This window comes from Elephas maximus, chromosome X (assembly GCF_024166365.1).
Source record: "Elephas maximus indicus isolate mEleMax1 chromosome X, mEleMax1 primary haplotype, whole genome shotgun sequence".
Classification (NCBI taxonomy): domain Eukaryota; kingdom Metazoa; phylum Chordata; class Mammalia; order Proboscidea; family Elephantidae; genus Elephas; species Elephas maximus.
The window spans coordinates 87,128,005-87,200,093 of record NC_064846.1 but is presented as its reverse complement, the minus strand read 5'-3'; positions in this window follow the sequence as shown (position 1 = coordinate 87,200,093).

Sequence of the window (72,089 nt, the reverse complement as noted above, 5' to 3'; positions counted from 1 at the left end):
GAGAGTGGCAGAATGGACAAAAAAACACGATCTGGCTATATGCTGTCTACAAGAGACACATCTTAGCCTTAAAGAAACAAACAAACTAAAAATCAAAGGACAGAAAAAATATACCAAGCAAACAACAATCAAAAAAAGAGCAGGAGTGGCTATACTAAATATTTCTGACAAAACAGACTTCATATTTAAATCTACCACAAAAGATAAGGAAGGACACTATATAATGATTAAAGGGACAATATACTAGGAGGATGTTACCACATTAAATATTTATGCACCCAACAACAGGGCTTCAAGATGCATAAAACAAACTCTGAGAGCATTGAAAAGTGAGATAGACAGTTTCACAATAAATGTAGGAGACTTCAACACACCACTTTCAATGAGGGACAGAATATCCAAAAAGAAGCTCAGCAAAGACACAGAAGAGCTAAATGCCACAATCAACCAACTTAACCTCATAGACTTATACAGAACACTCCACCCAACAGCATCCAAGTGTACTTTCTTTTCCAATGCACATGGGACATTCTCTAGAATAGAGCACATATCAGGCCTTAAAGCAAGCTTTAACAGAATGCAAAATATCAAAATATTACAAAGCATCTTCTCTGACCATAAGCCATAAAATAAGAAATCAGTAACAGAAAAACCAGGGTAAAGAAATCAAATACATGGAAACTGAACAACACTTTGCTCAAAAACAATTCTATTACAGAACAAACTAAGGATGGAATAAAGAAATTAATTGAATCCAATGAAAATAAAACACTTCCTATCAGAATCTTTGGGACACAGCTAAAGCAGCAATTTATGTCAATAAATACACACATACGAAAAGAAGAAAAGGTCAAAATACAAAAATTATCACTACAACTAGAGCAAATAGAAAGAGAGCAAAAAAAAGAAACCCTCAGGCACAGGAAGAAAGAAAATTATAAATATTAGAGCAGAATTAAATGAAATGGAGAACAGAAAAACAATCAAAAGGCTTAACAAGGCCAAAATCTGGTTCTTTGAAAAGATTAACAAAATCGATAAACCACTGGCCAGACTGACAAAAGAAAAACAGGAGAGGAAGCAAATAACCCGAATAAGAAATAAGATGGGCAATATCAAAACAGACCCAACTGAAATTAAAAGCATCATACCAGAATACTATGAAAAATTGTACTCTAACAAATTTGAAAAAATAGAGGATATGAACAAATTTCTAGAAACACACTACCTACCTAAGAGACTGAACATTTAAATAAACCCATAACAAAAGAAGAGATTGAAAAGTAATTTAAAATAACTCCCGAGAAAGAAAATCCTAGTCTTGATGGCTTCACTGGAGAATTCTACCAAATATTCAGAGAAGAGTTAACACCACTACTACTAAAGGTATTTCAGAGCATAGAAAAGGATGGAAAACTCCCAAACTCATTCTATGAAGCCAGCATATCCCTGATACCAAAACCAGGTAAAGACACTATAAAAAAGAAAAAATTACAGACAAATATCCCTCATGAACTTAGACTCAAAAATCCTCAACAAAAAGCTAGCTAATAAAACTCAACAACATATCAAAAAAATAATTCACTGTGACTAAGTGGAATTCATACCAGGTACGCAGGGATGGTTCAACATCAGAAAAACAATCAAAGTAATCCACCACATAAATAAAAGGCAAGAATCTCATGATCTTATCAACTGATACAGAAAAGGCATTTGACAAAGTCCAACACCCATTCATGATAAAAACTCTCAGCAAAACAGGAATAGAAGGAAAATTCCTAAACATTATAAAGGGCATTTATACAAAGCCGAGAGCCAACATCATCCTAGACGGAGATAAACTGAAAGCATTCCCCCGGAGAATGGGAACCAGACAAGGATGCTCTTTATCACCATTCTCATTCAATATTGTGCTGGAGGTCCTAGCCAGAGCAGTTCAGCTAGATAAAGAAAGAAAAGGTATCCAAATTGGCAAAGAAGAAGTGAAAGTGTCTCTGTTTGCAGATGATAGGATCTTATACACAGAAAAACCTAAAGAATCCTCAAGAAAACTACTGAAACTAATGGAAGAGTTTAGCAGAGTATCAGGATACAAGATAAACATTCATAAATCAGTTGGATTCCTCTACACCAACAAAGAGAAAGTCAAAGAAGAAATCACCAAATCAATACCATCTACGATAGCCCCTAAGGAGATAAAATACTTAGGAATAAATCTAACCAGAGACGTAAAAGTCCTATACAAAGAAAACTGCAAGGCTCTACTGCAAGACCTATGTAAGTGGAAAACATAACTTGCTCGTGAATAGGAAGACTCAATATTGTAAAACTGTCTGTTCTACACAAAGCAATCTACAGATACAATGTAATCCAGATCCAAATACCAGTGACATTTTTCAATGAGATGGAGAAACAAATCACCAACTTCATATGGAAAGGAAAGAGGCACCAGATAAGTAAAGCATTGCTGAAAAAGAACAAAGTAGGATGTCTCATTCTACGTGATTATAGAATCTTTTATACACCCACAGTAGTCAAAACAGCCTTTTACTGGTACAACAACAGTTACATAGATCAACGGAACAGAATTGAGAATCCAGACATAAATCCATCCACATATCAGCAACTGATATTTAACAAAGGTCCAAAGTCTGTGAAATGGGGAAAGGACAGCCTGTTCAATAAATGGTGCTGGCATAACTGGATATCTACCTGCAAAAAAAAAAAAAATGAAACAAGACCCATACCTCACACCATGCACAAAAACCATTACTCAAAATGGAACAAAGGCCTAAATATAAAATCTAAAATGACAAAGAATCATGGAAGAAAAAAGAGGAACAATGCTAGGAGCCCTAATACATGGCATAAACAGTATACAAAACATAACTAACATTGCACAAACACCAGAAGAGGAATTAGATAACTGGGAGCTCCTAAAAGTCAAACACCTGTGCTCATCCAAAGACTTCACCAAAAGAGTAAAAGCACTACCTATCATTTGGGAAAATGTTTTTGTGTATGACATCTCTGATCAGCATCTGATCAACATCGGATCTCTAAAGTTTGCATGCAAAAACTCAACAACAAAAAGACAAATAACCCAATTAAAAAATGGGCAAAGGATATGAACAGGTACTTTACCGAAGAAGACACTCAGGCTGCTAACAGATACATGAGAAAATGCTCATTATCATTGCCATTAGAGAAATGCAAATCAAAACTACAATGAGAATCCATCTCATCCCAACAAAGCTGGCATTAATGCAAAAAACACAAAATACTAAATGTTGGAGAGGTTGTGGAGATACAGAAACACTTATACACTGCTGGTGGGAATGTAAAATGGTATAGCAACTTTGGAAATCAATTTAGCTCTTCCTCAAAAAGCTAGAAATGGAACTACCATACTACCCAGCAATTCCACTCCTTGGAATATACCCTAAAGAAATAAGAGCCTTCACATGAACAGATATATGCACCCCCATATTCATTGCAGCACTGTTTAAAATAGGAAAGAGTTGGAAGTAACCAAGGTGCCCATCAAGGAATGAATGGATAAATTAATCAGGAGAATAGGCCCTTGTTGGCAGGCTGCAACCATTTCAGCTCTGTGGTGAAGAGGTGGGTGTTTGATATTTGAAAACACTTTGCCTATTAAATAGGGCCCTCACCTACTAACATCAGGGGCATAGGAAATTGCAGCTCCACTCAGGTCACCCAGCCACCCACAACAGAGTTCCAAGGATAATTGGTACCTCCCAGTCCTTACAAGTAAAAGACTTGGGTGACCGTTGTCCGTCTGCAGAACCTGCCCAATTGTACGCTCTAGGGAACAGGGACGCGTTTTCCTCACAGACATTTGGGGGACAGTTCTCAGCCCCCTGCCTGTTCAAAGCACAACTCTTGCTGCAACCAGATACCGGTACCTACATCAATCGCCCGTGTCCCTCTAAGACTGTAGGACAGAGCCTGTAACACACACTTGATGATCAGCTACCTGGACACCTGAGCTGAATTCATACAAGAAAGGTGAATCGACTCCTAGACTGGTATACCTGATAACAGCTCTAGCCATCTGATGACAGGACGTCAGAGCTTAAAAGTTCAAAATAATCAAGCTAGCTCACTCAAGCAACCCATTTGGGCATAACAAAACAAAACAAAAAGCAAGAAGCTAGGATACAGTAAGCAAACATAAAATTAATACAAAAACTTATAGATGGCTCGGAGACAACATAAAGAAACAGATCATGATCACATCAACAAGTTCTCAAAACAAAGAATCAAGGGATCTTCTGGATGGAAGTGCATTCCTGGAATTGTTGAATGCAGAATTCAAAAGATTAATATACAGAACTCTTCAAGACATCAGGAATGAAATTAGGAAGGAGATCAGGCAATACACAGAACAATCCAAGGAACACATGGATAAAGCAGTTGAAGAAATTAAAAAGGTTATTCAAGACTATAATGAAAAATTTAATAAGCTACAAGAATCCATAGAGAGACAGCAGTCAGAAATTCAGAAGATTAATAATCAAATTATGGAATTAGACAACTCAATAGACAGAAGAGCAGAATTGAGCAAGTGGAAGGCAGAATTGATGATCTTGAAGGTAAACACTTGGCACCAATATATCTGAAGAAAAATCAGATTAAAAAAATTGAAAAAAATTAAGAAACCTGAAGAACCATGTGGGACTCTATCAAGAGAAATAACCTACGAGTGACTGGAGTACCAGAACAAAGAGGGACAATGGAAAATACAGAGAGAATTGCTGAAGATTTGTTGGCAGAAAACTTTCCTGATATCGCGAAAGATGAGAAGATATCTATCCAATATGCTCATTGAAATCCACATAAGATAGATCTTAAAAGAAAGTAACCAAGACATATAATCAAACTTGCCAAAACCAAAGATAATGAAGAATTTTAAGAGCAGCTAACAATAAATGAAAAGTCACCTACAAAGGAGAGTCAATAAGAACAAGCTGGAACTACACAGAAGAAACCATGCAGCAAGAAGTCAATGGGATAACTTATATAAATCAGTGAAGGGAAAAAAAATTCCCAGCCAAGAATCATATACCCAGCAAAACTGTCTCACAAATGTGAAGGTGAAATTAGCACATTTCCAGATAAACAGAAGTTTAGGAAATTCATAAAAACCAAACCAAAACTACCAGACATATAAAGGGAGTTCTTTGGTTAGAACATCAATAATATCAGGTATCACGCCAAGATTAGAACACTAGACAGAGCAATCAGATGTCAACCTAGACAGGGAAAACACAAAAATAAATCAGGATACAAAAAAAAAAAGCTCACAACAGGGAAACACCGATGTTATTATGTAAAAGAAAACGACTGTAAAACAATTAAGAGGGACTAAGAAATGTAGTCATAGATCTTTCATATGGAGAAGAAGACATGGCGATGTAAAGAAATAAAAGTTAGGTTTAACCTTAGAAAAATAGGGGTAAATAGTAAGGCAACCACAAGGGAGACTATCTATCCTACTCATCAAAATAAAATACAAGAAAAAAATAGAGACTCAGCAGAAACAAAATCAACAACAATGAATAAGAGGAAAAGACAATATATAAAGATAAACTACCCAGCACAAAAAATTAAGTGGGAAAAAGAAACTGTTAACAACACACACAAAAAAAAGACATCAAAACGATAGCACTAAACTCATACCTGTCCATAAATATGCTGAATGTAAATGGACTAAATGCACGAATAAAAAGACATAGACTGGAAGAATGGATGAAAAAACATGATCCATCTATATGCTGCCTACAAGAGACACACCTTAGACTTAGAGACACAAACTAAAACTCAAAGAATGGAAAAATATATATATATCAAGCACACAACAATCAAAAAAGAGCAGAAGTGTCAGTATTAATTTCCAACAAAATACACTTTAAAGTTAAATCCACCACAAAGGACAAGGAAGGTCACTATATAATGATTAAAGGGACAATATACCAAGAAGATATAACCATATTAAATATTTATGCACCAATGACAGAGCTGCAAGACATAAAACAAACTCTAACAGCATTGAAAAGTGAAAATAGACAGCTCCACAATTATAGTAGGAGACTTCAACACACCACTTTCAGTGAAGGATGGGACATCCAGAAAGAAGTTCAGTAAAGACATGGAAGATCTAAATGCCACAATCAAACAACTTGACCTCATAGACATGTACAGAGCACTCCACCCAACAGCAGCCAAGTGTAGTTTCTTTTCCAGTGCACATGGAAAATTCCCTAGAATAGACCACTTATTAGATCATAAAGCAAGCCTTAGCAGAATCCAAAACACTGAAATAGTACAAAGCATCTTCTCTGACCATAAGGCCATAAAAGTAGATATCAATAACAGAAAGAGCAGGGAAAAGAAATCAAACATTTGGAAACTGAACACTACCCTGCTCAAAAACGACTGGGTCATAGAAGACATTAAGGATGGAATAAAGAAATTCATAGAAACCAATGAGAATGAAAACACTTCCTATCAGAACCTTTGGGTCACAACGAAAGCAGTGCTCAGAGGTCAATTTATATCAATAAACGCACACGTACAAACAGAATAAAGGGCCAAAATCAAAGAATTATCCCTACAACTTGAACAGAGAGCAACAAAAGAAACCCTAAGGCACCAGAAGAAAGCAAATAATAAAAATTAGAGCAGAATTAAATGAAATAGAAAAACAGAAAAACAATTGAAAGAGTTAAGAAGACCAAAAGCTGGTTCTTTGAAAAAATTTACAAAATTGATAAACTATTGGGCAAACTTATGAAAGAAAAACAGGTGAGGAAGCAAATAACCTGAATAAGAAATGAGATGGGCAATATTACAACAAACTCAAATGAAATTAAAAGAATCATATCAGATTACTATAAAAAATTATACTATAATGAACTTGAAAATCTAGAAGAAATGGATGAATTCCTAGAAACACAATACCTACCTAAACTAACACAAACAGACGTAGAACAACTAAATAGACCTATAACCAAAGAAGAGATTGAAAAAAGTAATCAAAAAACTCCCCACCAAAAAAAAAAAGAAAAAAAAAAAAGCCCTGGCCTGGTTGGCTTCACTGCAGAGTTCTACCAAACTTTCAGAGAAGAGTTAACACTACGACTATTAAAGGTATTTCAGAGCATAGAAAAGGAGAGAATACTCCCAAACTCATTCTGTGAAGCCAGCATATCCCTGATTCCAAAACCAGTTAAAGACATCACAAAAAAAATAAAATTACAGACTTATATTCCTCATGGACTTAGGTGCAAAAATCGTCAACAAAATTCTTGCCAACAAAATTCAACAACATATCAAAAAAAATAATTCACCATGACCAACTGGGATTCATATCAGGTTTACAGGGATGGTTCAACATTAGAAAAACAATTAATGTAATCCATCATATAAATAAAACAAAAGACAAGAACCACGTGACTTTCTCAATTGATGCAGAAAAGGCATTTGACAAATTTCAACACGAATTCATAATAAAAACTCTCAGAAAATAGGAATAGAAGAAAAATTCTGTAACAAAATAAAGGGTATTTATACAAAGCCAACCGCCAGAATCATCCTAAATAGAGTCTGAAAGCATTCCCCTTGAGACTGGGAACCAGACAAAGATGCCCTTTATCACCAGTCTTCTTCAACATTGTGCTGAAGGTCCTAGCCAGAGTTATGAGGCTAGATAAAGAAAGTGAGGGCATCCAGATCGGTAAGGAAGAAGTAAAAGTATCCCTTTTTGCAGATGACATTATTTATACAAAGAGAACCCTAAACAATCCTCAAGAAAACTACTGAAACTAATAGAAGAGTTCAGCAGAGCATCAGGATACAAGATAAACATACAAAAATCATTTGGATTCCTCTACACCAACAAAAAGAACATTGAGGAGGAAATCACCAAATCAATACCATTTACAGTAGCCCCCGAGAAGATAAAAATACTTAGGAATAAATCTTTGCAGAGATGTAAATAACCTATACAAAGAAAACTACAAGGCACTACAGCAGGAAACCAAGAGACCTACGAATTGGGAAAACCTACCTTGCTCATGGATAGGAAGACTTAACATTGTAAAAATGTCTATTCTACCAAAAGCTGTATATCGATACAATGCAATTCCGATTCAAATTCCAAAGGCATTTTTTAATGAGATGGATAAACTAATCACCAACTTCATATGGAAGGGAAGAGGCCCCGGATAAGAAAAAAGTAAAGCATCACTGAAAAAGAACAAAGCGGGATGCCTCACTCTACCTGATTTTAGAACCTATTATACTGCCACTGTGGTCAAACAGCCTGGTACTGGTAAAAGAACAGATACATCGTCCAATGGAACTGAATTGAGAATCCAGACATAAATCTATCCACATATGAGCAGTTGGTATTTGACAAAGGCCCAAAGTCGGTTAAATGAGGAAAGGATAGTCTTTTTTAACAAGTGGTGGTCGCGTAACTGGATATCCATCTGCCAAAAAAAAAGAAACAAGACCCATACCTCACACCATGCACAAAACCTAACTTAAAATGGGTGAAAGACCTAAATATAAAATCGAAAAAGATAAAGATCATGGAAAAAAAAAATAGAGGCAACACTAGGAGCCCTAATACATGGCATAAACAGTACACAAAACATTACTAACAATGGACAAACACCAGAAGAGAAACTAGATAACTGGGAGCTCCTAAAAATCAAAGACTGATGCTCATCCAAAGTCTTCATCAAGAGAGTAAAACGATTACCTACAGACTGGGAAAGGGTTTATAGCTATGACATTTCAGACAGTGCCTGATCTCTAAAATCTACATGACACTGCAAAAACTCAACTACAAAAAGACAAATAACCCAGTTAAAAAATGGGCAAAGTATATAAATAGGCACTTCACTGAAGAAGACATTCAGGTAGCTAACAGATACATGAGAAAATGCCATTATATCCTTAGCCAATAGAGAAACGCAAATCAAAACTACAATGAGTTTCCATCTCACTCCAACCATGCAAGCATTAATGCAAAAAACACAAAATAATAAATGTTGCAGAGGTTGTGGAGAGACTGGATCACTTATACACTGCTGGTGGGAATGTAAAATAGTGCAACCACTTTGGAAATCGATTTGGTGCTTCTTTAAAAAACTAGAAATATAGGCGGAGCCAAGATGGCGGAATAGACGCTTCCGGCGAGCCCTCTTTACAACAAAGACCCCAAAAAACAAGTGAAACGAGTATATTTGTGACAGCTGGGAACCCTGAGCATCAAAGGCAAGCTTAGACAACGATCTGAGGGGCAGGGGGAGGAAGAGGCCATTCAGAAATGGAGAGGAGTTACTGGACCTGAATCGTGGGGAGCCCTCAGGCACCATTCCCGGAGCGGCTGCAGCAGGGGCGGCAGCGGGCTGGTCCTAGCATTTGGCTGCAGTTTCCTCAGGAAGAAGCAGCCAGCCACACAGCCCACTCACACCTCCAGAACCTGAGGAGAAGGGCGCTTTCGGCAAAAGCTAAGTACTTGCATATATTTTATAGTGCCCCACTCCCCCCCACCCCCAAGCTGGCTTTGGCGGCTGAATCCCTGGGCCTGAGATAGACCCTGGTGAGCTCCTAGAGCCATCCTCCCAGCCTTGGGGAAGGAAAAAATTTGCAACTGGGGGGAAAAGATATTTTACTAGCTCCATTAACTGTGGGAGCTCAGGCAGAAGTGGCTCCTGTCCAGGCATAAACCATCCATGGACCTTAATCAACTTTCCCTTCTGCTTGGACCTGTGTGGGCCTATTTCAGGAGAATAGGCCCTTGTTGGCAAACTCCAACCATTTCAGCTGTGTGGTGGAGAGGTGGGTGTTTGATATTTGACATTGCTTGCCTACTAAACAAGATCCTCACCTACCCAAATCAGGGACCTAAGGACTGGTAGCTCCACTCAGGTCACCCAGCAACCCACGACAGGAGTCCAAAGATAACTGGTACCTCCCAGTCCTTACAACCAAAAACTTTGGGTGCCCATGGTCCCTCTGTAGAACCAACCCACCAGCACGTTCTAGGGAACAGAGATGCGCTTTCCTCACAGTCACTCGGGGGTTGGTACTCAGCCCCCTGCCTTGTTCAGAGCATGACCCCCTGCTGCAATCAGATGCCGGTATATACGCCAATTACCCCTGCCCCTCTAAGACTGTAGGACAGAGCCTGTACCACACACTTGATATCAGCTACCTGGACACCTGAGCTGAACTCATACAAGAAAACAGAATGGACTCCTAGACTGATATACGTAATAACAGCTCTAGCCAGCTGGGGACAGGACACCAGAGCTCCAAAGGCAAAAATAATCAAGCTAGCTCACTCAAGCGACCCATAGAGGTATACCAAAACAAAACAAAGCAAGAAGCTACGACACAGTAAGCAAGCATTAAAAAATACAATAACTTATAGATGGCTCGGAGACTACAGTCAATATCAAGTCACATAAAGAAACAGACCATGATCAACTCAACAGGCTCTCAAAACAAAGAATCCGGGGATCTTCTAGGTGAAAGTGCATTCCTGGAATTACCAGATGCAGAATACAAAAGTTTAATATACAGGACCCTTCAAGACATCAGGAAGGAAATGAGGCAATATGCAGAACAAGCCAAGGAACACACAGATAAAGCAAATGAAGAAATTAGAAAGATTATTCAGGAACATAATGAAAAGTTTACTAAGCTGGAAGAATCCTTAGGCAGGCAATAATCAGAAATTCAGAAGATGAACAATAAAATTACAGAATTAGATAACTCCATAGAAAGTCAGAGGAGCAGAATTGAGCAAGTAGAAGTTAGAATTTCTGAACTCGAAGATAAATCACTTGGCACTAATATATTTGAAGAAAAATCAGATAAAAGAATTTAAAAAATGAAGAAACCTTAAGAATAGTGTGGGTCTCTACAAAAAGAAATAACCTACGAGTGATTGGAGTACCAGAACAGGGAGGGATAACAGAAAATACAGAGAGAATTGTTGAAGATTTGTTGGCAGAAAACTTCCCTGATATTGTGAAAGATGAGAAGATATCTATTGAAGATGCTCATCGAACTCCACATAAGGTAGATCTTAAAGGAAAGCCACCAAGACATATTACAATCAAGCTTGCCAAAACCAAAGATAAACAGAGAATTATAAGAGCAGCGAGAGCTAAACGAAAAGTCACCTAAAAAGGAGAGCCAATAAGAATAAGCTCAGAGTACTTGGCAGAAACCATGCAGGCAAGAAGGCAATGGGGTGACATATTTAAAAAAATTGAAGGAAAAAATTGCCTGTCAAGAATCATATATCCATCAAAACTGTCTCTTAAATATGAAGGAGAAATTAAGACATTTTCAGATAAACACAAGTTGAGGGAATTTGTAAAAATCAAACCAAAACTACAAGAAATACTAAAGGGAGTTCTTTGCTTATAAAATCAATAATATTAGGATTCAGTGCAAGACTAGAGAGCTGGGCAAAGCAATCAGAAGTCAAAGCAGGTAGGGAAATCCAAAAAAAAAGCCCATTACTGGGTAACGGTGATGTTATTATATAAAAGACTACATTAAAATAATAGAGAGACTAAGAAATGTAATCATACACCTTCCATGTGGAGAGGAATATAGTGCAATACAAAGAAATAAAAGTTAGTTTTAAATTTAGAAAAATAGGGGTAAATAATAAGGTAACCACAAAGGAGACAAACTATCCTACTCATCAAAATAAAATACAAGGGAAAAATACAGACTCAGCAGAAACAAAATCAACAACAACAAATATGAGGAAAGGACTATATGTAAAGAAAATCTACTCAGCACATAAAATCAAGTGGGAAAAAGAAACTGTCAACACACAAAAAAAGACATCAAAATTATAGCACTAAATTCATACCTATCCATAATTACCCTGAATGTAATCGGACTAAATGCACCAATAAAGAGACAGAGAGTGGCAGAATGGATTAAAAAACAAGGTCCATCTATATGCTGCCTAGAAGAGACATGCCTTACACTTGGAGACACAAACAAACTAAAACTCAAAGGATGGAAAAAATATATTAAGCAAACAACAATCAAAAAAAGAGCAGGAGTGGCAATATCAATTTCTGACAAAATAGACTTTAAAGTTAAATCCATCAGAAAGGATAAGAAAGGACACTATATAATGATTAAAGGGACAATACACCAAGAAGATATAACCATATTAAGTATGCACCCAATGACAGGTCTGCAAGATACATAAACTCTATCAGCATTGAAAAGTGAAATAGACAGCTCCACAATAATAGTAGGAGACTTCAACACACCGCTTTTGGTGAAGGACAGGAGATCCAGAAAAAAGCTCAATAAAGACACGGAAGATCTAAATGCCACAATCAACCAACTTGACCTCATAGACATATACAGAACACTCCTCCCAACAGCAACCAAGTATACTTTCTTTTGTAGTGCACATGGAACCTTCTCTAGAATAGACCATGTATTACGTCAGAAAGCAAGCCTTAGCAGAATCCAAACATTGAAATATTACAAAGCATCTTCTCTTACCATAAGGCCATAAAAGTGGAACTCAATAACAGGAAAAGCAGGGAAAAGAAATCAAACACTTGGAAATGGAACAATATCCTGCTCAAAAAAGACTGGATTCTAGAAGACATTAAGGATGGAATAAAAAAATTCACAGAATCCAATGAGAATGAAAACACTACCTATCATAACTTTTGGGACACAGCAAAAGCGGTGCTCAGACGGCAATTTATATCAATAAATGCACACATACAAAAAGAAGAAAGGGCCAAAATCAGAGAACTAGCCCTACAACTTGAACAAATAGAAAGAGAGCAGCAAAAGAAACCCACAGGCACCAGAAGAAAACAAATAATAAAAATTAGAGCTGAACTAAATGAAATAGAAAACAGAAAAACAATTGAAAGAATTAACAAGACCGATAGCTGGCTTTTTGAAAAAAATCGACAAAATTGCTAAACCACTGTCTAAACTGACAAAAGAAAAACAGGAGAGGAAACAAATAACCCGAATAAGAAATGAGATGGGTGAGATATGAGACCCAACTGAAATTAAAAGAATCATATCAGATTACTATGAAAAACTATACTCAAATTTGAAAACCTAGAAGAAATGGATGAATTCCTAGAAACACACTACCTACCTAAACTAACACAAACAGAAGTAGAACAACTAAATAGACCCATAAAAAAAAGAAGAGATTGAAAAGGGAATCAAAAAACTCCACCACCCACCCCTGCCGCCAGCAAAAAAAAAGCCCTGGTCTGGACGGCTTCACTGCAGAATTCTACCAAACTTTCACAGAAGAGTTAACACCACGACTACTAAAGGTATTTCAGCGCATAGAAAAAAGACAGAATACTACCAAACTTATTCTATGAAGCCACCATATCCCTGATGCCAAAAGCAGGTAAAGACACCACAAGAAAAGAAAATTATAGACCTATATCCCTCATGAATGTAGATGCAAAAATCCTCAACAAAATTCTAGCCAATCGAATTCAACAGCATATCAAAAAAATAATTCACCATGACCAAGTGGGATTCATACCAGGTATGCAGGGATGGTTCAACATTAGAAAAACAATTAATGTAATCCACCACATAAATAAAACACAAGACAAGAATCACATGATTTTATCAATTGATGCAGAAAAGGTATTTAACAAAGTTCAGCACTCATTCATGATAAAAACTCTCAGCAAAATAGCAATAGAAGGAAAATTTCTCAAGATAATAAAGGGCATTTATACAAAGCCAACAGCCAACATCACCCTGAATGCAGAGAGCCTGAAAACATTCCCACTGAGATCCGGAACCATGCAAGGATGCCCTGTATCACCACTCTTATTCAATATTGTGCTGGAGGTCTTAGCCAGAGCAATTAGGATAGATAAAGAAATAAAGGGCAACCAGATTGGCAAGGAAGAAGTCAAAGTATCTCTTTTTGCTGATGACATGATCTTATACACAGAAAACCCTAAGGAATCCTCCAGAAAACTACAGAAACTAATAAAAGAGTTCAGCAGAGTATCAGGATACAAGATTAACATACAAAAATCAGTTGGATTCCTCTACAACAATAAAAAGAACATCGAAGAGGAAATCACCTAATCAATGCCATTTACAATAGCCCCCAAGAAGATCAAATACTTAGGAATAAATCTTACCAGAGATGTAAAAGACTTAAACAAAGAAAACTACAGTATGCTTCTGCAAGAAACCAAAAGAGACTTATATAAGTGGAAGAACATAACTTGCTCATGGATAGGAAGACTTAACATTATATAAATGTCTATTCTACCGAAAGTGACCCAAATTCTCATAAGACCAGACTTAATGGTCTGACTGAGACTAGAAGGACCCTGGTGGTCATGGCCCCCAGGCCTTCTGTTGGCCCAGGACAGGAACCATTCCTGCAGCCAACTCTTCAGACATGGATTGGACTGTACAATGGGTTGGAGAGGGATGCTAGTAAGGAGTGAGCTTCTTAGATCAGGTGGACACTTGAGACTATGTTGGCATCTCCTGCCTGGAGGGGAGATGAGAGGGTGGAGGGGGTTAGAAGCTGGCGAAATGGACATGAAAAGAGAGAGTGGAGGGAGAGAGCTGGCTGTCTCATTAGGGGGAGAGTAATTGGGAGCGTGTAGCAAGGTGTATAAGGTTTTTTTTGTGAGAGACTGACTTGATATGTAAACTTTCACTTAAAGTGAAATAAAAATTATTTAAAAAAAACCTAGAAATAGAATTAGGGTAGGATCCAGCAATCCCACACCTTGGAATATATCCTAGAGAAATAAGAGCTTTACACCAACAGATACATGCACACCCATGTTCATTGCAGCACTGTTTACAATAGTGTAATGGTGGAAGCAACCAAGGTGCCCATCAGTGGATGAATGGATTAAAAAACTTATGGCATATTAACACAATGTAATACTACCCATCGATGAAGAACAATGATGAATCTATGAAACATTTCATAACATGGAGGAATCTGGAAGGCATTATGCTGAGTGAAATTATTAGTCAGTTGCAAAATGACAAATACTGTATAAGAGCACTATTATAAGAACTTGAGAAATAATGTAAACAGAGCAGAAAATATTCTTTTATTGTTATGAGAAGGGGGAGGGAGGGAGGGAAGGAGGGAGGGATTTTCACTAATTAGTAGATAAGAATTATTTTAGGTGAAGAGAAAACACACAATACAGGAGAGGTCAGCACAAAGACGTTTCCTGAAGAAACTGAATGCTTCAAAGGCCAGGGTAGCAGGGGCAGGGGTTTGAGGAACGTGATTTCAGGGAACATCTAAGTCAATTGGCATAATAAAATTTATTAAGAAAACATTCTGCATCCCACTTTGGAGAGTGGCTTCTGGAGTCCTAAAGGCTAGCAAGCGGTCATCTAAGATGCATTAATTGGTCTCAACCCACCTGGAGCAAAGGAGAATGAAGAACACCAAGGACACAAGTTAATTATGAGCCCAAGAGACAGGGAGTACCACAGAAATGAGAGACTACATCAGCCTGAGACCAGAAGAACTAGATGGTTCCTGGCTACACCGGATGACTGCCCTGACAGGGAACACAACAGAAAGAACTCCTGAGGGAGCAGGAGAGCAGTAAGATGCAGACCCCAAATTCTCTTAAAAAGACCACACTTAATGGTCTGATTGAGACAAGAAAAACCCCGGAGTTCATGGTCCTCAGACTTACTGTTAGCCCAAGACAGGAACTATTCCCAAAGCCAAGTCTTCAGAGGGGGATTGGACTGGACTATGGGATAGAAAATGATACTGGTGAAGAGTGAGCTTTTTGGATCAAGTAGACACATGAGACTATGTTGATGTTTCCTGTCTGGAGTGGAGATGAGAAGGTAGAGGGGGTCAGAAGGTGGTCGAATGGACACGAAAATAGAGTGGAGGGAATTTGTGTGCTGTCTCATTAAAATCTCATTGGGGGGAGCAATTAGGAGTATATAGCAAGGTGTGTATAAATTTTCGTAGGAGTGACTCAGTCATTTTGTAAACTTTCACTTAAAGCACAATAAAAATAATAAAAAATAGTATCTAAGAGAATAAAATATCTAGGAATAAGTTTACCCAGGGATGTGAAAAGACTTACAAAATGAAAATTATAAAGCTCTGTTGAAAGACACTAAAAAGACCTTAATAGAAAGATGTTCCATACTCGTGGCTTAGAAGACTTAATATAGTCAAGAAGTCAATATTACCAAAGCACTGTATGATCAAGATTCCAAAAGCATTCTTCAGAGAAATGGAAAAACTAATCCTTAACTTTATATGGAAAGACAAAGAGATTCCGAATAGCCAAAGCAATTTTGAAGAACAAAGTAGGAGGCTTTACACTTCCTAACTTTAAAACCTATTACACAGCTACAGTAATCAAAATAGCCCAGTACTGGTTTAATGATAGCCACATAGACCAATGGAATCGAATTGAAAATCCAGAAACAAGCCCAAACATCTAAGGTCAATTGATTTTTAATTAGGGAGCCAAACACATTCAACGGGGGAGGGAACAGTCTCTTCAACAAACGCTGCTGGCAAAACTGAAATTTCCACATGCAGAAAAATGAAACAAGATTCATACCTCACACCATACCCAAAACCTAATTCTAAATGGATCAAGGACCTAAATGTTGAATCTAAAACCATAAAGTTCTTAAGAAAATTTAGGAGCAAAACTTTGGGACCTAATTATTTTCAGTGACAGTTTATCAAAGACAACAATGAATGTGTGAGCAACAGAAAACAAAATAGATAATTGAAACCTCAAAGAAGTTAAATATATATGTTCGTCAAAAGGCTTTACCAAAACAGTAAAGAGGCAACATACACATACTGAGAAAAATCTTTCAGAACTATATAAGTGGTAAGGGTTTTGTATCTAAAATATATAGAAAACTTCTACAACTTAACATCAAAAAGACAAATAATCCAATCAAAAACTGGGCAAAAAGACATGAACAGACACTTCACCAAAGAGGATTTTCAAATGGCTAACAGACACATGAAGAAATGCTCAACATAATTAGCCACCAGAGAAATGTGAACAGAAAGTCACAAGGATGGCTATGATAAAAAAAGAGAATTCAATGAAAAATAACAAATATTGGAGCGGATGTGGAGAAATTGGAATCCTCGTCCATTGCTGGTGAGAATGCAAAATGGTATAGCCATTGTGGAAAACAGTCTCATGATTCTTCAAAAGACTGTAGGTAGAGCTGCCATCTCAGCCAGTAATTCCACTCCTTGGTATATACCCCAGGGATCTAATGGAAGTGACAGGAAGAGACATATGCATACCTACGTTCATTACAACACTATTTACAATAGCAAAAAAATGGAAACTACCTAAGTGCCCATCAATCAATGAAAAAAAAAATTTTTTTGAATGGGTAAGTAAAATGTGGTACACACATAGAATGGAATACTACTCAGCAATAAAGAAAAATGAGTTCCTGAAACATCTTGGAATATGGATGAACCTGGAGAACATTATGTTGAGATAAATAAGTTAACCACAAAAAAACACTTTTATGAAATATGAACAGGTAAATATGCAAGCACTAATGTTCATTTAGTGATACCAGGGATGGGGGCAGGGTGGAGTGGGATTCTCTTTCTAGATAGTAGACACTTGTTATTTTAGGTGATGGGAAAGGTAACACCTAATGAGGGTGAAGTGAGCACAGCTTGATGAAGGTAAAGGATGTTGCTAAATTGTACACAAGAAAAAAGGACCTATTGATAATTTCTATGGCATATATGGAAACCCTGGTGCCGTAGTGGTTAAGAGCTTGGTGGCTAACAAAAAAAGTCACCAGTTTGAATCCACCAGGCACTCCTTGGAAACTCTATGGGGCAGTTCTACTCTGTCCTATAGGGTCACTATGAGTTGGAATCAACTCAACGGCAGCGTGTTTACAGCATATATAATTTTGAAACAGCAGCAAAAACAACCAAAAAATGTATTGCAGATATATATGTATGTATGATAAAACCCAAAAACAAACCCTTTGCCATTGAGTCAATTCTGACTCATAATGACCCTACAGGACAGAGTAGCACTGCCCCATATGGTTTCCCAGGAGCAGCTGGTGGATTTGAACTGCTGATCTTTTGGTTAGCAGCCAAGTTCTTAACCACTGTGCCACCAGAGCTCCATATATATGTATACCAAAACCAAACCTGTTGCTGTCAAGTTGATTCCGACTCATAGCAACCCTATAGGACAGAGTAGAACAGCCCCATAGGATTTCCAAGGAGTGCCTGGTGGATTCGAATTGCCAACCTTCTGGATAGCAGCCGAATTCTTAACCACTACACCACCAGGATTTCCTATATATGTATAGGTACGTATACTCTGTCTTGGAAGAAGTACAGCCAGGATGCTCCTTAGAAACGAGGATGGCGAGACTTTTCCTCACATAATTTGGACCTATTATCAGGAAGGTCCAGTCCCTGGAGAAGAATGTTATGCTTGGTGAAGTAGAGGGTCAGCAAAAGAGAAGAAGAACCTCAATGAGATGGATCGACATGGTGACTGCAAGAATAGGTTTAAGCATAGCAATGATTGTGAGGATGGTGCAGGACCAGGCAGTGTTTGACCTGTTGTACACAGGGTAGCTATGAGTCAAAACCAACTCAACGGCACCTAACAACACCAACAACATGTGTATGTGAGTATATATGTATGTGCCCATAGACGCGTGTGTATGTATATGCATCTATGTGACTGTATACACATATATTCATATATATAATAAAGCACATAGGGGGAACAGTTACGGGTAATTCTTAGATATAACCAAACACCTGGTGGGATTGGTTTTCTGGAGTTTAAAGGATTAGAACTATAGTCTTGTGGAACATTCTTGGTCAATCGGCATAATATAATTCATAAAGTTATATTCTACATCCTAATTTGGTGAGTAGAGTCTGGGGTCTTAAAATCTTGTGAGTGCCCATCTAAGATTACAACTTTTGGTTTCTACTCATCTGGAGCAAAAGAAAAAGAAGGAAACCATATACTCAAAGAAGAAGCTATTCTACAGGACAAATATTCTATACACACCCTGGCCTCATCTACCCTTAGATCAGAACTAGGTGATGTCCGGCTACCATTGCTGATTATCCTAATCAGAGCCACAATAGATGAACCCTGACAGAATGGGAGAAAAATGTGGAACAAACCTCAAGTTCCTAGAAAAAAGAACGAAAAACTTGCTGGAATGGTTTAGGTTGGAGGACTCCCTGAAAGTATTACCCTGAGATACTCTTCAAATTTTGAACCAAAACTAACCCCTGAGGTCATCTTGTAGCTAAATAACAATTTGGCTAAAAAAATAATGAACATCACCTGTTTTAAGTACTGTGTTCCTTTAAAAATGACCTATATGAGACCAAATAATCACCAATTACTTTAACACAAAGATAAGAATGTAAGAGGGCAGGGAAACTAGATTAAAGGAAAGGGAACAACTAGAACAGAAAAAACGAGAATGTTCTCGCATTGCGAAGAATGTAATCAATGTCACTGAAAAATTTGTGTAGAAATTGTTGAATGGGAACCCAAACTGCTGTGTAAACCTTCGCCAAAAGCACAATAAAATATTAGTTAAAAAAAAAGCAATGAACTCCTGTACTACATTGAAATGTAAAAATTCAAAAAATAGAAAAAAAAAAGTCTTCTCAATGTTTTATAATTTGATGCCAAAATTATCTTGTTACACATTGGCAGTTCTTGAGCACTTTTTTTTTTTTTTTGGTTTAGACTTTATTATTTTAAAGGCATTCTTTTTAAAACAGACTTTTAAATTTGAATAAGTATTTTTAATAAAACCCCCTCTTTAGCTTGTGGCCAGATTGCAAGGGAAAACCAGAAACTTTGGCTCTGTGAACTTGACAGCATAATTTTAAGGTTACACACAGCACATTAACACAATCATGACCAATAACTGCACCATCTTTATTATTCTCCTATGAACTGAAATTAAAATGAAGTGGAAGTTTTATTCCGTAAATGGTGCTGCAATGCTTTAAACAGATATTAAAAGCTAAGAGTTTATTTGAAAGTAAAAAGAAGTTCCTCATTCAACCAAACTGAGGGGTAACCTAATGCCAAGCTTGTACAAATAGGCAGAGACAGCTGGCCATCCTGTCAAGAAGACTCAAATACATATCTTCATTAGGGGGGATTATTTCCATCTTGGAATTCCCAGGTGCCATGAGAAATGAAGCTTTGTTTCACATGTCAAGTTGAGTTAGCCCGTTTCAACTGGTAATGTTTATATGAAGAAAGCTTTTCCGCATAGGACATTTTTGATAAGGCTATTTTGGTTTTTGTTTGCCTCTCTTTTGAAATTCCCCTGGAGCCTGTTTAGAAGCTGCATGTTAATTCTTTGGTCGGGCTAATGGCATTTTTCCTCCCCTAAAAAAACAGACCTATCACATTTAATTGTCTCAACTCAATATCATTTTGGCTTGTTTGTAGCAATCGATAAGTTGAACCAAATCAAATTATTGAAGGTTTCTAATTCTGAAGCAGATAAGTGCTTTATTCCAACATGTGCACCTGACAAGTATTTTGTTTGAAATAAGATACTTCTTCTTCAATAGACACACGCCAATCAACAGGGCTGCATGAGGAAATGCCATAACTGCATAAGGATGATTTGCTGACATGGGCTTGCAAATTGATCTTCAAGATGTTCAATGTCTTTGGGGGTGGGGGAAGGGCCACCATATGGGGAATCAAGAACTGCAAGAGCTCAAAGTGTTTTTAATTTGCTTTCCAGTTTCATTCACATTTAAATATGTCATCACACAAAGTGCTACTGACTAGAAATGGTACAGACTAAAAAAAGCTGACACAACTTGTCGTGTACTCTTTAGGTTACTAAAACTATAGGAACCCATCCTAAGCTATCCTGGACAGCATTTCTGAGATTTAGCAGAATGCAGAATTGTTGGATACGGAATACTCAAGGAATCCTACGAGAGGTCAGAGAGACTGTTAAAAAGCTGAATAACCTCTGCAGCTTGTGCTGTATCTTGTTACATTCAAAACAAGATTACAAATATTTCAGCATGCCATTGTGTGTTTTAGAAAGAGGAGGGCTGCAGAGTTCGGGACTGATTATCCCTGAAGATGGTCCTAGGATCTCATGAATTGAGAATACCAAGACAGACTTTACTGGCCCTCTGGGGCTGGCAGTAAGACAAATAAGGCAAAAAGAGGCGGGTATTCCTAACATACTAAAAGCTAACTGAAGTGCATTGATACATTGGGTCATTTCATAATACCACCCTCCTCTACTTTGATGGTCAAAGTGTGGGAATACCCTTTGTGAAGTCTCTTCCCTCATGCTGCCCCTTTGTGACACTTTCTGCTTGCCAAATAAAGGGGACTTTTATTTTCATTTCAACCCTATATTATGGGGATTCAAATTTTGAGGCTCAGAAAGGTGTAGAGAAAGATTTGTCCCCAGCCCTAGACACCTCTCTAGACAGTCCCAGGCCCTGTCCTACACTAAAGGATCACACTGCTTCAACACATACTCTTCTACCAAACACCATCCCACTGCAACTGTATACCAACAAAAGTCCCTTCATAGTTAGCTACACTTTATCACTTGGTATGTTTCTTACCACATTCTGACAATCAGGTATCATCATCAATACTTCATGCTGACTAAAATTAGCTCTTTTCCAACATACCTTGCTCATGGATAGGAAGATTCAACATTGTGAAAATGTCTACTCTACCCAAAGCGATCTATAGATAAAATGCAATCCTAATCCAAATTCCAATTACATTTTTTAATGACATGGAGAAAAAAATCACAAACTTCATATGGAAAGGGAAGAGGCCCCAGATAAGTAAAGCATTACTGAAAAAGAAAAACAAAGTGGGAGGCCTCATACTACCTGATTTTAGAAACTATTATACTGCCAGGGGAGTCAAAATAGCCTGGTACTGCTACGACAGCAGATACATAGACCAATGGAACAGAATTGAGAATCCAGAAGTAAATTCATCCACTTGTGATCAGTTGATATTTCACAAAGACCCAAAGTCCATTAATTGGGGGAAGGAAATTCTCTTCAGGAAATGGTGCTGGCATAACTGGATATCCATCTGCAAAAACATGAAACAAGACCCATACCTTACATGAGGCACAAAAACTAACTCAAAATGGATCAAAGACCTAAATATAAAATCTAAAACAATAAAGGTCATGGAAGAAAAAATAGGGACAATGCTAGGAGCCCTAATGTATGGTATATAAAAAAAAAAGTATATAAAACATTACTAACGATGCACAAACACCAGAAGAGAAACTAGATAACTGGGAGTTCCTAAAAATCAAACACTTATGCTCATCCAAAGATTTCATCAAAACAGTAAAAAGACAACCTACAGACTGGGACAAAATTTTTGGCCATGACAAATCTGATCAGCATCTAATCTCCAAAATCTACAAGATACTGCAAAGTCTCAACAACAAAAAGACAAATAACCCAATTAAAAAGGGGCAAAGGATATGAACAGGCACTTCAACAAAGAAGACATTCAGGCAGCTACCAGATACATGAGGAAATTCTCCCGATCATTAGCCATTAGAGAAATGCAAATCAAAACTACAATGAGATACCATTTCACACAAAAAGGCTAGCATCAATCCAAAAAACACAAAATAATAAATGTTGGAGAGGTTGTGGAGAGACTGGAACACTTATACACTGCTGGAGGGAATGTAAAATGGTACAATCACTTTGGAAATCGATTTGGCGCTTCCTTAGGAAGCTAGATATAGAACTACCATACGATACAGCAATCCTACTCCATGGAATATATCCTAGAGAAACAAGAGCCCTCACGTGAATAGATATATGGACACCCATGTTCATTGCAGCACAGTTCACAATGGCAAAAAAATGGAAACAACCATCAACAGATAAATGGAAAAACAAATTATGGTATATTCACACAATGGAATACTACTCAACGATAAAGAAAAATGATGAGTCCAAGAAACATCTCGTAACATGGATGAATCTGAAGCCGTTACGCTGAGTGAAATTAGTCAGTAGCAAAAGAACAAATACTGTATGAGACCATTATTATAAGAATTCAAGAAAAGGTTTAAACACAGAAAAAAACATTCTTTGATGGTTAGAAATGCGGGGAGGGAGGGAGAGGGGTATTCACTAACTAGATAGTAGACAAGAATTATTTTAGGTGAAGGGAAGGACAACACACAATACAGGGGAAGTCAGCAGAGCTGGACTAAACCAAAAGCTAAAAAGTTTTCTGAATACAACCACTTTGAGGGACAGAGTAGCAGGGGCAGGGGTCTGGGGACCATGGTTTCAGGGGACATCTGGGTCAATTGGCATAACAAAGTTTATTAAGTAAATGTTCTGCATCCCACTTCGGTGAGTGGCGTCTGGGGTCTTAAAAGCTAGCGAGCAGCCATCTAAGATGCATCAATTGGCCCCAACCCACTTGGAGCAATGGAGAATGAAGAACACCAAAGACACAAGGAAAATATGAGCCCAAGAGACAGAAAGGGCCACATAAACCAGAGACTTCATCAGTCTGAGACCAGAAGAACTAGTTGGTCTCCAGCTACCACCAATGACTGCCCTGACAGGGAACACAAGGGAGAGTCCCTGATGGAGCAGGATAAAAGTGGGGGTGCAGAACTTAAATTCTAGTAAAAAGACCAGATTTAATGATCTGACCAAGACTAGAGGGATCCCGGAAGACATGGTCCCTGGATTCTCTGTTATCCCAAAACTCAAACCATTCCTGAAGCCAACTCTTCAAAGATTATACTGGACTGCTGGACTATAAGACATAAAATGATACTGATGAGGAGTGTTCTTCTTAGTTCAAGTAGATACATGAGACTAAGTGGGCAGATCCTGTCTGGAGGTGAGATGAGAGGGCAGAGGGGGCCAGGAGCAGTTGAATGGACATGGGAAATACAGGGTGGAGAGAGTGTGCTGTCACATTGTAGGAAGAGCAACTAGGGTCACATAATAATGTGTGTATAAATTTTCGTATGAGAAACTCAACTGAATTTTAGACTTTCATTTAAATCACAATTTTAAAAAGGAAGAAAGAAAAGCCCCCCACCACACACACACAATAGCTCTTTTCCATTTGGCAAACATTATTTCTTCCCTCCTTTCCCCTCTTTGGCACCAAACACACCCTAAATTTGTTTGCATTTTCTTTAACAGTTTTCTTTAGCTTGCTTCAGCTCAGGGATTGATAATTATTTAGCAAATAATACTGAGGATAGGCCAAAGCAAAAGAAAGAATTGCTGATGGCTTGTGAATTCCCTTTTAGTAAAGGATGAAGTGGGTTCCAAGTAGATTTAAGATCCAGAAATTTGATTCAGATGACTGTAGTCATGAAACATCTGTGATTGCTGTTCCAGAAAATATTTAATACATTTAAGGTATAGTGAGCCCCTCTACATTCCCAGTGTGTTTAAAGCATTGTGTAAGATGCATGACATATAAAACATGAGCTCTGGTCTCGTGTATTTACAATATAAGGAGAGAAAGATGGCAACTACTTTTAGAACTATTAATGCAGATGTTAATTACTATGAGAATTCAGAAGAGAATGAAAGCAGTTCCTCTGAACTGCATTATTCAGAGTAGGTTTATATTCAGATGGAATAGAACTGAGGTAGGTCTTGAAGGCTGAGTAAGAGTTGAAAAGATGAAGGGGCAGTAACATCCTGAGCAAAAACACAGAGATGGAAAGCACAAGGACCACCTACTGAGGTTGAGCAAAGTAATAATGATTGAGAAAATATTTCATTAAAAACCTACCATGTAAAAAGGTACTACTGATTGATCTCACATGTTCAGGTTCTTAGCAAAATCAAGCTGTGATCTAAAACAAACTCTACCATGTTTTTTTTTTAAAGTGTTATACTAATAAGTGAATCAGGTAAAGAATCCCTTATACAATTTGAAAATGTTAAATTTAATCTTTTTTTTATTAAATACTTAATCTGCATCAGTGATTCTGAAACTTTAGCATGCATCAAAATCATCTAGTGAGCTTGTTAAAACACAGATTTCTAGGCCTTACCCACAAAATTTTTGATTCAGTTGGTCTGTGATCGGGCTAGGGAATTTGCATATCAAACAAATTTCCAGGTGACACTGATGCTGCTGGTCTGGAGACCACGCTCTGAGAGAAGAGTGTTGTAGTCAAGAGGAAAGAGCCAGTATGTAGATTCTGAGACTCAAATTAACAACGAGGTGGCCTCTGTAGCTGGAACATACTCAACAATGAGGACAGTATGAGAAGATGTCAGAGAGGTAACAGGAACCAGAACAAAGGCCATGAAGGTCATTATCAGGATTTGAGATTTTACTCTGAAATTGAAAGTCATCTGACTCCAATTTTTTAACAAATCTGTCTGGCTGCTGTGTTAAGACTATACTGAAGGAGAGTAAGATGTGAGGCAGGGAAACCAGTTAGGAAAATACTGTAGTAATCCAGACCTGAGATGATTTTTTGCTTGGACTAGGGTAGTAGTAATGGAAGTGGTGAAAAGTGTTGAATTCTGGACATATTTTGAAGAGCCATGGTTTCCTGACAGATAGGGTGTTCCTCTTAGATATGCTCTTAGGGGTTATAAGATAGAAAACAATCAAAGAAAATTCAGAGGTTTTGTTCTGAGCACATGAAAGGATGGAGGTGCCATAATCTAAGACAGGGAAGACTGTGGGTAAGGTAAATTTGGAGGTGGAAGACCAAAAGTTAAGTTTGTAGCCCTTAAATTTTCAGATTTATAGACTCATGAAATATTATAGCTGGAAAGGGTATAGAGATTATCTTTCATATTCCCCCATTATACTATTGTGAGGGGAAAAAAAATCCACAGAGAGTTAAAGACTTGACCAAGGTCACATAGTTAGACAGTAACAGAGTTAAGATTGCTACTGTTGTTGTTAGGTGCCAGGTTGTTTTCTGAAACACTATGGTCCTGTCTGTTCTGACCATAGTGACCTCATGTACAACAGAACAAAATGCTGCCCAGTCCTGCACCATCCTCACAATTGTTGCTATGTTTGAGCCCATTATCGCAGCCACTATGCCAATCCAGCTCGTTGAGGGCCTTTCTCTTTCTTCTCTGACCTCTTTCACCAAGCATGATGTTCTTCACCAGGGACTGGTCCCTCCTGGTAACATATCCAAAGTATGTGAGATGAACTCTCATCATCCTTGCTTCCAAGGAGTAGTCTGGAGGTATTTCTTCCAAGACAGACTTGTTCGTTCTTCTGGAAGTACATGATATATTCAATAATCTTTGCCAACACCATAATTCAAAGGCATCAATTCTTTTTAGGTCTTCCTTATTCATTGTCCAGCTTTCGTATGCATATGAGGCAACTAAAAATGCCATGGCTTGGGTCAGGTGCACCTTCATCCTCAAAGTGACATCTTTGCTTTTTAACACTTTAAAGAGGTCGTTTGCAGCAGATTTGCCCAATGCAATACATCATTTTATTTCTTGGCTGCTGCTTCCATCAGCGTTGATCGTGGATCCAAGTAAAATGAAATTCTTGACAACTTCAATATTTTCCTCTGTTCATCATGATGTTACTTATTGGCCCAGTTGTAAGGATTTTTATTTTCTTTATGTTGTTTTTATGTTGAGGTGTAATTCATATTGTAATCCCTACTGAAAGCTATAGTTTTTGATCCTCATCAGTAAGTGCTTCAAGTCCTCTTCTCTCCCAGCAAGCAAGGTTGTGCCATCTGCATATTGCAGGTTGTTAATGAGTCTTCCTCCAATCCTGATGCTACGTTCTTCTTCATATGGTCTAGCTTCTTGGATTATTTGCTTAGCATACAGATTGGCGAAAGGATACAGTATATAGTAACAGCTAGGCTTAAGACTTTATATTCCTCTTACATCTCCCAGGGTGTTCAGTATTATGCTAGGTACGCAGAAAGAATTCTATAAATACTTGTTGAACGCTCTCCATAAGGGCTACTTAGTTTAGTATCTTTAACCAATATAAGTCTTGGGAAAAAATCAAGTCAGACTCTTTCAGCAATAATTTAAACAGGGTGGCATCTGTTATGATTTTTAGGTTCTAAATTTGAAAAAAATATGTTGGTGCTAAAAAGATCCTCCTTGTCCTCAGCATCACGCAGTCAACTAACTTCCTTTATCAGGGTTTGGTATCTTGAAACACCATCTATTGACCAGCAATAGAAATAACACCAATGAATGTTGAAACTTGGATAGATAATCAGGTTATTCTTTATGACAGTTGAGCAGGTACAATCTGGGAACTCAGAAGAAACTGCATTCTGTCCCCAGTTGTGCTACCATCTCCCTGTGTGTTTTGGGATAGTCATTTTCCCTCTCTAAGATACAGTTTCCTCATCTTTAAAACTAAGGTGTTGGCCTACATGACCTCCATATTTACTTACAGCTCTTGAAATTAATTTGTAATTTTAATTTTTCAGAAAGAACCCATGATTTTTTTTTCTGTTCCTCTGAGTTCCTTTTGTGTCCTGAAATGCATTTACCTAAACAGCCAGAAATGAAATCTGAGTTTGGCACACTTTATTGAGAAGGATAAGACTAAGGAGAACAACAAAGTAGTAAGTATACTGAATTTTGAAATCAGAATCCTGGGTCCTTTCTCTCCCTCCACCAATAATCCACTCCACCACTTGACCTTGTGTAAGTCACTTAACCTCATACTTTTCCTTTTGCTCAAAAAGGGCTGCTGTATGCTCCCTTGACATAATAGGTATTTTTTTTATAATCTAATTGGAAAATAGATGTAAAAGAGCTTTGAAAAAGATAGTTTTTTTAACTGTAAATAATTGTGCCATATGACAATAATAGTTAGCATTTATTATTTACTATGTGTTCTCAGCATATCAAGCCCTCGCTCCCTCGTTTTGATGAATATCATGTTCAAAATGAGGTCCTCTCTGATCACTCTGTTTATAATTACATACTGCCACTCATATTCCTGTCCTCCTTATCCTGCTTTATTTACCATGGCAATTACCACTTGTTAACATCCTATATACCTTAATTATGTTATTGTCTTCTCTCACTAGCATGTATGCTCTTTAAGGGAAAGGATATTATCTGTTTTGTTCATTCCTATGTACCCAACACCTAAAACTGTGACTGGTACATAGTAACACCCAATAAATACTTGTTAAATAAGTGAATTCTGCCAGATATCCCTGCTGTATTCCATCCAAGCAAAGTAGTACCTATGTGAAATAAACATCTTCACTATTCATCCAGTAGAACTCAGTCTTTGTACAGGTATCCAGTTGGCAATCCTGTTATCTTAGAGGTATTGAGGTAAGACAGGTTTTTCTTTTTATAAAATCAGTCTTTTGAGACCACTTACCTACAAAGTTAGCCTTCTGGTTAGGTGGGATAAGTAGTTACTATCTTCTGTGGGAAGATGCCTAATGTAACATTTTGCCTTGGGTTCTAGTGCCATCTCTACCATGTATTAACTATATGACCTTGGTCATGGTACTTGAATCTCTTCAGGGTTCAGTTTTCTCATCTGTGAAATGGGGATCACAGTATGCCTACCTCCTAAAGAAGTTAAATGATCGAATAAGACATTGCTTATAAAGCTCTTAATGTATCTGGCACATCCTAAAAGCCAATGAAACAGTAGCCTTATTTAAGTCATGTCATTTGAGGATGGAGGTTCAAGAAATACTCCAAGTCTGTTCCTCATTGTTGGAAGTATACCTAACCTTCTAAAATACCCTCCCATCCCACCAAATGCAAAAGCTTATAAGACATTATCTAGGGACCTGATCACCTTTCTTTGGAATGAGTACAAATTTGGATCTCTTCCAGTCGGTGGGCCAGGTAGCTGTCTTCCAAATTTCTTGGCATAGGCGAGTGAGCATTTCCAGCACTGCATCTGTTGAAGCATCTCAATTGGTATTCCCTCAATTCCTGGAGCCTTGTTTTTTGCCAATGCCTTTAGTGTGGCTTGGACTTCTTCCTTCAGTACCATCGGTTCTTGATCATATGCTACCTCCTGAAATGATTGAAAGTTGACAAGTTCTTTTTGGTACAGTGACTCTGTGTATTCCTTCCATCTTTTGAATGTTTTCTGCATCATTTAATATTTTCCCTGTAGAAACCTTCAATATTGCAACTTGAGGCTTGAAATTTTTCTTCAGTTCCTACAGCTTGAGAAAGGCTGAGTGTGTTCTTCCCTTTCGGTTTTATATCTCCAGGTCTCGCAAATGTCATTATAATACTTTGCTTTGTCTTCTCGAGCCACCCTTTGAAATCTGCTGTGCCTCTCCTTTACTTCATCATTTCTTCCTTTTTCTTTAGCTACTCTACATTCAACAGAAAGTTTCAGGGTTTCTTCTGACATTTATTTTGGCCTTTTCTTTCTTTCCTGTCTTTTTAATGACCTCTTGCTTTCTTCATGTATGAAGTCCTTGACATTATCCCACAACTCATCTGGTCTTCTGTCATTAGTGTTCAATGAGTCAAATCTATTCATGAGGTAGTCTCTAAATTCAGGTGGGGCATACTCAAGGTCATACATTGGCTCTCCCAGACATGTCCTAGTTTTCTGCAGTTTCACCTTGAACTTGCATATGAGTAATTGATGGTCTGATCTGCAGTCTGTCCCTGGCCTTGTTCTGACTGATGATATTGAGATTTTCCATCACCTCTTTCCACAGATGTAGTCAATGTGATTTCTCTGTTTTCCATTTGGTGAGATCCACGTGTATAGTCACCGTTTATGTTGTTGAAGAAAGGTATTTGCAATTAAGAAGTCATTGGTCTTGCAAAATTCTGTCGTGCAATCTCTGGCATCATTTCTATCACCAAGGCCATATTTTCCAACTACCAGTCCTTCTTTGTTTCCAACTTTCACATTCCAATCACCAGTAATTATCAACGAATCTTGATTGCATGTTTGATCAATTTCAGACTGCAGAAGTTCATAAAAATCTTCAATTTCTTTACCTTTGGCCTTAGTAAAATTTTGCTGAAGATTATTCAAAAGCAGTTGCAGCAGTACTTTGACAATGAATTGCCAGAAATTCAAGTCAGATTCAGAAGAGAACGTGGAACCAGGGATATCATTGCTGATGTCAGATGGATTATGGCTGAAAGCAGAGAATACCAGAAAGATGTTTACCTGTGTTTTATTGACTATGCAAAGATATTCAACTGTGTGGGTTATAATAAATTATGGATAACATTGTGAAGAACAGGAATTTTAGAACACTTACCTGTGCTCATGAGGAACCTGTACTTAGACCACGAGGCAGTGGTTCGAATAGGACTAGGGGATACTGCGTGGTTTCAAGTTATGGAGGGTGTGCATCATGGTAGTATCTTTTCATCACAGCATTCAGTATGGATTACGCTTCAACATAAAGAAAACAAAATCCTCACAACTGGACCAATAAGCAACATCATGGTAATTGGGGAAAAGATTGAAGTTCTCAAGGATTTCATTTTACTAGAATTCGCAATCAACACCCATGGAAGCAGCAGTCAAGAAATCAAAAGACGCATTGCATTGAGCAAATCTGCTGCAAAAGACCTCTTTAAAATGTTGAAAAGTAAAGACATTGCCTTGAAAACTAAGGTGCCCCTGACCCAAGCCATGGTGCTTTCAATTGCCTCTTATGCATATGAAAGCTGGATAATGAATAAGGAAGAACGAAAAAGTATTGATGCCTTTAAAATGTGATCTCGGGGAAGAATATTGAATATATCAGGGACTGCCAAAAGAACTAACAAATCTGTCTTGGAAGAAGTACAACCAGAATGCTCCTTAGAAGCAAGCATGGCAAGACTACGTCTCACATACTTTGGACATGTTGTCAGGACGGGTCAATGCCTGGAGAAGGACACCATGCTTCATCAAATAGGGTCAGCAAAAAAGAGGAAGACCCTCAATGAGATGGATTGACACAGTGGCTGCAACAACAGGCTTAAGCATAACAATAATTATGAAGATTGTGCAGGATTGGGCAGTGTTTCATTCTGTTGTACATAGGGTCCCTATGAGTCAGAACTGACTCAATGGCATGTAACAACGACAACAACAATCTTGCCTCAAAAATCCTGGTTGTCTAGTGGTTATGAGCGATGACAGCTAACCAAAAGGTCAGCAGTTCAAATCTACCGGGCGCTTTGGAAACTGTATGGGGTAGCTCTACTCTGTCCTATAGGGTCCTATGAGTCAGAATCAGCTCGATGGCAATGGGTTTTTTTTTCCCCCTTTTGGTTTAATCTTGCCTTATTAACCACAGGCAGAGATTAGGATTTACAACAGATAGGAAAATCACATCAGATCACAAAATAGTGGACAAACACACAATGCTTGGAATTATGGCCTAGCCAAGTTGATACATATTTTGGGGGGGGGCACATTTTAATCCATAACACTGTGCAACTGTCACCACTATCCATTTCCAAAAGTTCTCTGTCTCTCTCTTTTAAATTATGATTACAAATGACAAGTTGAAGGGGAAAAACAAAAATATAGAGAAAAATTGGTTTCTGTTAAAAAGTAGATGTGACAGATTGAAAATGTTCCTGTGTTATGAGATATAGACAAAAAAGACAAAAAAATAATGAAGGCCCACCCATACTATATTTGAAAATCATTTGAGTTACAACATTAGCAAATCATGCCTCTTTTATAGAACAGCCTCTATAGAGTCTTTCTTGACGTGCAGGCTTATCCAAGGGGACGTAACTCTCAATGGGAAGAGTGTCAAAAATTTGGGGGGCCATGTTTTAAAATTAGTCCCTGGGTGGTGCAAATGGCTAAGCACTCAGTTATTAACTGAAAGTTTAGAAGTTCAAACCTCCCAGAGCAGCCTTGGAAGAATAGCCTGGTGATCTGCTTCTGAAAGGTCAGAGCTATGAGAATCCTATGGGGCACAGTTCTACTCTGTAACACATGGGTTGCCTCGAGTCAGAATCAACTCAATAGCAACTGGTGTTTGGTTTGGCTTTAAAATTGTCCCTGAATGTATCAAGCATTTAGTATGCAGAAGTTACTCAGCTGGTTAGTGCAGCAGCTAAATAAATAAATAAATAAGACATGGATCTTGATCTCAGGGAAGATATATTCTAATGGCATCTACTGCTACCTTGCTGGGGAGGTTATGCGTGCCAATTAACCTCTTTGAGTCTTTTTCCTTATCTAAAAAATAAGAATAATAATTTTTATTTTCCAACATCCAACCATTACAGAGTCAGGAAAATAAAATAATTGTGGTAGCCAACCTCCAAGATAACCTGTTCCCATCTCGTCAGTTCTGGCTCATAGCGACCCTATAGTATAGAGTAGAACTGCCCGAATAGGGTTTCCAAGGAGCAGGTGGTGGATTTGAACTGCTGACTTTTTTGTTAGCAGCTGAGCTCTTAACCACTGTGCCACCAGGCTCCGCCTGGGGTTGCTATGAGTCAGAACAGACTAGAGTGAGACGGGTCTCCAAGATAAAAAAAGGTCTCCAAGATAGCACCCTGTTATTTCCACCTTCTCATACCTTTGTGTAGCCTCCTCCCACATTATACCAGGGTTAGTCTATATAACCAATAACATACAGCATAAGGGATGGTATATCACTTCTAAGATGAGACTATAAAGGTCTTAGTTTTGGGCAATCTCTTCTTTCCTGAGTTTCTTTCTCTGTTTTTCTTGAATCACTTGACTAGAGGGGGGAATTGTTTTAAGCAACCCTACTGAGCAGTTCACATAACAAGGAAATGAAGCCTCCTGCCTACAACCATGTAAATGCACTGGCAACCTCATGAGAGACCTGGAACCTGAAATACCCGGTTAAGCTACTCCCAGATTCCTGACCCACAGAAACTGTATAATAATGCACCCACTCCTCACTTATTGATATGGTTAGGCTCCAAAGACTGGGTTGTTATGTGAAAATAGATTTTTTTTCTGTTTTCAGATCATCCATTTGCCTGATTTTTTTTTAATATGATCATATAAATAATAACAGCTAGAGCTTACTGATATGATCATCACCGTGCTGAGTCCAGTTATGGGTTATTCCTCTGAGGAGAAGAAGTCTTGGAGGAGATAAAGCTGAATAAATCTGGGCTGTGTGACTGGAAGGCCCACAGCTTAACCACTTCATCTTCCTCCTGTGCTGGGTCAGAGCTTCCCTTAGGAGGAACCTCCAGGGTTCCACTCCCACCCCTGCAAGCCCTGAATTCACAATCTGGGAGACTTCTCCACCCCCTAGGCCTGGTGAGTCATCAAGGCTTGGGGTTTCCTGTGAGGGCACTGGGAGCCTGGCCATGCACACGGCCCAAATGAGGCAGAGGCTTCAGGCCCCATTCTGCCCACTTTGGGATGTCATTAAACTAACACATATTTCTTTCAAACATCTTCTCCAATGCCTCTTTATTTCCTCCCTTCTCACACCTCAGCAATTTTGAGGTGCAGGGCCTCAGGCCACATAAGAGCTGGGAATCCAGAACAGGGGCTTGTTTGTGGCTGTGCATTCCCCTGAGCAGCAGCTGGATGCAGAGTCCCTGCCAGCAGGAGGGAGTGGAGGGTTAGGGGCAGCTCAGCCCAGCTTCCTGGAAGCTGCCCAAAGACTCTCCTTGAGGGAGGAGACAGTCCATAGCCATTGCCGCCATGCCCACCACCCCCTTTATGTACAAAATAGACAGATAGTAGATTTTTTATTACTGTTGTAAATGCAAAATAACAGACAAGATAATCGATAAGTGAGGAGTAGGTGTAAATGTTTGCCTGTTTTAAACTGCTAGGTTTGAGAGTAATATGTTACAAAGCTATACATAACTAATACAATCTTGTAGGAGTACTTCACAGAACTGTAAAGGAAATTTCTTAAGCTGACGTAGATGAACAGGGGTATTTGGATACCCAGCCCAATTATGTGCATTTTCTTTGTGTGCGTATAAGTATCAACTTTGGTTTGAAGTGGAATAAGGTGATACGGAATCTCACTCCTAATAAACATGGACTCATAATAAAAAAGAGTCTTCGTGTGTCAGTGCTTTCCCTTAAATTTTGTCTGTAAGCGTTCTATGTTGGTGAGTAGCGTCTGGGGTCTTAAAAGCCTGTGAGTGGCCATCTAAGATAGAACACTGGTCTCACCCCTTCGGTAGCAAGGGAGAATGAAGAAAACTAAAGATACAAGGGAAAGGTTAGTCCAAAGAACTAATAGATCCCTTTTTTTTTTACCACAGCTTCCACCAGACTGGATACAGTACAACTATATGGTACCCGGCTACCACCACCGACTGCTCTGACAGGGATCACAATAGAGGGTGCCACACAGAGCTGAAGGAAAATGTAGAACAAAATTCTAACTCACAAAAAAAGACCAGACTTACTGGTCTGACAGACATTGGAGAAACTCCTAGAGTATGGCCCCCAGAAACCCTTTTAGCTCAGTAATTAAGTCACTCCTGAGGTTTACCCTTTAGCCAAAGATTAGACAAGCCCATAAAACAAAATAAGACTAAAAGGGCACACCAGCCCAGGCAGGGGCAAAGACTAGAAGACAGAAGGGAACAGGAAAGCTGGTAAAAGGGAACCCAAGTTCGAGAAGGGAGAGTGTTGACATGTCATGGGGTTGTTAACCAATGTCATAAAACAATATGTGTACAAACTATTTAATGAGAAGTTAATTTGTTTTGTAAACCATCATCTAAAGTACAGAAAAAAAAAAGCCCTGGATGGAAGGGAGTCAACAGATCTGAATCCTAAATTTACTTGCTACCAACCATTTGCGTGAATCTGGGCAAGAGACTGCCTCCCACTGAACTCAATTTCCTCATCATTAAAAAAGAGCAGACAACTGTATTATGGGCTTTCTATACTTTTTCACCATGACTCACAATATGAAACATATTTTACATTAAAACACAGTGTATATATATTTATGGATTTAAACATAAGTTTCCTGATAGAACACTTTATCCTTTCTTCATGAAATGCACTTTAATATTATTTTCTATTCTATTTACTTCCATTATAATTTCACTACTGAATCGAATTCATTGTCCTTAAAGAACCCTGTGTGGAATTTCGTGATTCAAAGTAAAGAACAAATGTCGTTGAGGGCAACAAACCTAGCCAAACACTAAGCATAGCCTACTAAGAAGAAGAGTTAAGAAAGAAAGGAAATTAATGTATTTGGGGCAAAATTACATAGTGATGACAGAGGAAGGTCATTAAAACAGGTACTCAACTTTATAGATTTATATCTTTAATTTTTTCATTACTGTCAGGGTAGACCAGAATCAGGGGTACTAAGAACTCTAATCAAATTCATAAGGTGCAACCCAGAATAGGAATTTAAGAATTTAGAGTTAAATACAGTAATGTAATCTTTGTTCTGCCACTCAGTAGCTGGCTGAACTTGGACAAATTACATTTGTAACTTTTACCCCATTTTCTTCATAAGCATACAAGGAAGGTCAAAAGAGAGAATATAAATTTAAAAAGCTTGGAAAACTAAAATTTTTGTAATTGCCAAGTAATACATACAAATTATAACAATAGCTTCCATTTATTTCAGCAGTTATTACATTCCAGCCACTGGGTTAAGCACTTACATGTATTATTTCGTCTAATCTTCACAACAACCCTATGAGATGTGTACTATTTTTATGCATAGTTTATAGATAAGAAAACTGAAGAAATAATAAATCATGTAGCTTGCCCAAAAGCCACCTAGCTAATAAGAGGTTAATAAATAAAATTCTAACATCCATACTCTTAGCTTCTATACTATCTTGTCTCTGATTCAAAAATTCTCACCTCTGTAGGAAAGCTAGTTAGAATATCCTTTATTCCTGCCCACACACACATGCACACACACACACAATCCTACTCCTCTGTCAATATTCCCCATCTTAGTAGATTGTATCACAGTTCATTCAGTCACTCAGGCCAAAAACCTAGAAGTTATCCTTGACTCCTCTCTTTTCCTCACATCCACGTCCAATCCATCAGCAAGTCCTATCATTGCTCTATATCCGAAATATAACCAGAATCCAACCACTTCCAACCACCTCCACTGCTACGTCACTAGTCCAAGCCAGCATCACCTCGTTGTTCTTGTTAGGTGCCATCAGGATGACTCGACTCATAGAAATCCTATGTACAACAGAATAAACACTGCACAGTCCTGTGCCATCCTCATAATCGTTGCTATGTTTGAGCCCATCGTTACAGCTACTGTGTCAATCCATCTCCTTGAGGGTATTCCTCATTTTTGCTGATTTTACTAAACATGATGTCCTTCTCCAGGGATTGGGCTCTCCTGATAACATGTCCAGACTACATGAGAAGAAGTCTCATCATCCTCACTTCTAAGGAGCATTATGGCTGTGCTTCTTCCAAGACAGATTTGCTCATTCTTCTGGCAATCCATGGTATATTCAATATTCGTCACCAAAAAAATAGTTCGAAAGCATCAATTCTTCTTAGGTCTTCCTTATTCATTGTCCAGCTTTAACATGCATATGTGGCAATTGAAAATACCATGGCTTAGGTCAGATGCACCTTACTCCTCAAAGTGACTGCTTTGAAACACTTTAAAGAGATCTTTTGCAGCAGATTTGCTCAACACAATACGTCGTTTGATTTCTTCACTGCTGCTTCTATGGTCATTGGTTGTGGATACAAGTAAAATGAAATGCTTGACAATGTCAATATTTCCTCCGTTTATCATGATGTTTCCTATTGGTTCAGTTATGAGGATTTTTGTTTTCTATATTTTGAGGTGTAATTCATACTGAAGGCTGAGGTCTTTGATCTTCGGTAAGTGCTTCAATTCCTCTTTGCTTTCTGTGAGCAAGGTGATGTTATCTGTATAATGCAGGTTGTTAATGTGTCTTGATGGCCCGCTCTTCTTCATACAGTCCAGCTTCTTGGATTATTTGCTCAGCATACACATAAAATATGTATGGCGAAAGGATACAACCCTGGCGCACACCTTTCCTGATTTTAACCAATATTCCCTTGTTCTGTTCAAATGATCTATGTACAGGTTCCTCGTGAACACAATTAAGTGTCCTGAAATTTCCATTCTTCACAATGTTATCCATATTTTGTTATGATCTATGCAGTCAATAAAGCACAGGTCAACATCTTTCTGGTAGTCTCTGCTTTCATCCAGGATCTATCTGACATCAGCAATGATACCTCTTATTCAACATCCTCTTCTGAATCCAGCTTGAATTTCTGGCAGTTCCCTGTTGATGTACTGCTGAAACCACTTTTGAATTATCTTCAGCAAAATTTTACTTCCATATGATATTAATGATATTGTTCAATAGTTTCCACATTTTATTGGATCAACTTTATTTGGAATGGCACAAATATGAATCCCTTCCAGTCAGTTTGCCAGGTAGCTGTCTTCCAAGTTTCTTGGCATAGACGAATGAGCACATCCAGCACTGCATTCGTTTGTTGAAACATCTCAATTGGTATTCCACCTTATGCGTATATTATAGCAAGCTTTTACTCTTTCTTCCCCCCCTCACCAATTCACTCTCTACAGATAAGCTGGTGATCTTTTTAAAGCATGAATAATGACATTCCGCTTAAAATCTTCTGATGTTTTTCCATTACAGTTAAGATAAATTCCAAATTACTCATCCACAAAACTCAACAACATCAGGCTCTTACCTACCTCTCACACCTCACATCATACAGTATTCCCCCATGCTCTTACATTGATCTTTATGTTCCTCTAAGACTTTAAGCTGTTTGCTACCTCAGATTCTTTGCATATGCTGTCCCCTCTTCCTGGAGTACTCTTTATTCATGTCTTACATGGCTTGCTTCTCATCACTTGTATCTCAGCTCAAATACCATCTCCTCAGAGACCTGTACTCATCTCCTCCATAATCTCCCTCTTCCTCATCCAGTTACTATCTATCACATTACTTGATTTTATTGTCTTCGTAGCATTCATCACTGATTTTTCTTGTTTAATTTTCATTTTTTGTCTTTTTCTGTAATGTAAATGTCTTTAGGTCAGAGGATTTTATTATCCTGTTTAATGTTGTATTCCTAGCCCCTGTTGTCAAATACCTTTGCACAGTCAATAAAACACAGGTAAACATCCTTCTGGTATTCTCTGCTTTCAGCCAGGATCCATCTGACAGCAGCAATGATATCCCTGGTTCCACGTCCCCTTCTGAAACCAGCCTGAATTTCTGGCAGTTCCCTGTCGACTGCTGCAGCTGTTTTTGAATGATCTTCAGCAAAATTTTGCTTATGTGTGATATTAATGATATTGTTCTACAATTTCCACATGTGGTTGGCTCACCTTTCTTGGGACTGGGCATAAATATGGATCTCTTCCAGTCAGTTGGCCAGGAAGCTGTCTTCCATATTTCTCGGCATAGACGAGTGAGCACCTCCAATGCTGCATTTGTTTGTTGAAACATCTCAATTGATATTCCATCAGTTCCTGGAACCTTGTTTTTTGCCAATGCCTTCAGAGCAGCTTGGACTTCTTCCTTCAGTACCATTGGTTCCTGATCATATGCCACCTCTTGAAATGGTTGAACATTGATTCTTTTTGGTATAATGACTCTGTATATTCCTTCCATTTTCTTTTGATGTTTCCTGTGTCGTTTAATATTTTCCCCATGGAATCCTTCACTATTGCAACTCGAGGCTTAAATTTTTTCTTCAGTTCTTTCAGCTTGAGAAACGCTGAGCGTGTTCTTCCCTTTTGGTTTTCCATCTCCAGCTCCTTGCGCATGTCATTATAATACTTTACTTTGTCTTCTCGAGAGGCCCTTTAAAATCTTCTGTTCAGTTCTTTTACTTCATCAATTCTTCCTTTTGCTTTAGCTGCTCGATGTTCGAGACAAAGTTTCAGAGTCTCCTCTGACATCCATCTTGGTCTTTTCTTTCTTTCCTGTCTTTTCAATGACCTCTTGCTTTCTTCATGGATGATGTTCCTGATGTCTTTCCACAACTTGTCTGGTCTTTGGCCACTAGTGTTCAGTGTGTCAAATCTATTCTTCAGATGGTCTCTAAATTCAGGTGGGGTATACTCATGGTCATATTTTGGCTCTTATGGACTTGCTCTGATTTTCTTCAGGTTCAGCTTGAGCTTGCATATAAGCAATTGATGTTCTGTTCCACAGTCGGCCCCTGGCCTTGTTCTGACTGATGATATTGAGCTTTTCCATCGTCTCTTTCCACAGATGTAGTCAATTTGGTTTCTGTGTGCTCCATCTGGCGAGGTCCAGGTGTATAGTCACTGTTTACATTGGTGAAAGAAGGTATTTGCAATGAAGAAGTCTCTGGTCTTGCAAAATTCTATCATGCAATCTCCGGCATTGTTTCTATCACCAAAGCCATATTTTCCAACTACTGATCCTTCTTTGTTTCCAACTTTCGCATTCCAATCACCAGTAATTATCCGTACAACTTGATTGCATGTTCGATCAATTTCAGACTGCAGCAGGTGATTAAAATTTTCTATTTTTTCGTCTTTGGCCCTAGTGGTTGGTGCGTATTCTTGAATAATAGTCGTATTAACTGGTCTTCCTTGTAGGAGTATGTATATTATCCTATCACTGACAGCATCATACTTCAGGATAGATCTTGAAATGTTCTTTTTGATGATGAATGCAACACCATTCCTCTTCAAGCTGTCAGTTCCAGCATAGTAAACTATATGATTGTCCAATTCAAAATGGTCAATACCAGTCCATTTCAGCTCACTAATGCCTAGGATATCGATGTTTATGCATTCCGTTTCATTTTTGATGATTTCTAATTTTCCTAGATTCATACTTCGTATATTCCAGGTTCCGATTTTTAATGGATGTTTGCAGCTGTTTCTTCTCATTTTGAGTCATGCCACATCAGCAAATGAAGGTCCCGGAAGCTTTACTTCATCCACGTCATTAAGGTCGACTCTACTTTGAGGAGGCAGCTCTTCCCCAGTCATCTTTTGTGTGCCTTCCAACCTGGGGGGCTCATCTTCCAGCACTATATCAGACAATGTTCCGCTGCTATTCATAAGGTTCTCACTGGCTGATGCTTTTCAGAAATAGACTGCTGGGTCTTTTTTTCTAGTCTGTCTTAGGCTGAAAGCTCAGCTGAAGCCTGTCCTCCATAGGTGACCCTGCTGGTATCTGAATACTGGTGGCATAGCTTCCAGCATCACAGCGACACACAAGCCCCCACAGTACGACAAACTGACAGACATGCAGGGGAATCCTAGAATATACCTAGACAAAGTTGTATATGTTATATATTTCTTAAATTATTGAATGAATGAAATTATAACCTGGAGGTTTCCTGTTAAGCACAGAACCAAAACAAGAAGCGTATGCTGGATAGTCTTAGTTGACTAAGACATACATTTAACTAGAATAACCGAAAGCATCTCTTCCACTGTGGAGATAAACCTGAAAATAGGATACCTTGGTCAGCTGGTTAGGTCACCCTTCCCATTGGCGAGCTGGAAAGTCACTGAAAAAATGTCCCTCTTTCTGTTCAGACTTTCCTAAATGCCTTGCAAACATAGCTCTCTTGTGGCCATACATAGTCTGTTTCCACAAAATACAATGCTGTTGATTAGGTCACAACTACTGCTATACTAACATGTTCCTTAAACTACACTTGGACTCCATGATTTAAATTTGAATATAAATGAGACTACATAGTCATCCATTTATGAACTGTTTCTTTGGGTGCATTATTGTCAATGTTTTTAAATTTTTTTATATTTAGAGGGAGTTTATATTTGAGGGATTCATTCATTTAATCATTAAACAAGTGTTTACTGAATGTCTACCAGGTGCTTAGCACTCTTCTATGTTCTGAGGATACAACAATGAGTAAGACATAGAAGGTCTCTGTTTGCATGAAGCCCCTGCTGCTGTTGTTCCCATGAAACAACTATATTAGTGTATCTACAAAGCATATGTGGCAGGCTGAACTAAGTTACTTTATGTCATGGTCAACGTAAGGTGCTTACGGTCAAGGGCATTGAGCTTGGTGGGACACATCTAATCCTTCTAAGAAAAACAGGTAAAGACAATGTGGGTCCATTTAAAGTAGCTGGTGAACATGCCAGCACAAAATCTATAACAGTGTCAAGGATCCCGTTGTCCAATGGCCTAAAGATCAATTTTGAAAGCATTTGCAGTGCTGCAGCTGCTAAATCCAAGAAAATTGAGTTACATTACCTTGAGTATTGATCCTTTCATTTTAAGGAACTTCTGTGACCCAATCAACAAACAAGGCCTAGTGGGGGTTGGATGGACTTCAATATTTCAAAGACATGGGAGATTTGGCTCTGAAATGTGACATACAAGAAACCTCCATTTCAGGACTCTGAGGCTCTTTGGAACATGTACATGAAAGGGGAAAGGAAATTCTTCAAAAGTGGAAAAAACAAATTGGGAACCAATATACACATTGTTTATTCTAACCCCTCTGAGTGTTGTTTTCTGAAACTGCAGAAATACTGAAAATTCTATAGCTGAGCCTAAGAGCACCATGGCTATTATCTAACTCATTTTTCTATTTTGGATCACAAGTTAAAACAAAACAAAAGCAAACTAACTGTATCCAGACTAAAGAACATGGGGACCAGAGCTCAGAGAAAAGACTCATAGCCAATGGCTGGGAATTCAGAATGCTTCTTCTATTCAACTAATTGTTAATTAATTCATTCATTCAACAAGTATTTATTGAGAAGCTATTATGAATCAGGCACTTGAGATACAGATGGTCCCTACCTGCATGGAGTTTACAAACTAGTGAGACAGACAAGTTGTCTTATTATCTAGTGCTGCTATAACAGAAATACCACAAGTGAATGGCTTTAACAAAGAGAAATTAATTTTCTCATAGTCTAGTAGCTAGAAGTCCAAATTCAGGGTATCAGCTCCAGGGGGAAGGCTTTCTCTGTCAGCTCTGGAGGAAGGTCCTTGTCATCAATGTTCTCCTGGCCTAGAAGTTTCTCTGGGCAGGAACCCCAGATCCAAAGGACACGCTCCTCTCCTGACTCTGCTTTCTTAGTGGTATGAGGTCCCCCCTCTCTGGTTGCTTCCCTTCCCTTTTATTTCTTGTAAGATAAAAGGTGGTGCAGGCCACAGTTCAGGGAAACTCCATTTACATTGGATCAGAGATGTGACCTTAGTAAGTGTGTTACAATCTTACCCTAATCCTCTTTAACATAAAGTTACAATCAAAAAATGGAGGACAACCACATGATACTGGAAATCATGGCCTAACCAAGGTGACTTATATTTTGGGGAGACACAATTCAATCCATGATACAAGTAAAAGAAAAAAAAACAATGACACAATTAATAAGAAAGGCAAACTCAAGGGAAGAAAGAGCCGGAGGGCCAGAATTTCTGTCCCTCATGCTACTGTATAAATTTTGAGGAATCATGTGTGTGTCCTGTTGTGGTGTCTGAAATGCCACCATTAAAGATTAACTGGGTGGGAATCTCAGAAAATTTGTGAGTTGGTATGGATTGAATTGTGTCCCCCAAAAGTGTGTGTTGTAAATCCTAAACTCCGCCTATGATTATAATCCTATTTGCGAATGGTCTGTGTTTTGTTAATGAAGCAAGTTTAGGTTATATTAATGAGAATTAGGTTGTATTTGTTATGCTAATGAAGAAAGACTAGGGTGTATCTTGAGTCTATCTTTTTTGAGATGTAAAATTGATTAAAGAAGCAAGGGAGAGAGCAGAGATGGGAGAAAAGAGATGCCAGCCTACAAGAAGATCACCCAGGAACAGAAGCTCAAAGAGACAACAATCTTCCTCTGAGCTGACAGAGAGAGAAAGCCCTCGCCTAGAGCCCACACCCTGAATTCAGACTTCTAGCCTCCTAAAGTGTGAAAAAATAGATTTCTGTTTATTACAGCTACCCACTTGGTATTTCTGTTATAGCAGCACTGGATAACCAAGACATGAGTGCTTCAAATTTCCTCCTTAAAATGAAAATAATCCTAGGAAAGGTTGTACTTCAAGTATGCAGACTACATTTCACTTTTTTGTTCTTCCATCTTCTCATCTGGGTAAGTCCCATCCTCATGGCTCATAGCAAGTATAGGCAGAACCGGTTGCCCAAGTTACTGTGCTCCCGATGAAACAACTTCCGTAGGTCACTAAGACAATGAGTCTCTGCTATCCCCAAGTGTAAGGTTCTTCCAGGCAATAATACTAGAGGATAGAGCTAGTGGGAGTGCATATATGAAACCACATGATTTATAAGGTATATTAAATTTGGCCAAGTTCAGTGAGAGAAACAACTTGTAATCATACCTAGAAGCTGTAATCCATGAGCTATTCTAAAGCACTTAGAGAATTAGCAAGACATAAACTTGCCTAACATGTATTAAATGAATTGAATCACTTACTCCGAAGAAATTTTAAATTGGAATAGAAGTCCTTCCTACAAATTTCTGCAGGGCCCTCAAAGTCCTATCCACTTTAAATCCTGCCTTTGAAAATTTAGGTCCTTTATCTTTTTACCATTTTATTTCTACCCACTCTCGATGCAAATGACTGAGAATAAAGTTCCACGTTGTGTGTCAGGCATGAGTTTTAATTAGGCCATGTTGCCTAATGCTGTTGCATTCCACCCACTTCTATTTCTTTTGTGTCCTCTCCACCAACCCTCCCAAATCCTCTCTATTAAAACTTTCCTTGGGGTTCACCAAATAGTAAATACCCCAAACCCAGACCCACTGCATCTATTCAGACTCACATTTACCCTATAGGACAGAGTAGAGCTGCCCTATTGGATTTTCAAGGCTGTAAATCTTTTGTGGGAGCAGATTACCACATCTTTCTCCTGTGGCTTCACCAACGGGCTAGAACTCCTGACTTTTCAGTTAGCAGCCAAGTGCTTTAACCACTGTGCCACCAGGGCCCCAAATAATAAATAGCGTGTCTAAATAATTCGTTGGTGTCTTGAAGAAGCATCTGATTATAGCTGCTTTTGGCTATTAGTCTTCTAGCCTTGCACGGAGGTCTGTTATCTGCACCCACACACTCCCACACCACCAGCCCCATCTCACCAGCCACCTGCAATAAAAGTCCAAAGTCCTCAGACCCTAGTGGTTCCAAGCCAAAATACCATTGAATTGGAAATCTGGAATTGTGTAGGACCATCAGGGAGGTTATGCCCTTACAAGGCCTGTGGAAAATCGGCTAACAAATTAATGGTCTGAAAAGTTGAGTGACAGTTTGACAAACGTGTGTCCAGGAGGGAAGGCACATGCCAGAAGAGTGCCCTCCTGACACCCTGCCTGTGGACGGGTTGGGGGGGGTTAGTTAAGGCAGCATCAAATTGCAAGCTTTGGTGCTAGTTTAAGCAAGGCAAAACAAAACAGTGTAACATGTGGCACATACAGACCTGCAGTGAGGAAAACAGCTAATAAAATGGGTATGTGAAACTAGTGGGAATTCCTTTCCTACTCAGATCTCAGTAATCTTACGATAATAAACAACACCCATTTTCTTTGTTGCACAACTAGGAATAGGCAGAAGCAAATGGATGGAGAAAACAATTGCAGGCAATGCAATTCTCACCATCCAGTCAAGTCGAGCTCTGATTCCTTCAAGCAGCAGCATGGAATGGTGAAAGAAGCGCTGATCCAGAAATCAGGAGACCTGGGTTTTAGTTCAGGCTGTAGCACATACTGGTTCTGTGACCTTGGAAAACTTACTTCATCTATCCTTAACATTCCCTCACAGAAATATATTTTAATATCTTCTCCTTGACTTTTCACTGAGGATCAATATGGCAAATGACAATATGAAAAATACTTACGTATTTTTGGTAAGATAACTATTTCAAAGACACACATATACACATAACTCCAATAATTATTGAGCACTTAATATGTGACAGGCAATGGAGTAAGAAGTTTACATATATTATTTTATCGTATTATTATCATGATTTTTACAAATGAGGAAACAGGCTTAAAGAACATGATAAAAAAAAAAAAGTGATTTGCTGGACTTTAAGCCTGGCCCTGTCAAACACCAAATTCCATGTTCTGATTCATTTGTATGCAGGGTAAAAATATTCTGTCCATAAGAATTTACAAGATCTATTCATTTGAGTTTTGTGTTATGAAGAAGGCTGTTTCCTTTGGCACATTGGGATGCATTTCTTTATCAGATAATAAGAACTATGTAACTTGGTGTATTTCCCTTTTTGCCTTGTCTCCTTAGGAATTCAAAGATAAAGTTTCTACTGAGTTTTGGCATCTACCTTTTTAGCCTGTTTCTGATTATGACTATGTTCTTCCCCTCTCCATTACATAGTTCTTGCTCTTTTTTAATTGCCCTAGTATGTCTGTTTCTTTCATTGTGAGCTTCACAAAGACTTTTGGGTAGTATATAAAGTATAAATAATAAGTCATTTCTCTTGGTTGCATCTCAGTTTCTCCATCTTTAAAATAAGAAGCGGGGGTAAAGTGGGTATCATTGACCCAATAATTTGCATGGTATCATAACTAAAGATTTCGGTATTCCTCTTGCCATTTGTACAGAGTGCCCATTCTTGCCTTATTTTCATTTTCAAAATAAAAGTAATAATACTCCTGATTATTTTTACAAATGTTTGAAGTGTGTTTAAAGTGAGAAGTAAAACTATCTCTCTTACCCTGATCCCTTGTCCCACTTTCCATAGGTAGTCACTAAGTTCTGGTTTATCCTTTTAGAAATGTTCTATGATAGGTTATACATACGTAAAATTAAATTAGTCATCTATTGCTGTATAACAATGTCACAAACAGCATTTCAAAACAACATACATTTATTATGTCACAGTTTTGGTGAGTCCGGAGTCTTGGTATAGCTTAACTGGGTCCTCTGCCTTAGGGACTCACTCTCAAAACTGTAACCAAGGTGTAGGCTGGGGCTGCTGTCTCATCTGAGATTGAATTCTGAAGAATTCTCTTCCAAGTTCACGTGATTGTTAGCACCATTCAATTCTTTGTAGGATGTTGGACTAGAGGCTTCAGTTTTATGCTGGTTGTCAGCCAGTGGCTGCCTTCAGTTCCTTGTCAGGTAGGCCTTCCCAGCAAAGGAGAATGCATATCTTCACAAGATGGGTCTTACAATCTTATGTAAAGTAATAATGTTTAAATAATCACCTACAACCCGTCACCTTTGCCATATTCTTATTGGTTAGAAGCAAGTCACTCACACTCCAAGGAGGGGATTACACAAAAATGTGAATACCAGGAGGCAGGCCTGTCACAATCATTTTTTACAAAAAGTGAAAGGAAATTATGATCTATTTACTGTTCTGGACTTTCCTTGTTTTCCCTTAGTAATATATCTCCATTTTCTCAGAGCAGCACACAGAGATGTACCTTATACTTTTTAACAGCTCCCTTATAGTCCACAATATAAATGTATGACAATTTATTTAACTTATCCCTCACTGAATAATAATTAATTGATTCTACATTTTGCTATCATTAACAATGCTGCATAGACATCTTTGTATACATATTGTTAGATACTTCTGTGAGGATACTGATAGATAAAATTTTATTAGTGTAATTGCTGTTTCGAAAGGTACGTACTTGTAAAATTTTGATCAACAGTGTGCAGGGTGAGCAAGATATGAATATCATGAAAGTTTGAATATTTCCCAATTGGGTGGTTGAAAAGTGGTGTTATCTTATTATTTATATTTGCATTTCTTTAAATGAGTGAGGTGAAACATCTTTATATGCTTATTGGCCAATTAAAAAAAATTTTTTTCAAACTATTTCTGATTTTTCTATCAATTTCTTTTTTTCTATTGATTTATAAGCTGTCTGTATATTACAGAAATTAGATTTTTGTTATATGTGTTTTTTTATAATTTTTAGTTTTTTAAAATTTTCTTTATGATATTTTTCTTGTAGAAGGTTTTAAGAGTCATATTCATCTTTTTCAATAATGATTCTGTCTTCTGTCATGCTTAGACTAATTCCCCTCCCCACAGGATTTTTTTCAAAAAGGCACTCAGTATTCCTTCTAAGAGTGCTTCGATAATATTTATTTATTTTTTTTTTCTTGTAGCTTTGTTTCATCTTTACCTTATATTGCTGTAAAGGGTAAAGAAGAAAATTAACATTTTTTACCCAAGTGACTGGCCAGTTGGCCTAATTTGATTTATTAATTTACCTAACATCTCTCTGCTGATTTAAAATATCTTCCGTGTAATATTCTGAATTTCATATTTATTCAGTCTACTTCTAGACTTTTTATTCTGTTTCATTGACCTATTTATTCATGGGGCGGTATCAGACTGTTTTTAATTATCTGGTAGGGTTAGTTTAGCCTTCTTGCTTTATTTTTTGGCTATCTTTGCATGTACTTTTTTTTTTTAGATAAACTTTAGCATACATTTCTAAAATTGAAAAAATAATATTGTTTGAGTTTTCATTGATATTATATTGGATTTACAGGATGATTTAGGGATAAGTTACACCTTCTACAAATGCAACTCTTTTCTTTTTATTCAATAATAAAATGTCTTTCCATTTTGTCAAATCTTCTTTCTTGATTCTTATCCTAAGTAGAATTTTTAATTTTCTTCATATAGGTCCAACACATCTCCTTAAAAAAAAAAACAATATTTTATTGCATTTTAAGTGAAAGTTTACACAGCAGGTTAGCTTCCCATTCAATAATTTCTGCACAAATTTTTCAGTAACATTGTTGCATTCTTCACAATGCTTCAGCAGTCTTATTATTTCTCTTCTGGTTGTTCCTTTAATCGCATCTCTCTTAACTTTATTATAATTTTTTAAGATCCAGTAATGGGATGTGGATTTTGTTAAATGGCTTTTTGACATATATTGAACTTTTTAAAAAAATCTTTGAACTAATACCTTGGAGAATAGATTATATTCAGCATATTCAATATATTAATAAATTTTATAATATTTAACTATCCTTGCACTCCTGGAATAAATTGCATTTGATTATAGGGTACTGTTCTTCTAAAGTACGATAGGCTTATTTCACAAGCACATTTAACTCATGTAAATTCAACCAAATTCAGAGAGAGAGGTTGATGAGAGAAAGAGAATGGCTGAGAAAGAGAGAAGAGATAAAACATCATTTTAAATATTACAAGTGACCACCTACCATTCCACATAAAAGTGTGTCCTAGAATGAGCTTGACATATGAAACATTAATTTGCTTTTCCTTCACTAGATTCCAACTCTAATGTTTAAGGTATTTATCATACACCATAGTCCCTAAACCAAGCCAACAACTTCATATGATGTTCAACAACAGAATCAGTGAATTGCGCCCATGCTGGAGAAAACAAACGTATACTGTAAGGATAGACATATTACTGTAGAGTTATAAGCACAAATTCATATATACCATACTTTACAGGCAATATAAAGAATTTTAAAGGGTGATTTGGATTATCCTCTGTTTTTAATTTATTTGCTGACTTTAGAACTTAATCTCATGACTCTACTGTATGGCTACATCATATTTGTTAATATTTGATTTAAGATTTTTGTAGTGATATTTATTGAAATTGGTCTGAAAGTTTTTTTTATTGTTAATTTTGGGTTTCAGTGGAAGGTTAGTTTTATAAAACTAATTTGAATTCTTTTGATCTTTATGTCTTGAAATTTGTGCATATGTGCAAATTGTATGTTCTTTGTAATTGAACATTATGACTTACTGCTAACAATAAATCATTTATATTATATTGTATAGTGTCCTCATTTATCCTTTACTTTCTTCTCTCTTTACACAAAAATTAGTTGTCTAATTTTTGTGTAAAGAGACTAATCCCTCTGCTTATACTTTTTTCCAAAAAAAAAAAGTTGTTAAAATTATGATAATTCATGCACATAAGCTTTTTTTTTTTTAAGTCTAGATGCCATAGGATTCTTTCTTACTCTGTAACTTCATCAATATCATCTTGATACTGATAATATTACATCAGTTTTCCCTGGGCATGATTTGTACATTTAATCTGGAAATTCAAGTGTTTTTTCAGAAAAAAAAAAAGTTGTATTAAAACTTTATGGTTTACTTTTTATTTTTATCACAGTAATATTTACCTATCAATTATTATTACTAATAAGTAAGAAATGTCTTACAAAAAATAGCTGTCCCTTTCATATTACTGCTCATCACACTAACAGGAAAACTCAACTATTTAAGTTTTTTTTATTTCCTGGCACTTAACTCTATACATTTTAAAAATATGTTTATAATTGATTATTTTAGACTTTATCTATTGATGTTATTGATTCATCAACACCACCCTACTACTTACTTCCCTTTGCTCTAACTTCCAAATATAGTTAGAATAAAAATTTTGGCTTGGTGGCCATTATTTATGTTGTTATGACTTTGTGATTACTTTTCACACCTGAGCTGAGGAGTGTATCATGATTATGTTTTGTGTGTTTGTGCATGTGTAACTGATTGTTTTACCTGGTGTGATGGTAAATGTTATGTGTCAACTTGGCTAGGCTATGATTCTCAGTGGTTTGGCAGACACTGGACTAGGCACTCTTCCATAATGTAATGTAATGTAATCACCTTCCATCTAGTGATCTGATATAAGCAGCCCTAGGGGGTGTGGCCTGCCTCCAGTAAATAAATGGATGTCTGGCAAAGATCTCTCTCTCTCTCTGTCTCAACACTGCATTCTTCTTATCACCTGTCCTCCATTTCCTGGCATATAAACCTGCAGAAGTCTTCACCCTGCCACCTGACCTCCAGATCTTGGATTTACCAGCCTCTGAAATGTTGTGAGCCAGCAGAGGCCTCCAGCTTGCCACAAGACCCATGGATTTGTGATTTGCCAGGCCCCATAATTGTGTGAGCCATGTCCTTGAAGTATATCTCTCTGTACATAATTATGTATACATTTCACTAGTTTTGCTCCTGTAGAGAACCTAGACTAAGACATTTCGTACTGAGAGTAGTTCTAGAAGAATAAAAATGTTAAAGCTGAGTTTCCTGAATTGGTTCTCAAGTCTGGCTAGGTTTAAAGGCATTAATGACTCTATTTCCAGTAGTAAAGTATTGTTAATACACAATACATCATCACATTTGGCTCAAATACTTGAGAAACAAGGCTTTGGGTGAATGTGTATTTGGTATCTTTCAAAATTTTTATCAAACTGTTACCAATAGCCAATCTGACATAAAAGGTCCTTGTCTTTTCCCAAGTAAGAATACATGCAAAAGACACACTTTATCTTCAGCAAGCTTTATTTTGCTTGAGTCAAGCAAAAGAAGTCAGTGAAGGACTAAGCCTCTCTAAAAGAATGACTCGTCAGAGTCAGGGAGGTCACAGCTCTTATAGTTTAGAGTAGGATAATTGTGTCATCTCTACTCGTGGGTTTTCTGGGAATCATCAGGCAGTAGTTATCTGTCAGTTACCTTGCAGATGTCTGTGCATGTTCCAGGGCCAGTTTCTCTGAAAAACATCTTACAAGGGAGTATATTGTTTGTTCTTTCCTTATCACACATTCAAGGATGGGGGCTTTGCATCATTAGCCAAGCACATATTTTTTTTAAGTAAGTTGTAAATTGCAGATGATGCAAGGCTCCTTGTCTAGGGGCTCAGTCCCTGTTTCTTCCCTATCTCAAAACTGACAAGTGCAATGAAGCTGGTTTGTTGCTCCTATTTTCGATAGATAAAGTGGAGAAAGAGAAGGACGAGCTCAGGGCTTCAAAATCCCAGCTCAAGTGCAACATAAAGGACCAGAAAGTTGCTATTTGTGCCCTGAAAGAAAGCTTATTTCTTGTGGTACCAGAGCTAATACTGCTGAAAATCAAACCTGGAGTTTTATCCTAAGGGTGACTGAATTACAGTGCAAAATGAATTCCCAACATCAAAACATGTTTGAAGTTAAAGTGAGGGCATTGATTGGGAAAAAAAATGAGATATTGAAACTTGGGATGGAGATATATAGGCAGATATCGATGAAGCCAGAGACAATGCGTTCCTAAATTCTATTGAGTCACCATTGCCAATGTAACCAGCCTTTCCACCGCATCTGAAGAAATTAACCCAGTTTTGTCTGTTAAGTCACCTTTGCCAGGAAAATCAGCCCTCCCACACTCATGTGATAAAATTAACCTAAATGAGTCTGAGGAGTCCTTGCCTAAGGCATTACCTGGGGCATTGCCTGAGGCAGTGCCTGAGGTGTCACTCTGAGGCAGATGCCTTGTAAGAGATTTCTGAAAACCCGCAGAATCTACCCCACCACCCATTTTTCCTTCTAGGCCTAAAACTAGGCTCAAGTCACAGCAAGCCCCAAGAGGTGAGGTACAAAGTATGACCTATAAGGAGGTATGCTATGCTCCAAAAGAACTTCTTGATTTTTAAAATGTATACAAACAGAAAAGTGGGGAATATGTGTTGGAATGGATATTAGGGTGTGGGATAATGGTGTAAGGAACATAAAGTTGGATCAGTCTGAGTTTATTGATATGGACCCACTAGATAGAGATTCTTCATTCAGTGTTTCACCTTGAGAGGTTAGAAAAGGATCTGATAGTTTATTTGGTTGGTTGACTGTAACATGGACCCAAATATGGCCTACACAAAATATGGCCAAATGAATTTGAAATGTCAGAGCTGCCTTGGTATAGGCAGTGAAAGAAGGTAACCACAGTAACAAAGAAATTGCAATTTTGGAATGGATTTTTCATGTTTGACTCACAGACTCACCCAGGGAGTGCCCAGAGGACACACCTTTCAACACAACTGAGAGGAATAAATTTGTGAAGCGAGCCTCAGCATCCTTGAAGACTGACGTGATTGCCCTTCTACGTAGGCCAAATATTACACTGGGAACTGCCTTCACTGAGTTGGGGAATCTAATTACAATGAGGGTGATTGGATTTTGGGGTATCAGGGGTGAAGTGGTGGCACTTAATTGCCAAAGACAAGATGGGCATGGCTACCATAATGGAGAGCAGAGTCAAAGCAGTACTCAGGATAATGTACTAGAATGGGCTTATGCCATAGGGTAATTAGTCATGGCATCCCTAAGAGTGAAATGGAAGTGAACCTACTAAATATTTACTTGTTCTATGTAAGAGGAAGAGTTCTGTGTTAAGTGAATGACAATCTAACTTGAATCACAAAAGAAAGAGTCATAGTCCCTCAATAAATTCCCAGAATTGAGCCAGTTTACAGATCCACAACCCCTTGAATGAACGGGAGGCCAAGAACCCTTGAGGAAGAACCACGTTACACTGTAAACAATTTAAATCGTTAATCTTTCTCCCAGCCTTCCCCAAAGGGATCTGAGTCCTTTTATGAGAGTGACTGTTCATTACAGAAAAGGAAATAATCAGACTTTTTGGAGATTACTGGACAATGGCTCTGAACTAACACTAATTTAAGGCGAATCAAAACATCACTGTGGCCCACCAATCGGAATAGGGATATATGTAGGTCAGGTTATAAATGGAGTCTTAGTTCATGTCCATCTAACAGTGGGTCCAGTGGGTCCCCGAACCCATCCTGTAGTGATTTTTCCAGTTTCAGAATGCATAATTGAAATAGAAATACTCAGCAAATGGCAGAATCCCTACACTGGATCCCTGACATGTGGAGTGAAGGCTATTATGGTAGAAAAGGCCAAGCAGAAGTCATTAGAACTGCCTCTGCCTAAGAAAATAGTAAATAAAAAACAATACTGTATTCCTGGAGGGATTGTAGAGATTAGTGCCACCATCAAGGACTTGAAGGATGCAACCCCATTTAACTCACCTATTTGGCCTGTGCAAAAAACAAGTGGATCTTGGAGAATGACAGTGGATTATTGTAAATTTAACCAGGCTGTGACTGCAATTGCAGCTGCTGCTCAAGATGCGGTTTATTCCTTGAGCAAATAAATACATCTCCTCGTACCTGGTACGCAGCTATTGATCTGTCCAACACCTTTTTCTCAATATCTATTTCTAAAGACCGCCAGAAACATTTTGTCTTCAGCTGGCAAGGCTTGAAATACATCTTCGCTGTCCTACCCAGGGATATATTAACTTCCCAGTCTTGTGTCATAATTAGTCCTCAGGGACCTTGATCATCTGTCCCATACATAAAATGTCACACTGGTTCATTACATTGAGGACATTGTGCTGATTGGACCTAGTAAGAAAGAGGTATCAACAACTCTAGACTTACTGGTAAGACATTTGTGTGCCAGAGGGTGGAAAATTAACCTGACAAATATACAGGTACCTTCCACCTCAGTGAAATTTCTAGGGATCCAGTCGTGTGGAGCCTGATGGGGTATTTCTTCTAAAATGAAGGATAAAGTGTTGCGTCTGCACCTCCTACAACAAAAAAGGAGACACAGTGCCTGATAAGCATTTTTTTATTTTGGAGGCAACGTATCCCTCATTTGAGTGTGTTACTCAGGTATATAAACAAAGTTATTGAGAAAGCTACTAGTTTTGAGTGGGGCCCAGAACAAGAGAAGGCTCTGCAACAGGTTCAGCCTGCTGTGCAAGCTCTTCTGTCACTTGGATCATTTAATACAGCTGATCCAATGGTGCTTGAAGTGTCAGTAGCAGATAAAGATGTTGTTTGGAGTATTTGGTAGCCTCCTATTGTAGAATCACAGTGCATACCTTTAGGATTTGGGAGGAAACCTGAACGCTCTCTGCAGATAACTACTCTATTTTGAGAAATGTCTTTTGGCTTGTTACTGGGCCTTAGTAGAGACTTAAGGCTTAACTGTAGACCACCAAGTTACCATGCAGCCTGAGCTGCTCATCATGAACTGGGTGTTGTCTGACCCGCAGTGTCATAAAATTGGATGTGTACAGCAGTACTTCATCATCAAATGGAAGAGGTACATACGAGATAGAGCTTGAGAAGCCCTGAAGGCACAAACAAGTTACATGAGGAAGTGGATCAAATGCCCATGGTCACCACTCCTGACATATTACCTTCCCCCTACAACTCTGCACCTATGGCCTCAAAAGGAGTTCCTTATGATCAGTTGACTGAGGAAGAAAAAACTGGAGCTTGGTTTACAGATGGTTGTGTGTGATATGCAGGTACCATTTGAAAGTAGATAGCTGCTGGACTTTAGCCTCTTTCTGGGACTTCCCTGAAGGGAAGTGATGAAGGGAAATCCTCTCAGTGGGCAGGCTTCAAGTAGTGCACCTGATGTTTATTTTGCTTGGAAGGGAAAATGGCCAGAAGAGCGATTGTGTACCCATCCATGGGTTGTGGCCAAAGCTTAGGCTGGAAGGTCAGGGACTAGGAATGACCATGATCAGTAAATTTGTATAAGGAAGAGATATGTGGATAGACTTCTCTGAATGAGCCAAAGAAGTGAAGATATTTGTGTCTCACATGAAAGTTCACCAAAGGTTGACCTAGACAAGGGCTACTTTTACAGTCGAGTGGGTAAGATGATGCATTCTGTGGATAACAGTCAGGGTCTTTCCCCAGTAACTCCTGTCATTGCCCAAAGGGCTCGTGAACAAAGTGGCTGTGGTGACAGGAGTGAAAGTTATGCATGGACTAACCAACATGGACTTCCTTCCACTCACGAAGGCCAGGTTGGCTATGTCACTGCTGAGTGTCCAATCTGCCAGCAGCAGAGACTGACACAGTCCCCAATATGACACCATTGCTTGGGATGATCAGCCAGCAACGTGGTGGCCGGTTAACTACATTTGAACCACTTCTATCAGGAAAAGGGTGACATTTTGTTCTTATTGGAGTCGACACTCTGGATACAGATTTGCCTTCCTTGCATGCAATCCTTCTGCCAAAATTACAGTCTGTGGACTTACAGAATGCCTTATCCACCATCAAGGATAGCATCACCTTTTTTCAAAGAACTCAATTCAAAACAAATTAAGTGAGATAATGATCCCATGCCCATGGAATTCACTGTTCTTATCATGTTCCCCCATCATTGTGAAGCAGTTGGCCTGATAGAATGAAAGAATGGCCTTTTAAAGACTCAATTACAGCGCAATCTAGGTGGCAATGCCTTGCAGGGCTTGTACAAAGTTCTCTAGACGTCTGTGTATTCTTTAAACCAGGACCTAATATATGGCATTGTTTCTCCCACAGCCAGGTTTTACTGGTCCAGGAATCAAGTGGTGGAAGTGGGAGTGTTACCCCTAGTGACTCATTCCAAAATTTTTTCTTCTTGTCCCTGTGACCTTATTCTCTGCTGATCTAGAGATTTTAGTTCCAAAGGAAGCAATAATGCTTGTATCAGGAGACACAACACTGATTCCATTGAATTGGATGTTAAGAATGCCCTGCCACATTGGGCTCCTCACTCCTCTGGTTCAACAGGCAAAGAAGGGAGCTACCATATTGGATGGTGTGATTGATTCTGATTACCTAAGAGAAATTGGGCCCCCTTAGGGGGTCTCTTAGTACTGATATGCCCTGTAATTGAAGTCAATGTAAACTAAACCTAAAAACCAAACCTGTTGCCTTTCAGTTGATTCTGACTCATATGTAAACTAAAAAAAACTACAGGTACCTAATTCTTAAAATAATTACTAAAGGCCTAGATCCTTCAGGAACTAAGGTTTGGGTGACCCCACCTTCAAAGAACTGCAATTAGTTGAGGTGCTTGCTGAGGGCAAAGGGAGTATGGAATGTGAGGTGGAATAATATAGTTCTAAATACCAGCTACAACCAGGTAATTAATTGCAGAAACGATGACCGTAATTCTTATGAGTATTTCTTCCTTTTTTTTTTGGTTATACATTTGTGTGTGTCTATATATGTGTGTTTACACATGTTACAATGAAATGGAATGCATAAATATTGATATCCTAGGCATGAGTGAGCTGAAATCAACTGGTATTGGTCATTTTGAATGAGACAATCATACGGTCTACAATGCTGGGAAGGACAAATTGAAGATGAATGGCATCACATTAGTCATCAAAAAGAACATCTCAATGCCTATGCTGAAGTACACCGCCGCTAGTGATAGGATAATATCCATACGCTTACAAGGCAGACCAGTTAATACAACTATTATTCAAATTAACACACCAACCACTAAGGCCAAAGATGAAGAAACTGAAGATTATTACCAACTTCTGCAGTCAAAATTGATCAAACATACAATCAAAACACATTGATAATTGCTGGTGATTGTAATGCAAAGGTTGGAAACAAAGAAGGATTGGTAGTTGGAAAATATGGCCTTGGTAATACAAATGACACCAGAGATCACGTGATGGAATTTTGCAAGACCAACGACTTCTTCATTGCAAATACTTTTTTTCAACAACATAAACGGATACTATACATGTGGACTTTGCCAGATGGAATACACAGCAATCAAATTGACTACATCTGTAGAAAGAGACAACGGAAAATCTCAATATCATCAGTCAGAACAAGGCCACGGGCTAACTGTGGAACAGGTCTTAAATTGCTCATATGCAAGTTCAAGTTGAAGTTAAAATTAGAACGAGTCCATGAGAGCCTTGAGTATATCCCACCTGAATTTAGAGACCATCTCAAGAAGAGATTTATGCATTGAACACTAATGACTGACGATCAGACAAACTGTGGAATGACATCAAGGATATCGTATGTGAAGAAAGCAAAAAGGTCATTAAAAAGACAGGAAAGAAAGAAAAGACCAAAATGGATGTCAGAAGAGACTCTGAAAGTCTCACTTGGACGTAGAGTAGCTAAAGCAAAAGGAAGGAATGATGAAGTAAAAGAGCTGAACAGAAAATTTCAAGGGGTAGCTCGAAAAGACGATGGAAAGTATTATAATGAAACATGCAAAGACCTGGAGTTAGAAAACAAAAAGGGAAGAACACACTCAGCATTTCTCAAGCTGAAAGAACCGAAGAAAAAAAATCAAGCCTCAAACTACAATATTGAAGGATTCTACGGGGCAAATATTAAATGATCCAAGAAGGTGAAAGGAATACACACAGTCAATGTTCCAAAAAGAACTGGATGACATTCAAACATTTCAGGAGGTAGCACATGATCATGAACCGATGGTACTGAAGGAAGAGATCCAAGCTGCACTGAAAGCACTGGTGAGAAACAAAGCTCCGGGAATTGACAGAATACCAATTGAGATGTTTAAAAATGGATGCAATACTGGAAGTGGTCACTTATCTATGCAGAGAAATTTGGAAGACAGCTACCTGGCCAACCAACTGGAAGAGATCCATATTTTACCCATTCCAAAGAAAAATGATCCAACAGAATGCAGAAATTATCAAACAATATCTTTAATATCACAAACAATTAAATTTTGCTCACGGTCATTCAAAAGTGTTTGCAGCAGTACATCGACAGGGAACTGCCAGAAATTCAAGCCAGATTCAGAAGAGGACATGGAGCAAGGGATATCATTGCTGATGTCAGATGGATCCTGGCTGAAAGCAGAGAATACCAGAAAGATGTTTACCTGTGTTTTATAGACTATGCAAAGGCATTCGACTGTGTGGATCATAAAAAATTATGGATAACGTTATGAAGAATGGAAATTCCAGAACACTTAATTGTGCTCATGAGGAACCTTTACATAGATCAAGAGGCAGTCATTTGAACAGGGGGATACTCCATGGTTTAAAATCAAGCATCAGGGTTGTATCCTTTCACCATACCTATTCAATCTGTCTGCTGGCAAATAATCTGAGAAGCTGGACTATATGAAGAAAAATGGGGCATTAGGATTGGGAGGAAGGCTCATTAACAACCTGCTTTATGAAGATGACACAACCTTGCTTGCTGAAAGTGAAGAGGACTTGAAGCACTTACTGATGAAGATCAAAGATCACAGCCCTCATATGGATTGCAACATAAAGAAAACAAAAATCCTCACAACTGGACCAATGAGCAACATCATGATAAATGGAGAAAAGATTGAAGTTGTCAAGGATTTCATTTTACTTGGATCCACAATCAACACCCATGGAAGCAGCAGTCAAGAAATCAAAAGGTGCATTGCATTAGGTAAATCTGCTGCAAAGGACTTCTTCAAAGTGTTGAAGAGCAAGGATGTCACCCTGAAGACTAAGGTGCGCCTGACCCAAACCATGGTATTTTCAACCGCATCATATGCATGTGAAAGCTGGACAATGAATAAGGAAGACCGAAGAAGAGTTGATGCCTTTGAATTGTGGTGTTGGCAAAGAATACTGAGTATACCGTGGACTGCCAAAAGAATGAACAAATCTGTCTTGGAAGAAGTGCAGCCAGAATGCTCCTTAGAGGCAAGGATGGCGAGACTGCGTCTTACATACTTTGGACATGTTGTCAGGAGGGATCAGTCCCTGGAAAAGGACATCATGCTTGGCAAAGTACAGGGTCAGCAGAAAAGAGGAAGATCCTCAACGAGATGGATTGACACAGTGGCTGCAACAATGGGCTCAAGTGTAACAGTGATTGTAAGGATGGCGCAGGACTGGGCAGTGTTTCGTTCTGTTGTGCATAGGGTCCATATGAGTCGGAACCAACTGGACAGCACCTAACAACAACAACAGGCATCATCTAGTTCTGGGCTCAGACTGCTAGATGCACTGGTTCATGTGTTCCTCTGGTCCTTTGGGCTAATACTTTCCTTGTGTCTTTGGTATTCTTCATTTTCCTTTGCTCCAGAAAAGATGGGACAAATAAATATATCTTATATGGTGCTCACAAGCTTTTAAGACCCACAGATGCTACTCACCAAAGTAGAATGTAGAACATTTTCTTTATGATCTAGATGCCAGCAACTTGGTCCCTCAAGTTTTTTGGTTCTGTCTAGGAAACTTCTACATTTTTGCTTTGGTCGTGTTGTGCTGAATTCCCGTATATTGTGTATTGTCTTTCTCTTCACCGAAGTTGACAGTTGTCTACTATCTGGTGACTGATTTCCCCTCTCCCTCTCTCACCACTCTCGTAACCATCAAAGAATATTCTTTTCTGTTTGTAAACCTTTTCTTGAATTTTTATAATAGTTGTCTCATACAGTATTTGTCCTTTTGTAATTGACTTATTTCACACAGCATAATGCCCTCCAGATTCATCCGTGTTATGAGCTGTTTCATGAATTCATCATTGTTCTTATCCTTGCATACTATTACATTTTGTATATGCACCATACCATAATTTGTTATCCATTTGTCTATTGATGGGCATTGGGGCTGTTTCCATCTTTTTGTTATTGTGAATAGTGCTGCTATGAACATGAATGTATATATGTCTGTTCGTGTGACGGCTCTTATTTCTCTAGGGTGTATTCCTAGGAGTGGGATTGCTGAATTGCATGATATTTCTATTTCTAGCTTTTTAAGGAAGGACCATATCATTTTCAAAAGTAGTTGTTAGACACTGTCTATTTCTTAAATCTTGTTATTTATCTTTTGGATATCTAATTGTTGTTTTTGTATGATTTCTTGTTGTGAATTTAATTTGACATTTTGTTCCTGAATTATTTTCCTGAATTCTTCCATTGTTTTGTCTGTCTTTTCCATGATTTTGTCTGCCTTTTCCTCATTTTTGTCTGCTTTTTGCTTCAAATGTTGGATAGCTCTGAATATTATAGATTTGAATTCCCTATCAGGTAGTTGCAGTGCCTTTTCTTATACTGAAAAGTCACCTCGTGTTTTATTTTGGACACCAGCCCAGGGGCAAGGACTAGAAGGTAAGAGGGGAAAAGAAAGCTGGTAATTTGGAACCCAAGGTCAAGAAGGGAGAGTGTTGACATGTCATGGAGTTGGTAACCAATGTCATAAAACAATATGTTAACTAACAAAAAAACAAAATAAAATCCTAAAAGCAAAAGAAAAAAAAGTGGTTATACATTTTTATATTTCCACCAGCACTGCGTAAAAGTTCCAATCTCTCTGCAGCCTCTCCAACATTTGGTATTTTCTGCTTTTTTTTGTTTGTTTTGTTTTTTAAATTAATGTCGGTATTGTCAGGGTGAGATGGTATCTCATTGTAGTTTTGATTTGCATTTCTCTAACGACTAATGAACATGAGCATTCCCTCATGTATCTGTTAGCTGCCTGCAAGCCTTCTTTGGTGAAGTCTCTTCCTATCTTTTGCCTGGTTTTTAATTGGATTATTTGTCTTTTTGTTGTTGAGATGTTGAAGTATTTTGGAAATTTTAGAAATTAGACCATTGTCAGATATGTCCTAGCCAAGATTTTTTCCCTGTCTGTAGATTGTCTTTTTACTCTTTTGGTGAAATCTTTTGATGAGCATAAGTGTTTAGTTTTTTAGAGCTCCCAGATATCTAGTTTATCTTTCGGTGCTGGTGTATTGTTATTTATGGTTTGTATACTATTTTTCCCATCTATTACAGCCCATGGCATTGTCCCTATTTTCCTTTAATGATCTTTATCATTTTAAGTTTTATATTTAGGCCTTTGATCTATTTTGAATTAGTTTTGGAGTATGGTGTGAAGTATGGATCTTGTTTCATTTTTTTTACAGATCGACATTCAGTTTTTCGAGCACCATTTGTTAAAGACACTGTCTTTTCCCCATTTAATAGATTTTGGCCCTTTGTCAAATATCAGCAGCTCATAAACGGGTTGACTACATCTGGGTCCTCAATTCTGTTCTATTGGTCTATCTGTCTATTGTTATGCCAGTGCCAGTCTGTTTTGATTACGGTGGTTGTATAATAGGTTTTAAGATCAGGTAGTGTGAGGCCCCCCACTTTATTCTTCTTAAGTAATGCTTTATTTATCCAAGGCCTCTTCCCTTTACATATAAAGTTGGTGATTTTTTTTTCTCCATCTCGTTAAAAAATGCCATTGGAATTTGGGTTGGAATTACATTGTATCCATAGATCACTTTGCATAATACTAACATTTTCACAACGTTGAGTCTTCCTGTCACGTGCATGGTTTGTTTTTCCACTTACATAGGTCTCTTTTGGTTTCCTGCAGTAGTGTTTTGTAATTTTCTTTGTATAGGTCTTTTACTTCCCTGGTTAGATTTATTCGTAAGTATTTTATCTTCTTGAGGGCTATTGTAAATGGTTTTGATTTGGTGATTTCCTTTTTAAAGTTCTCTCTTTTGGAGCAGAGGAATCCAACTGATTTTTGTATGTTAATCTTCTATCCTGTTTCTTGGCTGAAATCTTCTATTAGTTCCAGCAGCTTTCTTGTTGATTCTTTGAGTTTTTCTGTGTATAAGATTACACCATCTGCAAATATGAATAGTTCTACCTCTTCCTTACCAATTTGAATGCCCTTTATTTATTTCCTTATTGCTCTAGGTAGGACTTCCAGCATGATATTGAATAAGAGTGGTGATAAAGGGCATCCTTAAAGTTTTCTGCTCTCAAGAGGAATGCTTTCAGTCTTTCTCCATTTAGAATGATGTTGGCTGTTGGTTTTGTATAAATTCTCTTTATTACATTGAGGAATTTCTCTTTGATTCCTATTTTGCTGAGAGTTTTTATCAGGAATTGGTGTTGGACTTTGTCAAATGCTTTATCTGCATCGATTGAGATGCTCATGTGTTTTATTTATTTATTTTTATGTGGTAGATTACATTGATTGATTTTCTAATGTTGAACCATCCCTGCATATGTGGTATGACCCCCTGTTGGTCATGATGTATTATTTTTTTTATGCTGTTGAATTCTATTGGCTAAAATTTTGCTAAGAATTTTTGCGTCTCTGTTCATGAGGGACATTGTCTGTGGTTTCCTCCTTTTGTGTTGTCTTTGCCTGGCTTTGGTATCAGGGTTATGCTCACTTCATAGAATGAGTTCGGGAGCATTCCTTCCTTTTCTATGCTCTGAAATACTTTCAGTAGTATTGGTGTGAGCTGTTCTCTGAAAGTTTGGTAGAATTCTCCAGTGAAGCCATCTAGGCCAGGGCTTTTTGGTAATGTTGTTGTTGGGAGTTTTTATACCTCCTCTTCAATCTCTTCTTTTGTCATGGGTCTGTTTAATTTTTCTACCTCAGTTTGTGTTATTTTAGATTTTTGTGAGTGTGTTTCTAGAAATTCGTCAATTTCCTCTAGTTTTTCAAATTTGTTGGAGTACAATTTTTTTGTAGTATTCTGTTATGATCCCTTTTATTTCAGTTGGGTCTGTTCTAATATCACCCATCTCATTTCTTTTTCAGGTTACTTGCTTTCTCTCCTGTTTTTCTTTTGTCAGTTTTGCCAAAGGTTTGTTGATTTTGTTGATCTTTGCAAAGAACCAACTTTTGGCATTGTTGATTCTTTCTGTTGTTTTTCTGTTCTCTATTTTGTTTATTCCTGCTCTAATTTTATTTTTTCCTTTCTTCTTGTGACTGTGATCTTTTGCTGTTCTCTTTCTATTTTTTTCAAGTTGTAGGTTTAATATTTTGATTTTAGCCCTTTCTTCTTTTTTGATGTGTGCATTTATTGCTATAAGTTGTCCTCTAAGCACTGCTTTTGCTGTGTCCCAAAGTTTTTGGTAAGATGTGTTTTCATTTACATTTGATTCTAGGAATTTTTTTATTCCATCCTTGATTTCTTCTATTATGCAAGGTATATTTCAGTTTCCATGTATTTCATTTTTTTTCCTTGCTGTTTCTGTTACTGATTTCTACTTTTATGGCATTATGATCAAAGAAGATACTTTTTATTATTTTCTCATTTTGGATTTTGTGCTTGCACTGTGGCCGAGGTGGTCCATTTTTGAGAGTGTTCCATGTCAGTTGAAAAGGAAAGTATACTTTGCTGCTGTTGAGTGGAGTGTTCTGTATATGTCTGTGAGGTGGAGTTGGTTGATTGTGACATTTAGATCTTCTGTATCTTTACTGAGTTTCTTTCTAGGTGTTCTATCCGTCACAGAAAGCGGTGTGTTGAAATCTCCTACTATTATTGTGGAACTGTCTATTTCTCTTTTCAAAGCTGTTAGAGTTTAAGTATTTTGGAGTCCTGTCATTGGGTGCGTATATATTTATGGTTATGTCCTTCAGGCACATTGACCCTTTAACCATTTCTTATCCTTTTTGGGGAAACCCTGGTGGCGTACTGCTTAAGTGCTACAGCTGCTAACCAAAAGGTCAGCAGTTTGAATCCGCCAGGCACTCCTTGGAAACCCTATGGGGCAGTTCTACTCTATCCTATAGAGTTGCTATGAGTTGGATTCGACTCGATGGCACGGGGTTTTTTTTTTATCCTTTTTGGTGGATTTTGCTTTGAAGTCTATTTTATTGTTGTTGTTGTTAGGTACCGTCGAGTCGTTTCCGACTCATATGGGCCCTATGCACAACAGAACAAAACACTGCCTGGTCCTGCACCATCCTCACAATCATTGTTATGCTTGAGCTCATTGTGGCAGCCACTGTGTCAATCCACCTCATTGAGGGTCTTCCTCTTTTCCGCTGACCCTGTACTCTGCCAAGCATGATGTCCTTCTGCAGGGACTGATCCCTCCTGACAACATGTCCAAAGTATGTAAGACGCAGTCTCACCATCCTTGCCTCTAAGAAGCATTCTGGCTGCACTTCTTCCAAGACAGATTTGTTCATTCTTTTGGTGGTCCACGGTATGTTCAATATTCTTCGCCAACACCACAATTCAAAGGCGTCAACTCTTCTTCGGTCTTCCTTATTCATTGTCCAGCTTTCACACGCATATGATGCAATTGAAAATACCATGGCTTGGGTCAGGAGCACCTTAGTCTTCAGGGTGACATCTTTACTCCTCAAAACTTTGAAAAGGTCCTTTGCAGCAGATTTACCCAATGCAATGCATCTTTTGATTTCTTGACTGCTGCTTCCATGGGTGTTGATTGTGGATCCAAGTAAAATGAAATCCTTGACAAATTCAACCTTTTCTTCATTTATCATGATGTTGCTCATTGGTCCAGTTGTGAGGATTTTTGGTTTCTTTATGTTGAGGTGCAGTCCATACTGAAGGCTGTGATCTTTGATCTTCATTAGTAAGTGCTTCAAGAGCTCTTCACTTTCAGCAAGCAAGGTTGTGTCATCTGCATAACACAGGTTGTTAATGAGTCTTCCTCCAATCCTGATGCCCTGTTCTTCTTCGTATAGTCCAGCTTCTCACATTATTTGTTCAGCATACAGATTAAATAGGTATGGTGAAAGGATACAACCCTGACGCACACCTTTCCTGACTTTCAACGAATCAGTATCCCCTTGTTCTGTCCAAACAACTGCCTCTTGATCTATGTAAAGGTTCTTCATAAGCACAATTAAGTGCTCTGGAATTCCCACTCTTTTATCAGAGATTAATATTACCACCCCTGCTCTTTTTTGGTTATTGTTTCCTTAAAAAGATTTTTCCATCCTTTTAGTTTGTTTATGTCTTTGTGTCTAAGATGTGTCTCCTGTAGACAGTAAATAGATGGATTGTGTTTTTTTGTCCTTTCTGCCACTCTCTGTCTCTGTACTGATGCATCTATACCATTTACATTCAGTGTAATTATTGATACGTATAAGTTTTTTTTTATAAGTTTACTGTTCTCATTTTGTTGTATTTTTTGTTTGTTTGTTTTTATGTGGTGTTGACAGTTGCTTTGTTCTGCTTAATTTCCTGTGCTGAGTTCTTTTTATATATGGATTTTCTTTTCATTTATTTCATTATTGTTGATTTTGTGTTTGCTGAGTCTTCATGTTTTTCTTTTTTATTTTGTTGGATAGGTTTGTCAGCTTCCTATGTGGTTACCTTGAAATTTACCTTTGTTTTTCTAAGTCTAAACCAGTCTTTTATTACTTGTTATCACCTTAACTTCACCATATGGAAGTTCTATGACTACATCATTTTTCCTTAAAGGTGACTCCTGGGTCATTTGTCACCAAGTGTGTGGTGTGCAGACTCTCACTTAGAGTCCTGGGCAGGCAGAGCTGTGTAGGGTTGTTTGGAGCATGCACAGGTCTCTGGTTGCAGTGGGGAGGGCAAGGCAGGGGACTGTTGGCTGCCCCTGGGTGCCCAGATGGAGGGCTTGCCTCTGTCCGCTAGATGGCTTAGTGGGGTGGGGGGGTAGTGCAACCTATCTTTGAATGCTGGATGTCATTGGCTGGAGCGATTGGGGGTGCCTTGTTCTCAGGCCCCCATCATGGGTGGCTGGATGGAGTGGGTTTCCCTCAGGTCTTTGGTGTTGGTGGTCAGAGCCCCTTCTTACGGGCCAGGGCAGTGCTGAATGCCACAGATGCGGCTCCCACTTGGCCGCTACAGATGAAGATGGGCTTGCACTGAAAACCCTGCCCCACTTTGTCTTAATGAAGGAGTGCTTGTGCAGGGTTGTCCAGCAAGGCACTGGTGCCAGTAATCAGCAGGGGTGAAGGCTGCTACAAGTCCGTGGACCCTCAGTGCCAGTGGCTGGAATAAGGGGCAGGCACATCAGACTGGGCTGAGCTACAGGCTTAGGGGGTGGGGCAGTGTCAAATGTCACTTGGCTGCTCCCACTTGGCTGCTGCAGGTGAAAATGGGCTTCATCTGGAAAATCTGCTCATCCTATGCTAATGTGTATATACTCTACCACTCAGCTGGCAAGGCACTGGTGTGGGTGATTGGAGGAAGTTGAGGATGCTGCATTCCCATGGACCTCCATGCCAGTGGCTGGGCAAATGGGGCAGGTGCCTCTGGACTAGGACCATCAGGACCATGAGTTCCTGTCTTAGGGGGCGTGGTGGTGTTGAATGCCAATGGACTGGTGTCGGAGTTCTGAGGGGGATGGATGAGGGGGAAAAATGCTCCTTAGCCTGTGGAGCTCTGGTGGAGAGAGGGCCTGTGGTATTGGTGATGAGTTGGGAGTGTGTATGTAACTTTCGCAGGTCTGCTGTCACTCCTGTTTGATTCTGGAGGTGTGTGTAGAGTTACTCCTGCTTAGCTGCACCAGATAGGGTGAGTTTTGGCTTGGAATGCTGCTACTTAACTCAGTATGACTGTACTTGCTCAGTATGTCCAGCTAGCAGGACGCTGGTGATCTGGTGATTCATAATTCCCTGTTTCCACTGTTTTTGAATTGTCTCTCCTTCCACCTGCCACTCAGTACAATTCTTCAGCTTTGTCTTTGATGTTTAGGGTTCTTAGATTGTCATACATATCCAATTCACTTGTTAATTCTGCTCTTTGTTGTAGAAGGGATGACATGAAGTGTCTCACTGTTCCACCATCTTGGCCCCACTGTATTCTAGGAATTTTTAAAATTTCACTTTTAATTTCTTTTAACCCAATAGTTTTTTTAATAGTGTATTATTTAATTACCATGTATTTATTTTCCTTATTTATCCTGTTGTTGGTTTCTAGTTTCATGCTGTTATGGTCAGAGAATATGCTTTGTATGATTTAAATATTTTTAAATTTGTTGAGACTTGTTTTGTGTCCTAGCATATAATCTATTCTGGAAAGCGATCCATGTGAGTTGAAGAAGAATGTGTATTGTTCTGGTGCTGGGTGAAGTGTTTTATAGACGTCTGTTAGGTCCAATTGGTTTATGGTTTTATTCAAGTTCTCAATGTCCTTAGTGATTTTCTTTTTAGAAGTTCTGTCTATAATTGAAAGTAGTGTGTTGAAGTCCCCTGATCTTATTGAGGAGTTGTCTATTTCTCCTTTCATATTTGTATTTGTTTCACGTATTTTGGTGCATTGCTGTTAGGTGCATATATATTTATAATTGTTATGTCTTCTTGCTGAATTAACCCTTTTATTATTAGGCAATGTCTTTTATCTCTTGTAATAGATTTTGATTTAAATTCTATTTTATCTGGTATCAGTATGGCCAGCCCTGCCTTTTTTCGTTTACTGGTTGCATGGAATATTTTTCTTCATCCTTTTATTTTCAGTCTGCTTGTGTCCTTATGTCTAAGGTGTGTTTCTTATAGACACAAAAGGATGGATCTTTTTTTTTTTAATCCATTCTGCCTCTCGCTGCCTTTTGCATGGGATGTTTAGACCACTTACATTTAAGGTTATTACTGGAAATGAATTGTCTAACTCAGTCATTTTGCTATTTGTTTTTTGAATGTTTTGTATTTTCTTTGTTTTTTTTATTCCAATTTTTCTGTTTTTGTTTGTATTTGGGTGCTTTCTTGTGATGAGCCTTTTTGTTATCTTCCTTCTTCTAAATGTTTCTTCTTGGTGATTTCTTAGTGGTTATCCCATGTATTACACTATACAACTTACAATTACAACTACATTTAATGTATGAACAAAGTTAACATACATTAACATAATTAATCTATTTCTGATATTTCCCCCATTTCTGTTGGTGTGCATCCATTGACATCAATATACAGCCTGTATTCAATAAGTTTATTTTGTACTTATTTTTTCATGCTCTTGTCTTTTCTTTTGGATTACTCCCCTGAGTAATACTTGCAAAGCTGGCCTGGTAGTGGCAAATTCCCAGAACTTCTGTTTGGGAATGTCTTGGTTTCCCCCCTCCCCCTTTTTTTTTTGAATGACAACTTTGCGGGGTAAAGACATTCTTGGTTTGCAATTGTTTTCATTCAGTATTTTATGTATGTTGCTCCACTGTCCTCTGGCCTCTAGGATTTCTGGAGAGAAATCCACACTGATTCTAATGAAAGATCCTTGGTACGTTATATTGTGTTTTTCTCTTGTTGCTTTTTGAATTCTCTCCCTGTCTTTGGTTTTCAAGAATTTTATTAGGCAGAGTTAATCTTTTTGTGTTTTTCTGATTGGGGTTCATGTAGCTTCCTGTATTTTCAGGATTGATTCTCTGTTTATATCTGGGCAATTCTCTCTTATTATCCCTTGGAAAATTGTTTCTGTGCCTTTATTGTTCTCATGGTGCTCTGGGATTCCAATAATTCTAATGTTAGATTTCTTAATTGAATTGCATATTTTTGGGGGGTTTGTTCACTTTTTTCTTTTCTCTTGATTCTTGATATATTCTGTTCTTTTGTCTTCTATTTCACTTATTCTATCTTCTGTCTGTTTGGCTTTTTTGTTTAGTGTTTCTCTTGCTTTTTTCTAATTCAGATGTTTTATTCTTCAGGTCCAGTTGTTCCCTCTCCATTTTTTTTTTTTTTTGGTTGATGTTTCCAGTTTCCTTGCTAAGTCTCTCATTTTGTTTCTCCATTTGTTTCCTGAACTCTGCTAGCTTGTTTTCTGTGTGCTTTTTGCTTTCTTTAAACATCTTCAGCACCATAGTCTAAAAATTATCAATTATTTTCATTATTCTTGCCTCCGTGGGAGAAATTTTCTCTTCTTCATGTTTTGCTTTTGATTGTTTCTTCATCTCTTGTGATTTTGTGTATTTTAGTAACTTTTGCTGAACTTGAGCCATTTTGTTATTATTTTGCTTTGAATTTTGTATTCTGTTTATTGTGGGTAATTTCCTGATTTGGTGCTTTGGTGGAACAGCTGACAAACACCAGCTGTCATCCAAGAGGCTAGGGCCTGCACCCATCAGCCCCTCTGGAGGACTAAGATGCAATCGATTGCCTCCACAAAGATCCAGGAGCACCGTGAGACAGCTCCCCTCAGCCCCACAGGTTTGTTATGAGTCAGAATGATCCAGTGACAGTGGGGTTGCTATCTTTTCCTGAGAACCACTAGATGGAACCCTTATCCTGAGGTATTTTTTAGTGCTTGTTCAGGAATTTTGGAGGCTTGATCTCTGGGGTTCAATATACATGAATAAGAGAGGGAGTTTAAAACCAAAAAACCAAACCTGTTGTCGTCGAGTCGATTCCAACTCATAGTGACCTTACAGGACAGAGTAGAAGTGCCCCATAGTGTTTCCAAGGAGCGCCTGATGGATTCAAACTGCCAACCCTTTGGTTATCAGCCATAGCACTTAGCCAGCACACCAGCAGTGTCCCAAATGCTCACATAAGTGGTGGGGCTTGTCTTTTCTGTGATGACAGTAGGGGGCTCTCTAGGTCTTTCCATCACTGACACCCTTGCACAGGCACTCTATGTTGTCCTACTGTGGGCCATTTCTTGTGTCGCCTGTCAGTCTGAAGTATTCCACTTGCCCTGCTGCCCTTGCAGATCCTCCTGGTCCTAGTGCCTATCATGTCAGGCCTCAGCAGGATTCAACAGCACTCTCACACAGCATCACTGTCTCTCTTCACCTCCTCCCAATTGTGTGGCTCACAAGCTCCCATGGACAATTTGCTCTGCCTTAAAAAAATCAGGCTAGGGCTTCCTCAGATTAGCTCCTTTTCTGTGTTCTCTGTTTGGGGTGTTACCTAACCCCTTCCCAAAAGGGCTGTGACCAGCAAATGCTCCCAATGTTAGTGGGTGGGATCTCCTAGCTTCTGTGCTGACCCCGTTCTTCCTCTCCCCCCTTCTGGACTCACCCCAATTCTCCAATACCTCAGCTGCTGCCCAGAGTTCTGAGATATTGGTCTGTGTTTGTTTATATCTGTTGTTCAGTGAATTAGTTGCTGGGGGAGTAAATGGGAGTGTCCACTCACTTCTCCATCTTGCTGTGCCTCAATCTCCATAGTATCTGATGAAAAGACAGGTAGTATTTGAATTATGGAACTCCTGTATATAATGAGTTATTTTTGTGTAGCTAATTTCAATATCTTTGTTTTTCAATAGTTTGACTATGATCATCTAGACATGGTTTTTGTAACACTAATCCTGTTTGGCATTTTCTGGGCCTTTTGAATCTATAAGTTTATGTATTTCATCAAACTTAGAGAGTTTTCAGGCATTATTTCTTCAAACAGTCCTTTTGCCCCATTTTCTGTCTCCTTTCCTTTTGGGTCTCAAATTACCCGTGTATTCAGCCATTTGATATTGTCTAAAACCCCTGAGACTCTGTTAATGTTTTCTCTAAAATATTTTTCCCTATTTTTTTTTTTCAGCTTGGGTAATTTCTATTGGCCTATCTTCAAGTTCGGCTTTGGTTTTGTTTTTTTTGTATCTTCAAGTTCACTGACTCTTACCTCTGTTTTCTCTGTTTTGCTTTATTGTGCATCAGGTAATTTTTTTTAAATTTCAGACATTGTATTTTTAATTATAAAATTTCCATTTAGTTATTTATTATATTATCTATTTCTTTGCTTGGCTTTCCTATATTTTAACTCAGTGTAAGCAATATTTACATTATTGAGCATGGTTATAATAGAAGCTCTCAAGCTTTTCAGTCTCAGGACCCCTTCACACTCATAAAAAATTATTGAGAAGCCAGAAGAGCTTTAGTTTATTGTGTTATTTATATCAGTATTTACTACATTGGAAATTTAAACTGATGATTTTAAAAACAACAAATTGTATGTGTGCTGATGTTAGAGCAATGATGTTATCACACACTGTAGGGCATCTGGGAAACTCCACTGTACAGTTATGAGAAAATGAGAATGAAAACGGTAAATAACATTTTAGTATTTTTTATGAAAATAGTTTTCACTTTGGAGATTTCCTGAAAGGGTCCCAAAATTACATTTTTAAAATTACTGGTATATTGCCACTTTGAAGTCCTTGACTAATAATTCTAACATATGGGTTGGCCTGTTTGATTGTATTTTCCCCTGAGACGATGGGTCATATTTTCTTGATTCTTCATGTATCAAGTAATTTAGGTTTGTATCCAAAACATAAGAAATATTGTCATGGAGGCTCTGGATTCTGTTATATACACCTGAAGAGTATCGATGATCTTGTTTTAGCAGGGAATTCACTTGATTTTACTCAATCTGTGAACTCTGTCTTTTCTGCAGTAGGCAACAGCCCTATTCTCAGTTCAGATCTTCAACTCTTTAACTGCAAGCTATTTCAAGTCGTTCCAATATATACATGGCTCAAGAGACTTAGAAAGAATTTATACACAGAATCTGGGGGTCCTTCTTCTGACTCTCTCTCCTTGAGGTTTTTCCTCAACTCTATAGTGGCCATGATTATCAAAGATCCATTTAATGCTTCATCTGGCTAGAAAAATGGCAGGTTTTCTATCAGAGTTTTGTCTATGCTGCAAGTCAGTCTTGAGGTCAAAGTGGAAAAATGGGAAACTCACTGTTGCCTATGCCTTCGTCCAAATTTTGATTCCCTTTCACAATTTATCTGCTTTTATTCACTCTCCAGAGCCCTCAGCTAGTTGCTGTATGTATTTCCCAGAGTTTATAGTTGTGACCTGCAGAATGGCTTGCCCTACCATATTAGAAGTAGAACTCTCAAGTCCTTAATTAAAGCCTTTCCTGAACCCCAATTTTAGGTGGAGTTTATCATCCTTTCTCTCATATGAGTTACAACTGTCACTGATTTATAATGTTCATTCATTTTTTAACTCATGACATTACATTATAATTATCTGTTGATATTTCTATCATCCAACAATATTAGGACAATGTCTTAGTTTTTCTGTATCCATAGCAGCACCTGTAATATAGTAGGTACTGAATGAATGAACTGGGTAAGAGGTGATGATGAGCATTTCATGCAAAGGGAATGGAATTTATAAAGATCCTGTGGAGGGTAGGGACATGACATATTTAAGGATCTGAAAGTAGCACTTTGTAACTGAATAACAGAAAGAAAAGGAGAATGAACTATGAAATGAAAGTGGAAAGAAAAGAGGGCCCAGGCCTTGCAGGGCTTTGTAAGTCATGTTAAGAATTGTGTGGTTGTCTAAAGATCAATTAAACATATTTTAAACCAGGTGAGTTGGAGGAGTAGGTAAGGGGGGCAGTGAAAGATCAATTTGTATTATTCAAAGATCTTCTGGCTACATTCAGTGATTGTATAGTTGCTGAACCAGGATGGATGGAGGTATAGCAGTGAGCAGACTACTGTGGTAGTTAGCACAGGGAAGAGATGATGGTAATTCAGGCTGGGATAGTGCAGTAGAATCAGAGTAAAACGGACAGATTCAGGATATATTTAGTGTGTAAGAGCTGCAACAACTAGGATAGATTGCTAGTAACTGGGAAGAAATTATGATAAATCAATATAACTAGATTTTAAAACAAAATTGATAGCCCACCAGTGCTATGCAATTGAAACGA